The 72,089-nt window shown below is 40.2% G+C and overlaps 5 protein-coding genes across 6 annotated transcripts; 3 read left to right on the forward strand and 2 right to left on the reverse strand.

Annotated features, from left to right (window-relative positions):
- Positions 1-14,809: 14,809 nt before the first annotated feature.
- On the forward strand, positions 14,810-15,172 carry LOC139193162 (uncharacterized). Its single transcript, XM_070816142.1, has one exon. It carries the CDS (start codon positions 14,810-14,812, stop codon positions 15,170-15,172), a length of 363 nt encoding a protein of 120 aa, XP_070672243.1.
- A 13,418-nt stretch (positions 15,173-28,590) lies between these two features.
- LOC139193163 (uncharacterized) lies at positions 28,591-29,852 on the forward strand. The gene is made up of 2 exons (XM_070816143.1): positions 28,591-28,946; positions 29,696-29,852. The coding sequence occupies exons 1-2, from the start codon at positions 28,591-28,593 to the stop codon at positions 29,850-29,852; spliced, it is 513 nt and encodes a 170-aa protein (XP_070672244.1).
- On the forward strand, positions 29,531-35,658 carry LOC103427896 (squamosa promoter-binding-like protein 14). Its single transcript, XM_008366011.4, has 11 exons — positions 29,531-30,013; positions 30,287-30,905; positions 31,022-31,215; positions 31,294-32,132; positions 32,257-32,331; positions 32,472-32,579; positions 32,664-32,781; positions 33,218-33,353; positions 33,431-33,575; positions 33,663-34,259; positions 34,450-35,658. The coding sequence occupies exons 2-11, from the start codon at positions 30,322-30,324 to the stop codon at positions 34,876-34,878; spliced, it is 3,225 nt and encodes a 1,074-aa protein (XP_008364233.1). The 5' UTR covers positions 29,531-30,013; positions 30,287-30,321; the 3' UTR covers positions 34,879-35,658.
- A 2,085-nt stretch (positions 35,659-37,743) lies between these two features.
- On the reverse strand, positions 37,744-39,512 carry LOC103427985 (protein VACUOLELESS GAMETOPHYTES). 2 transcript variants are annotated; one of them, XM_008366103.4, is made up of 2 exons: positions 38,624-39,512; positions 37,744-38,398 (listed from the first exon to the last, which is right to left on the reverse strand). In XM_008366103.4, exons 1-2 carry the CDS (start codon positions 39,033-39,035, stop codon positions 37,905-37,907), a joined length of 906 nt encoding a protein of 301 aa, XP_008364325.1. In that variant the 5' UTR covers positions 39,036-39,512; the 3' UTR covers positions 37,744-37,904. The 2 variants fall into 2 exon arrangements, with proteins under 2 accessions (XP_008364325.1, XP_028954228.1); XM_029098395.2 differs by having other exon boundaries at positions 37,744-38,392; positions 38,624-39,162.
- Positions 39,513-42,462: 2,950 nt separating this feature from the next.
- Positions 42,463-43,359, reverse strand: LOC139193164 (uncharacterized). Its single transcript, XM_070816144.1, has one exon. The coding sequence runs from the start codon at positions 43,357-43,359 to the stop codon at positions 42,463-42,465; it is 897 nt and encodes a 298-aa protein (XP_070672245.1).
- Between the last annotated feature and the right edge of the window lie 28,730 nt (positions 43,360-72,089).

The following is a 72,089-nucleotide window of genomic DNA, read 5'->3' on the forward strand; positions in this document are numbered from 1 at the left end:
CCGATTTCAAAAGGGATAAGGTGTTTACTTCAAGAGCAGACAATCATGGGAAAAAGCCCGCCAAGGAAGCTTTTACCACCAATACCACCCCTATCAAGACCTCGTCCGCGCCCGTCAAAATCTCTTTCAATAAAGCGAGGGAGATAAAAAAAAGTGAGCATTCTCACACCCAAGATAGGTACAAAAACACCTTGAGGTAATTGGAGCAGAAGGTATACCCTTTTCCGGACTCCGACATGGACGCAATGCTGGACGACCTGCTGGAGAAGAAGGTGATTGAGTTACCCGAATGCAAATGCCCTGAAGAAATGAATCACATCAATGATCCCAAGTACTGCAAGTACCATCGTATCGTGGGTCATCATGTGGGCAAGTGTTTCATCCTAAAAGAACTCATCATGAAGTTGGCACAACAAGGACGGATTGAGCTCGACCTAGAAGACACAGCTGCGACGCACGCCACTACGGTCGTGTTCGGATCCTTTGATCCCGTGCTTCTTCAAGAAATGCCTGACCATGCTCGGCAATACTCAAACCACACTGCACATTCTGCACCACCGTCACTGGGGGCAAGCAACCATGACGTACCTACTGACGATGACAAAGGATGGACATTGGTGACCTATAAGAAGACGAGGAAACCGAAACCGCAAGCTATAAAGCCAAAGGGGGAACAGGGGAGAAAGCACCGCCGTCGCGGCAATAGGAAGCCTAAAAGAAACATAAGAGCTGCTAAGCCAATATATGCTGGGGTACCTGCGGAGCAAAAGCCACGCATTCCCATCTCTTTGCATGAGTACTTCCCGGAGGACTTCTTCCAACATTGCACTATCACCGCATGTCACATGGTCGAAGTAGAAATGGAAGAACCCTCAAAGGGCAAAATTGTCGCCGCTGAGGGAGAAAATACTCTGACACCTGAAGAAGGTCTGCCAATACACTTTAGCATCGAGGAAGCGCTACAATTCCCAAAGAAGATACGAAGGGCATTGGTAACGGTTTTAGCGAGTCCAGACGACCACGAAGTGCAAGAAAGCAAGAACGAAGGCTTGAGGCCTCTGCCACACGAGTGTGCCACATGCTGTGCCGCCGAGGACACAATCCACTTCGCCGACGAAGACTTGTTGCTAGGATCCAAACCTCACAACCGACCTCACTTCGTCTCTGGGTACGTAAGGGAGCACAAAGTCAGCCGCATGCTTGTGGACGGCGGGTCAGCCATAAATATCATGCCAAAGTCAACAATGACCGCAATCGGCATCAAGGTGAATGAACTATCCCTAAGCCGCCTACTAATCCAAGGTTTTAACCAAGGAGGACAAAGAGCGATGGGCATGATCCGAGTGGAGATGACCATTGGTGAACTCAAGTCAAGCGTAATATTCCACGTGATTGATGCAAGAACTTCCTACGGTTTACTCTTAGGAATGCCTTGGATCCATGCGAATGGAGTAGTACCGTCCACCCTTCACCAATGTTTAAAATTTTACCGAGAACGAGTGAAGGTGATCTATGGCGACACCAAGCCATTCACGGAAGCCGAATCACATTTCGCAAACACCAAGTTCTACATGGATGAAGACATGGTGCCCGAAACTTTTCCAAAAGAGATTAAATCCATGAGCAAAGCAGCACCTAAAAAGTAGGAGTGGCAAGCTATGCCTAAGAAGCAAGAAGAAGAAGCTATGCCATCTTCAAGCAAAAACGACGATGAGCTTTCTAAACATGCAACAACCAGAGGAAGTAGGACAGCCTTAAATGGACCAAGCATACCCGTCTTTCGATACATCCCGACATCGAGAAGAAAGAATGGTCAATCCTCGTTCGAAACTGCAGCAAGCAAAGCCGATGCACGGCGGCACATAGATAATGTAAAGTTGCTCAAAACGAATGCAGTTTTGCCTCTGACACAGCTAGGCGACACTAAGGTTGCAAAACCATCACAAGGCTTTATAAAAGGCCTGCCAAAGGGGGTAGAACCAAGCTTTCTCCCAACCAAAAGGACCGAAGAAGGTTTTAATCCAAACGCCTACAAACTTATGTCGAAAGCTGGGTACAACTTCACCTCCTCTGCAAATTTGGGAAAGAATGATTTGAACACCGTCAAAGACGACGAACGTGATCTCACTAAAACTCAGAAGAAGTTGGAGAAGCATGGTTACGGGGTCAGCAACAACAAAGCTGGACTTGGCTTCACACCGAATGCACCGGTGAAGATCTCCAGCAAGGTAAAAAATGCTAGCGCTCAACACATCAGCGTAAGCATTATACAAGATAAAGAGGAGCCTCAACCTGCCCCCCGGACATCAGTATTCGATAAAATGAATTGTTCAAAGCCCAGAGTTTCGGCACCTAAACTCATTGGCGGTCAAAGCAAAACTTCCGTCTTCAAAAGGCTTAACACGTCAGTATCTCGAGGCTCTGTTTTCAAAAGGTTATCGAAACCTAAGAAGCAAAGCAATACGACTAGCTTTCCTCCACGACAGTCAGTTATGGAAAGACTTTGAGAAGCCAAAGAGCCTTTCAAAAGGAGAAAAACGACACTGGAAGTAGAAAAGATCGATCATTTGACAGAAAAGGATGACATTCGAAGTTCCATTCCTTCAAGAATGAAGCGCCAAGCAATTTTGGAGGTTAATACAGTTGGATCACTGAAGGTGAAAAGGCGCACCATCATCCACACTGGACAATCTTCATACCAACAAGCTCGAGAGGTCAACACCGAAGAAGAGGCCCAAGACGTCTTCCACATCACAATCCAAGAAGGTGAAGAAGAAATCCTCGAGGAAGATGTCATTACGGCACCGTCACAACTTGAAGATGGGGGGCAAGCCACGGTTGACGATCTCAAAGAACTCAACCTAGGCACAAGTGAGGAACCAAAGCCTATCTTCGTGAGTGCATTACTAAGTACGGATGAGATAGATAAGTATTACCAGCTACTACTAGAGTATAAGGACGTCTTTGCTTGGACCTACAAGGAAATGCCCGACCTCGACCCTATCATTGATGTGCATCATCTTGCAATCAAGCCTAGAATGCGACCAATAAAGCAAACTCAAAGACGCTATCGATCTGAGCTCATCCCACAAATCGAGGCCGAGATTGACAAGTTGATCGAAGCAGGCTTCATTCGAGAGGTGCAATACCCCAAGTGGATCTCCAACATCATCATAGTCCTTAAGAAATCTGGACAAATACATGTTTGCGTGGACTTCCGAGACCTCAATAATGCTTGCCCAAAGGATGACTTCCCTTTGCCAATCATTGAAATCATGGTGGACGTAACCACTGGCCATGAGGCACTATCATTCATGGACGGCTCTTCTGGATACAATCAAATCCGTATGGCTCTTGAAGATGAGGAACTAACAGCCTTCCGCACTCCAAAAGGTATTTACTGCTACAAGGTGATGCCCTTTGGTCTGAAGAATGCTGGAGCTACATATCAACGCGCAATGCAGAAGATCTTCAATGACATGCTACACAAGAACGTAAAATGCTATGTAGACGATGTGGTGGTCAAGACAAAGAAAAGATCAAATCACTTGAAGGATTTGCGAGTAGTGTTCGAAAGATTGCGAAAATACAACCTCAAGATGAACCCGTTAAAGTGTGCATTTGGCGTCACATTTGGAAAGTTCCTTGGCTTCATTGTCAAGCATCGTGGCATTGAAGTGGACCAATCAAAGATCAAGGCCATTCAAAGCATGCCCGAGCCAAGAAACCTGCACGAGTTGAAAAGTCTACAAGGACGACTAGCCTTCATCAGACTCTTCATCTCCAACCTTGCAGGGCGTTGTCAACCGTTCAGTCGACTCATGAAGAAAGATGTTCCGTTCGTATGGGACAAAGCATGCAACAATGCTTTTGAAAGCAAAAAGAAGTATTTATCAAGTCCACCTGTCCTGGGTGCACCTGTACCAGGGAAACCGTTCATATTGTACATTGCTGCTCAGGAAAGTTCAGTTGGAGCGCTCTTGGCACAGGAAAACGAGTCCCAGAAAGAATGAGCGCTCTACTACCTCAGTCGAACGCTTACTGGCGCTGAATTGAACTACTCCCCAATAGAAAAAATGTGCCTGGCCTTGATGTTTGCCATCTAGAAGCTCAGACATTACATGCATGCTTACACCATCCACTTGGTTGCTAAAGCTGACCCAGTCAAATACGTCATGTCTAAGCCAGTTTTGATAGGGCGACTAGCTAAATGGGCATTACTTCTCAATCAATACGAGATCATCTACGTCCCAGCTAAAGCCGTCAAAGGACAAGCGCTAGCAGATGATGCGTAAAATAACTAAACACACAAATTAAACCCTCTTTTTATCAAATGTAGTAAAGTATGTAAGTAGGGATCGTTCTAGGTCGGGGATTAGGAGGGATTGCTAAATCACTTGAAAACTGACTCAAATACGTAAAAACAAGTTTAAAACACTAAACTAGACTCAAAGAATGCAAAACTAAACTTTAAAACACCACAACAAACCAAAAGACTCAAAACAGCAAACAAACACTCAAAACTGTCTTAAAAACACTTTCTACGCAGTTTTGAACACTAAGGAAGAATTTGGACGAAAATTGGTTTTAACTTGACTCAAGACACTTAAAAACACAAACTAAATTGATTTCTAACTAATATGACACTTGAAAATAAAGGGGGGTTTGGTTTTGACGAATTTGAAAACAAAACAAAACTTTGTAAACTAAAACAGATTTTAAAACGAATTGGGTTGAATTGAATGGATGGAAGGCTAGCTAAGGGGTTCATCTCCACACATGTCACACTTGCATATAAAACGATTTCCAATTGCTTTTCAATAAACCATGAATTCTCAACGCCACAAGTTAATTAGGTCCGCTTAAATTAACCTTCAGATTTTCCTAACGTTATTGAATTGGATGATTGCATACGACAACCCAAAGCATTCCCCACAAGTCCCCTACATGATTGCATAATAGAGATACAAGCAAGAATCATTAAGTTCTATGAAAACCATAAGCATTGACGAAGCACTTGTTACTATGATTGCATGAAACTTATGCCAAGAATTTACTTAACGCGATTGAGATCATCAACCTTTACTACTTGTGAATGTAAGTCCATAACGATTAGGTGAAATTTTCTTATATCCTAGCATTCAATTTATGCATGATAATTAAGCGTGCACTCTCAACCAACACACACAAATCAATGTAATTCACATAGATAAGTAAATTGAATTCACAACTTATGAAACGCAATTAGAAGTAATCAAATCATATAGCAAGTATAAACATGGTTTTGAATCCCCCCCTAGCCAAGGGGGGTTTAGTTCCTCATACTTGCAAAACAAAGATACATAAAATTAGACATTGAAATCAAAGATAGAAAACACCTAGAAACGCTCCAACACTCCCAAGGCTTGGGCTTAGGCACGGCACAAGATGTTCCTTCTTCTTCCTTACTTGCAAGCTGCGGCACTAGAGGTTTTGGACGGTTTTGGGTGGTTTTTATGGTGTAGAATGGATGGGGAATGGTATGGAAAGGTTTAAGATTGATGGGTGGTGTGGCTAGGGGTGGTTTTTGGCTGAAATTAGAGAGAATGGTGGTGGGAAATTTCGGCCAAAGCAAGGAGAAAATCTGTTATGACTTTGATGAATATGGAAGGTGGTATTTATAGGCTTGAGATAGGACCACTCCATTTCCTTTGCATGTGAGCTTGTGTGGGTGTGTGTTGGCATGTTTCCCCTTTACATTTACACACACATGCTTCATCATTTCAACCACAAAACACACACAATTCCTTCCACTTTGCCGTGAGTTTTGTATGTGTATGCTTCAATGCTCTTCTCTTTGCCATGTGTTTGCTTTCTTTACCATGTGTTTGCTTTCTTTGCCATGTGTTTGCTGCCATGTTTTCCCCTTTACATTTACACACACATGCTTCATCATTTCAATCACAAAACACACACAATTCCTTCACCTTTGCCATGAGTTTTGTCTTCACTTTGCATGTGGGCTTCTTTGCATGTGTTTTCTCCCTCTCTTGCCTTGAGTTTGCATGTGGGCTTCTTTGCATGTGTTTATCCTTGCAATTACACACACACACTTGCACACACATATGCCCAAAACGTCCATCCTCATGCATGCAATCCATTTGAGCCCAATATTGATCCAACATGCACCAAAATGCATTTTTCTTGCCAAGGTTGTTATTAAGGCCTACAAACAAATGAAAATGGCTTTAAACACTAAAATAACTATGGAAACACAACGTAAACGCACGAGAACAAGCCAATTAAGTTGCATAAAAATGCTCCTATCAAATTCCCCCACACTTAGCTTTTGCTAGTCCTCAAGCAAAACAAAGAAATAAAATGAAACAAAACAAATAAAACACAACCTAAACCTTCCAACATTTGCCTCAGGGATTTCCAATGCACATGACATGCTAAAAATCATTATCCCCACAGATTTGAGTCATCTTCACACTTAAGCACGTACTTAATCATAGTCACCACTTACTAGTTCACAATTAATCGATTAAAACAATGTTTTTGATGTAGTAACATGCCTTAGAGAATTTACTCAAGTCCTTACAAAGTATGCACTCAATTTTCACTTAGATTTTCTAACTACACACCCTATACTAGTTATATGTGAGAAGATTGATGTAGATATGAAAACGAACGCTCACATATATGTATCACAAAGAAAGCAATTTCTGGAGTTAATAAGCATGTTTAGATATGATCTCATGAATGGAATGCTACTACTTAGATGCGAGAACCAGTGACACCATTTGCTCATATCAATTTCAAACTCCACATATTGAAACACATGACACTCAAGATGAAGTTAAGGGTTGTAACGGGGCTTGGGGTGATGGCTAACAAATGAAAGATAAGGATAACAACCGTTCTTAAAGCAATAGCAAGCAAAGTAATGAAATTAAATTTAGAATTCACTTAGAGTGCAGAAATCAGCCTTTAGACACGAAGGGAAAATCCAAGCAATATTTAGGGCCGAATTCTATGTTTTGGACCCTTTCTTCAACAAGCAGCACTTTAAGACTCTTTTTCACATATTTTTTAACTCCCTTTTTTTTTTTTTTTTTTCATCTCTTCTTTTCTTTTCAACAAGCATAATAACTCACACTTCCCCCATACTTGTTTTCTGCCATACATTAATCAAAAGAAATTCAATTTGAATCATGCTTTACTATGCTTCAAGAACAAGGGTATGGATGGTCCTAAACTAGGCTAGGTAAGGATAATGTGGTTTAACAAAGAATGTAGGCTATATCAAGGCTCAATGGGGTTAACTTAAACATATAACGATATGGGATACATGGCAGTTTGGCTTTGGTGGTGGTAACTACACAACTTCATCTTGAATATGTGTTATGCAAATCAATATCATGCTTTGAATGAAATGGGCATGAGTTCTAGCATTTGGAACTAAATGATGAAACGCCTTCTAAGTAGTAACCAAGCAAAGAAAAATGAGATCATGCAACGACTTTAGAAAACAATAATGCACAGATTATCAACTCTCCAAATAACGTTTAAGCTCAAGTCTCACAAGGTTGTAGCGTTAGTTTGAGTTCTTTCCTTCAAGCATGTTACAAAAAATAATTTTTTTCTTTTATGATTACATGTGATTTCATAAGTTATAACCACAGCCACGCATAAATAAAGAGTAAATCAAACTTTCATCCATGTTTATAACTTTCTTTAACAGTCATGCAATTACAAACCGAATCCTCATCATTGTGTTGGAAGGTACCCTAAGACACAAATAAGCACACAAAAACAACTCTTTTTGGGATTTTCAAAAACAATTTTTCAAATTTTTATGAATTTTCGGAGTGGCAGCTTTTCTCTTTTTGATCTTGAACTGGATTGGAATTGTACGGCGAAGCTTTTCTCTTTGGGGATGTTGCAATTCCTTATTTGTTCTCCAAGCAGATGTGGCAGCTTCTCTAGTTCTTCATCTCAGACTCCTTCCGCTAGGATGATTGAGCAAGCTGCATTCTTCTCTGCTTGTTTCTTCTGCACGACAGGCAGGCACGAGGGAGAGGTGTTGGTCTGTTTCTTTCTTCAATCTTTCCAAGTGCCCACCTCTTGCTCTCTTTCTCCTTGTCCTTAGTTGAGGATGAATCAGCACGTTGTCTCCACATGCTTCGAGGTATCATCTTCACTTCCCTTATTAGTGAGAAACAAAGCGAAAGCATAAGATGATGAGTACTCGAGAGCAAGGGCTGGCTGGAGAAAGGACAGGGAGAAAGCATGATATGAGATACTCTTGCTTTCAACCTTCATGATATGAAATACTTTTGCTTTGGATGGGTTGTTTGCAGAGGTACCCCAAGGGATGAAAAATACAGAGTGACTTGAAAGGTTTCTTTGGGAATACATTCTCGGAGATGAAGAAGTGCTGAGAGAGTGTGCCTTTGCAGTGGAAGGCGAAGGTAGATACTTATGGGACTTTTCTTCACAACCGGAACTATTCTCTCACTCATTGTCGGCAGCCGGTGGATGGATGAATAGTACAAATTACGCGCTTTCTGACAAAGCTGCCCGTAATTTCTGCAAAACTGCCAGTTGCATGTGACGAGTGACGACACGTCTGGACAAATTGATCTTTTGAAATCCGGGGTTCGGCTCGTGGTTTCTGAGCAAGCCCAAATTTTAAGAAATGAAACGCCTCTTTTGAGAAAAGAATCCGACTTTTGAGAAAGGAGCCCCGACTCTTCGATTTGCGAGAGGACGCTTCTCTGAGGAGCGCCTCTTTGATTTCTTCTTTTTATAGAGGCGTTAATTTTGTTCCACAACACACTTGAGCTCCCTCCTGTAAACACTCCCTTCTTGCACTTCCAAAATCTTAATCAGTCCGACTCTCTTCTTTCTTCACCACCTCTGAAAAATGTATGGCCCTTCCGATCGCCGTTTTGACTTGAACATTGGTGAAGAGGCAGCTCCGCCTTCACCAGACAACATATGGCGTCCGTCCTTCATATCCCCTACTGGTCCTCTTACCGTTGGGGATTCGGTGATGAAAAATGACATGACCGCTGCGGTGGTGGCCCGGAACCTTGTCACCCCCAGAGATAACAGACTGCTCGCTAGACGGTCTGATGAATTGGCGGTTAAGGAGTCTCTGGCTCTTAGCGTGCAGTGTGCGGGTTCTGTGTCCAACATGGCCCAACGACTATTTGCTCGAACCCGTCACGTTGAATCGTTGGTGGCTGAAATACAGAGTCTCAAAGAGGAGATTAGAGGACTCAAGCATGAAAATAAACAATTGCACAAGCTTGCACACAATTATGCTACAAACATGAAGAGGAAAATTGACCAGCTGCAGGAAACTGATGGTCAGATTTTACTTGATCACCGGAGGTTTGTGGGTTTGTTCCAACCGCATCTGCCTTCGTCTTCTGGGGCAGCACCGCGTAGTGAAGCTCCAACTGATCAACCTCCGATACCTCCTCCTTCCGTGGCCCCACCGACTGCTGAGACTCCGCCGACTACTGCAACCTCTCCCAAGCAGCCTTTGTGAAGGCTTTCTCTTGTATTATGCTATGTTTCTTTATTTCCCAGTTTGCTGTTCATTTCCACGAAGTTTAATGTTAAAATCCTTTGCATATTTGTTAATGTTTCAAAATAGAAAGTCACAACCAAAAATAATTAAACAAGTAGTAAAATTGACAATCAAGCAGAATAAATGGGTTGCCTCCCTTAAAGCGCTTGCTTTAACGTCTTCCAGCCGGACGATGAACACAGTTACTCCCCACTGGAGCCCACGACATGCAAGGGAATGTCCTCCACAACATGCTCAACAAAGTTCTCATAGATTACATCCTTGAACGGAAATGGATAGTGATGTTTGTGGATGGGTGCGTTGTGTTGCCTAAGGTTCATGTTCATACACCCACCATCGGGGATTTGCTTGGGTACCTGCACCAAAGAAGGGAACCACCTATCAACTTTAATGGAAATTGGATTTGGATTAGGTGGCTTACCTATGTGTTGTGATGAAGTGGCAGCAATATGAACATTCTTCCCCATGGTGCGTTCGGCCAATTTGAGCATTTTGAGAGCAGTGGCCGTATGGTCCTTGTGCGCCACTCCAATTCCCTCGTCTTGCATGGTTCTTGATGCATCCTTTGTGCCTAGTGCTGAATGGTCCGGTCCTATATTTTCTATTTTATCAATGGCACAACAAGAATGAACAACATTAGGAGTCTCAATGGATTCAGAAATTTTAAAACTAATCATGTCACCACCAAATGCCATAGTTACTAATCCTTTGGCCACATCAATCTTCGTTTGAGCCGTTTTCATGAATGGCCTTCCAAAGAGGATGGGCAATGAAGGGGCATGGTCTGATTCATCCATTTCGAGAACATAGAAATCCGCTGGGAAGATTAAATGATCAACCTGCACTAAAACGTCTTCCAAAACTCCCTTTGGATAAGCGTTAGATCTATCGGCCAATTGTATGATTACACCATCATTTTTTAATGCTCCTAAGTTCATAGATGCATAAATGGAATATGGCATAACATTTATAGAAGCACCTAAATCAAGCATGGCAGATTTGAAACGGGTATTACCAATGACACACGGAATTGTAAAACTACCCGGATCTTTGCATTTGAGGGGTAGTTTGCGTTGCAAGATGGCGGAGACATTCTCGCTTACATGTACCACTTCTTTCTCCCGGGCACGTTTCTTTGCTGTACAAAGCTTCTTTAAACACTTGGCATACTTCGGGATTTGCTTTATGGCATCAAGGAGGGGAATGTTGACATGCACCTTTCTAAATGTTTCTAGAACATCTTTTTCCTCCTCTTCATTCTTAGATTGCAAAAATCTGCTAGGAAAGGGAGCATTCGAAGGAAAAACATTAGTAGGAACTGAATTTAACACATTCTTACCCTTATTGGACAAATTTGAAGGTTTAGGAGCCATGGACACTTGCGGCATAGGTGTGTCCACCTTTGCCGTATGTGAGCTTGATTCCTCCTCTTCCATTTGCAACATTTCATCCTCTTTGTGACCTGTTTTTGATGAAGAACCTGCTCCAACCTCCTTACCACTTCTTAGGGTGATTGCTTTGGCTGATTCAAACCCTCCCTTTGGATTTGGAATGGTAGAACTAGGAAGCTTTCCTTGGTCTCTAATCTGCCCAACAACTTCGGCAATCTGCCCTATTTGTATCTCTAGTTGGTCCACCCTTTTGTTTTGATTTTCTTGCCCCTGAGTCAAAGTGGTTAGTAACTTAACAAGTGTCTCATTATCCAAAGCATTACCTGAAGTAGTTTGGGCAGGTTGTGGTTGGATTTGAGGGGGTGCGTATGGTTTGGTGTAGAAGCCCGGGGGTTGTTGCCTAAAGCCTCCTTGTGGTTGGGCTTGTTGTGGCTCTCTCCATTTGAAGTTTGGATGGTCTCTCCACCCCGGATTATACGTGTTGGAATATGGATCATGTCTTGGCTGATTTTGGCTTTGAAACCCAATGGCATTAGCACTCTCCCATCCACCATTCTCGATGAGTTGAGGACACTTTTCGGAAACATGTCCTTGGATAGAACATACGCCACACACCATGGGTCCTTGAATCTTCATTCCCTCGGCCATCTGTGAAACAAGAGAAGTAAGATTAGCTAACTGAGATTGAATATTGGAAGTGGAACTTACCTCATGCACTTGTTGCCGTGGGGGTCCTCTTTGGCCTACACCCTCGTATTGTTGAGCGTTCAATGCTCGATTAGCAATCAAGATTTTTGCAGCCATGGGCGTTTTGTCTACCAATGCTCCACCCGCCGAGGCATCGAGCATTTGACGTTCTAGTGGTAGGAGCCCTTCGTAGAAGTATTGCAAAAGCAATTCCTCCTTCATCTGATGCTGTGGACAAGAAGCAACAAGTGATTTAAATCGTTCATAATATGTAGGGAAAGACTCACCTTCATCTTGTTGAATTCCACTTATTTTTTTATGAAGAAGAATGATGCGAGAAGTTGGGAAAAATTTCTCCAGAAACGCCCTATTCATACTCTCCCAAGATGTAACTGTACCAGGAGCCAACTCGTATAACCAATCCTTGGCTTTGTCCATTAAAGAGAATGGAAAAGCCTTCATCTTTAAAATACTTCCGTCAACGATAACCGGAGTCATACTTGAGCACACCACTTCAAATTCTTTCAAATGTTTGTTTGGATCCTCCATGGACAGCCCATGGACCTTTGGAATGTGGTGGAGCAAACTTGACTTTAACTCGAACTCTTCGGTCTTACCTTGCGCAGCAGTGGGATATTGGATACACAAAGGTGCGGCATTATCTAATCCTGAAGCGGCGAGCTCCTTGAGTGTTCGGTTGTCCATGGCCATGTCTTGCACTACTTCTCCCACTTGTGCCGTGGGTATCTCCTCCTCTTTTGGAACTTGTTCTTCAAGGTTAGGTTCCAGGCTAAGTGGGTTGGACTCTTGTTGGTTCCTTCTTCGTCTCAAAGTTCTCTCAAAATCGTCGTCAAAGTCACGGATGTGCTTATGAATAGGTTGAGAACTTCGAGTCATAAACCACCTAAAACAAGAAAACAAGTCAAGTTACCAACTAGGAACAAAAATACATGAAAATAAACAAAAAGAAATAACAAGGGATTAGCAAAATTGCTAATCCCCGACAACGGCGCCAAAATTTGATGCGTAAAATAACTAAACACACAAATTAAACCCTCTTTTTATCAAATGTAGTAAAGTATGTAAGTAGGGATCGTTCTAGGCCGGGGATTAGGAGGGATTGCTAAATCACTTGAAAACTGACTCAAATACGTAAAAACAAGTTTAAAACACTAAACTAGACTCAAAGAATGCAAAACTAAACTTTAAAACACCACAACAAACCAAAAGACTCAAAACAGCAAACAAACACTCAAAACTGTCTTAAAAACACTTTCTACGCAGTTTTGAACACTAAGGAAGAATTTGGACGAAAATTGGTTTTAACTTGACTCAAGACACTTAAAAACACAAACTAAATTGATTTCTAACTAATATGACACTTGAAAATAAAGGGGGGTTTGGTTTTGACGAATTTGAAAACAAAACAAAACTTTGTAAACTAAAACAGATTTTAAAACGAATTGGGTTGAATTGAATGGATGGAAGGCTAGCTAAGGGGTTCATCTCCACACATGTCACACTTGCATATAAAACGATTTCCAATTGCTTTTCAATAAACCATGAATTCTCAACGCCACAAGTTAATTAGGTCCGCTTAAATTAACCTTCAGATTTTCCTAACGTTATTGAATTGGATGATTGCATACGACAACCCAAAGCATTCCCCACAAGTCCCCTACATGATTGCATAATAGAGATACAAGCAAGAATCATTAAGTTCTATGAAAACCATAAGCATTGACGAAGCACTTGTTACTATGATTGCATGAAACTTATTCCAAGAATTTACTTAACGCGATTGAGATCATCAACCTTTACTACTTGTGAATGTAAGTCCATAACGATTAGGTGAAATTTTCTTATATCCTAGCATTCAATTTATGCATGATAATTAAGCGTGCACTCTCAACCAACACACACAAATCAATGTAATTCACATAGATAAGTAAATTGAATTCACAACTTATGAAACGCAATTAGAAGTAATCAAATCATATAGCAAGTATAAACATGGTTTTGAATCCCCCCCTAGCCAAGGGGGGTTTAGTTCCTCATACTTGCAAAACAAAGATACATAAAATTAGACATTGAAATCAAAGATAGAAAACACCTAGAAACGCTCCAACACTCCCAAGGCTTGGGCTTAGGCACGGCACAAGATGTTCCTTCTCCTTCCTTACTTGCAAGCTGCGACACTAGAGGTTTTGGACGGTTTTGGGTGGTTTTTATGGTGTAGAATGGATGGGGAATGGTATGGAAAGGTTTAGGATTGATGGGTGGTGTGGCTAGGGGTGGTTTTTGGCTGAAATTAGAGAGAATGGTGGTGGGAAATTTCGGCCAAAGCAAGGAGAAAATCTGTTATGACTTTGATGAATATGGAAGGTGGTATTTATAGGCTTGAGATAGGACCACTCCATTTCCTTTGCATGTGAGCTTGTGTGGGTGTGTGTTGGCATGTTTCCCCTTTACATTTACACTCACATGCTTCATCATTTCAACCACAAAACACACACAATTCCTTCCACTTTGCCGTGAGTTTTGTATGTGTATGCTTCAATGCTCTTCTCTTTGCCATGTGTTTGCTTTCTTTACCATGTGTTTGCTTTCTTTGCCATGTGTTTGCTGCCATGTTTTCCCCTTTACATTTACACACACATGCTTCATCATTTCAATCACAAAACACACACAATTCCTTCACCTTTGCCATGAGTTTTGTCTTCACTTTGCATGTGGGCTTCTTTGCATGTGTTTTCTCCCTCTCTTGCCTTGAGTTTGCATGTGGGCTTCTTTGCATGTGTTTATCCTTGCAATTACACACACACACTTGCACACACATATGCCCAAAACGTCCATCCTCATGCATGCAATCCATTTGAGCCCAATATTGATCCAACATGCACCAAAATGCATTTTTCTTGCCAAGGTTGTTATTAAGGCCTACAAACAAATGAAAATGGCTTTAAACACTAAAATAACTATGGAAACACAACGTAAACGCACGAGAACAAGCCAATTAAGTTGCATAAAAATGCTCCTATCAGCAGACTTCCTTGCCGACCATCCAATCCCAGCCGATTGGAAAATCTCAGACGACTTGCCTGACGAAGAGGTGTTCTGCATCGACATATTCTCGACATGGACGATGTTCTTCGACGGATCTGCACGAGCAGACGGAGCGGGGCCAGGAGTAGTATTCATGTTGCCACAAAGGCAAGTACTACCTTATTCATTCCAGCTAAGCGAATTATGCTCCAACAACGTCGCTGAGTACCAAGCTCTGATCCTCGAGCTCCAAATGGCAATCAACATGGAAATCGCAGCCCTTGAGATATACGGCGACTCCAAGCTCATAATCAATCAACTCCTGACTGAATATGAGGTGAGGAAAGATGACCTCGTCCCGTACTTCTGGCTGGCAACGCAGTTGCTACAAAGGTTTGAGGCCGTGACACTAGAACAAGTCCCAAGAAAGAGAATCAAATGGCAGACGCTCTCGCCAACCTAGCCTCGAGCATGACATTAGGAGAAGACGAAGCTACAAACGTGCCAGTCTGCCAAAGATGGGTAATCCCGCTTGTCACTGAAATAGTACTAAGTGATACAAACGTTATTTCAATACTTCCGGTCAACGTTGAAGAATGGAGACAGCCTCTGATCAACTACTTGGAGCATGGAATACTCCCAGATGATCCAAAACACCGCTCCGAAGTACGTCGACGAGCATATTGCTTCCTCTATTACAAAGGGACACTCTACTGGCGATCTTTTGAATGAGTACTTCTGAGATGCCTAGGCGAGGAAGAAGCCAATCAAGCCATGGAAGAAGCACACTCAGGAATATGTGGAGCGCACCAGTCCGGACCAAAGCTTCATTTCCAGCTCAAAAGAATGGGTTATTACTGGCCAAGCATGGTAAATGACTGCTTAGAATACGCCAAAAGGTGCCAAGCCTGCCAATTTCACGCCAACTTCATACATCAACCGCCTGAACCATTACACCCCACAGCTACTTCATAGCCGTTTGATGCATGGGGATTGGATGTCGTAGGACCAATTGCGCTAAAGTCATCTACATGAGAGGCTTACATCCTGGCTGCAACAGATTACTTCTCTAAGTGGGCTGAGGCCATACCCCTGAAGGAAGTCAAGAAGGAAACTGTCGTCCGTTTCATCAAGGGACATATCATCCACCGATATGGGGTGCCTCGCTACATTGTCACCGACAACGGAAAGCAGTTCTCAAACCGACTCATGGACGAGCTCTGCGAGAAATACAAGTTCAAGCAGCATAAATCCTCCATGTATCATGCTCCGGCCAACGGTCTTGCAGAAGCATTCAACAAGACATTGTGCAACCTCCTGAAGAAGGTAATCGGTAGAACAAAGAAAGACTGGCATGAAAGAATAGGCGAAGCATTGTGGGCATACAGGACAACATATAGAACGCCTACCCAAGCCACACCTTATTCTCTTGTATATGGCGTGGAAGCTGTTCTACCGCTCGAAAGTCAAATCCCCTCGCTAAGGATGGCTATACAAGAAGGCTTGACTGACGAAGAGAATGCAAAGTTGCGTCTTCAAGAGCTGGAAGCGCTGGATGAGAAAAGACTCGAAGCCCAACAACACTTGGAGTGTTATCAAGCGCGACTTTCTAAAGCCTTCAACAAGAAAGTTCTCCCTCGGTCTTTTCAAATGGGAGATCTCGTCCTTTCATTGCGTAGGCCTATCATCACAACTCACAAGACAAAGAGCAAGTTCACGTCAAAATGGGATGGACCATACGTAGTACAAGAAGTCTACACCAATGGCGCCTACTTAATCATGGCGGAAGACGGCTTGAAGATCAGCCCTATCAACGGTAGATTCTTGAAGCGCTACTACCCCTGAAAGGCAACAAATTCCCGCTCTTTATTCGCACGAGCCTAAACTGCATGAACTAAAGCTCCTGGCCCGCAAGAGCATAAACTGCGTATGGCACCAAAAAAAAAATGTATTTTGAACTACGTTATGACTTGATCCCTCCTCGACGAAGGGTACGTAGGCAACTCGAAGTGTCAAAACTTCAAGTACAGTCACACCATCTAAAAAGAAATAATAATAATAATAAATAACACTCTGAAGATCGAAGAACAAATTCAAGAACATAAATGCTTTATTTCTTTGAAAGAAGGAGTTGGCTCCAAGGCCTTATTACAAGAAGATACTACTTGAAAACTATGTCCCTAAAACTACGAATGCGATCTTCAAGCGAGCCTTCCAAAGTCTTCAGAGTCTCTACCTCGGCGGGGGACAAGATGGGTAACTCCATAGTCATGCCTTCCTCTCGTTCTAGGCGCGAAATCTCCTCTTGGTACTGAGAAAGTGCAGTTCCCTGCTCCGCAAGAACACTTCCAAGTTGCGATGCTTCGATTACCAACTGCTCCCGCTCCCGCGTCAATGCATCTAGACGGCCCTGGACAGAAGTTAAAGCAACCTCCGTGACTTGATAATCTCCTGAAATAGCTTGCTGAAAAGACCGGACTTGAGCCAGTGACGAGTTTATCGCTGCTAGCTGATGAGCGCTAACATCTGGACTCAACTTCTCCAAGGAAATAGCACGCAAGGAAGAATACTCAGTCGAGGCGGCCATAAGTTCGGCAATCTTGATCTTCAAGGATGAGGAATCAACGTTAAGGTTGTCGATCGCGGAAACAAACCTCGACAAATCCTCATTGAGCAACATAAGGTCTTCCAGCGGACACTTAGAAATCCTCTCCTCGATATGACCCTTGATCTCCATTGCCGCACCAAGACTGGTGCGATGGATAAGTCGCTCAGTACCGCTAAGGTTCGGCCCTCTCAAAGAGATCTCAGAGCTGGCTGGCAAAGGTGTTGGGCGCATGACAGGTTCTGGCATACCTCCACCTACACATGGCAAACTAGGGAAGTTTGGCAGATTCGGAACAAGCTCTGTACCAGGCGGATCCCCGATCTCCCTGTCTGTAGGTAGGTCACCTACAAATAGCATCTCCGTGTAGGAATAGATATCTGCAGTTGCCAAATCAAGATGACAAGAAGGCCCAACCTAAAGGAGACAAAGGAAGGCGTTAGAAACGAAAGCCAAAACAATGAAAGCAGAAGGAATAAAAAAAAAAAAAAAAAAAAGGAAGTACATACATCTCTCTCAAATGGCGCGCGGTCATCAAATTGAGGAGATCTAAACACTTCCTTCTTCCTATGGCGAAAATTGACATCGCTGTCGACCTGAGCATCCTCAAGTGGTCGCTTGTTTGAAACTTGTTGACGCTGCTGTAGAATAAATCCGTCTTCGTGCGAGTCAACTTCATCTCCCGCCTCTTCAGAAGCATCCGGATGTCGAGGAGACGAGTGTGGGCGTTGATAAGCTAAAGTTACAGGTCTATCTTGTAAGGGAGCCGCACTTGCACAATCAAGGGGTGCCAGTCGCATAGAAACCACAGGGCAACCCTCTCTCGACATACCATCGCCTAAGAGAGAAGAATTGGTACCACTTGTCATCCCCAAGTTCGTATAATGTGTCTTTGACCACCAACGTGCGTAAACACGGGTCACTGGATTACTCTTGAACTCATCCTTGGCCGGCAGCGTGATAACGGCATTTGTGGATGAACGGGTACAAGACTCCCAATGCATGTACACGGCTTGCAGGGATGCCGATGGGTTCTTTTCCTTCAACTTGCCTGGCACGTTTTGGACAAAACCAAATTGCCTGCTGAAACGGTGGGGACTATATGGCTAAACGATGCATTGGTCTTCTTGTCGCAAAGAAACAAACCCCGAGCGAAGGCTTATAAGATAAGACAAGTCTAAGAAGTGGAGATGCGAGTTGTCTACGATGCCTCGCCGCACCGAGCCAACTCTCGCTAAGGGGTCCATCCTCAAATCTTCACAACTTTTAAATAGCGCCCGCGCTCGCAAATCATCAAGGCCCTTCGCTGAGAGCACACCAGAATACTTCGTCATCGATGGCCCTAGCTTGGCTCCGGTCGATGAAGAAGGCCTTGACTTATCTAGAGTTGACAAAGAAAAATGAGTGCCAAAATATTCACCCAACCAACCATACACATAGTGGTAAGGAAGCACTGCAGCACGATCTTCAGTGCTTGCCGAGTCTGAAACAATGCTCAAGCCATTGTAAATGTTGGCTAGGACTAGGATAGCAAGGCTAAAAGACTCACCCGCAGCCATCTTGCTAGCAACTTTGAAAACTCCAGGACGAACTAAGTTAACATCGCCTGTTGGGAAAACAAACTTACAAAGCCAACAAGCTAAGAAAGCAGCCAGGTAAGACTCCTCCACATGCTCTGATGCTATGCCAAGATCCTCAAATGCTCTCAACTCGTCAGAAGAGCGACGCCTGGTTGAGCCAATAACACCAGACGGGTCTGAGTCTCCCTTTGGCCTAGTGGTCTTGTTACGACCAACTTTCTTCAAAGGCTTCTTATACCTCATGGCCTCCCAATACCAGAATTGGATCCATGAGGAAATCCTCACTCCTGATTTACCTTGAGCATCCTGGAAAAGCCTGTGATACGCCCAAAACAAATAGCGGCAACTTGCGGGCAATCCTCGGCTATTGCAAAGAGAAAGCTCATCCGCACTGGGAACGACCTCGTCGTAAAACTTACCTTGGATCGGCAAGCCTCCTATCCTGTGAATATCCCAAAGTGAAATTGACATCTCCCCTTGTGCTGTGTGAAGTGTGTTGGTCACTGAACACCAACGCTCTAAGAACGCACGAATAACGGGAGGATGGCAATCATAACTAAATAAAGATGCGTACACAGCGTGGTAAAGGCCCACCTTAGTAAGCACATCCTTAGATCGGCTTAAGATATCTTCGAGCCACTCCCAATAAAACTCATCAAAAACGGCCTCTCCAGCAGTAGACAGGGTACCATTCCAAGCCATAGCTCCGATGCGGATGTGATCACCAAGAAGCTTAAATGAGGCCGAATGATTGTCACCAGCATGGTGTGACGGATTCAAGATAAGAATCTTCGAGATGCGCGCCTTCTTCTTCGTGTCTGTCTGGACAGAATCTACCACATCACAAGATACTTCGGAAGACCACGACTTAATATGCATGGAGTTATCTTTCGCGGGAAGAGCAAGCGCTTTAAAACCAGTCAGCGGCTCGTAAAGCTTCAACGTCGTTCCCCTGTCTTGCGAGTCACCTGCCTGCGCAAGAATGGTAAGGGTGCTGCCCTTAAAGCACTTAAAAAATACCATGACCTCAAAAAAAACAAAATAAATCAGCAGCAGCACGGCAAATGGGGTAGCTACAGGACGGTCCTTCCAAGCAGCAGCAAGAGGCACATCGACGTCACCACCAAGGAAAGTATGATCAAAAGGCACCACACAGCGAAACCCCGTTGCAGTCTCTTGCACAAACCCTAGGTAGCAGAAATCACAAATATGCTCACGCCCTGCTCACTCCAAATACCACGTCTCTGAAAGCTTCGTAATTAAATATCCCTAACATTATGACAAAAAAATCCATCAGTGAAGATGGCGGGAAAGAGAAACAAATGTATGTATATATGCGTGCAGAGTGATGGGACAAACACACAAATATATATATATATATATATATATATGTATATATATGCATGCAGAGGATGCCACCAAAGGAACAAATGCATATATACATATATATATATATGCATGCGGATGACAAGTGATGGGACAAGCAAACAAATATATATATATATATATATATATATATGCATGCAGAAGATGCCACCAAAGGAATAAATGTGTATATATATATATATGCATGCGGATGACAAGACAAACAAGCAAATAAAATATATATATGCATGCGGATGACAAGACAAACAAGCAAATAAAATATATATATATATGCATGCAGACGACGGGACAAGCCAATCACCTACCATATATATATATGCATGCAGAGATCCAGGCATTAGGGGAAAGACGAGGACAGCAAAGTGGTAGGACTCTAAGCAACCACATACCAGCACCATTTCAGCCAGTCATCCATTTCTTTGATTTTGTTTACCAGCTCAGCAGCTAGCCAACCCGCTCCAGCTACAAAGCAGAGAGGATGAGTAGCTGCAGACTCACGCCTGCAAATTTGAGAATAGCTGCTTCCTGCAGTAACCCACTTCGCTGAAGCTTCACCCGATCCTCAAGTTTTGCTCTAATTGATTCACAGATCCGAGCTTCAGCTGCCACTACACCTCTCCATTTTTTTTCAACTCTAATTGACCACGTGGGGGAAGGAAATCTCAGAATTTGCACCGCTGCAGCCTGCAACCCCAATTGAACCTACGATCACATGCTCTCTAGCATTTTGTTGGAATGCAAACGGATCGTCTCCCTGCTGCAGAGGGCCAGCATTTCCAACTTGATTGGGGTTCAGGGTGCAGTTAATAGCCAATGAGAGGACCAGAAGAAACTTGATGTTGTCTCCAATGGATGTTTTCTCTCTCTGGTCTCTGTGGCTCAAAGTAGCAGTGGCTGCAAAAAGTTCAAATGGAAATGAGGAAGAGGAAAGGGGCACGGTTCATGGTCCTTCAACAAGTGGAAATAAAAACCAGTGATGATCTGCTCAGTCAGATGCGAGTGCTTGGAGAATGGCGGTGAAACGGCCGACGATCATTTCATCGTCACTCCTCCAGCTGCCTGACGATCTACTGTACTCGGCGGCTGTGCTCAATGATAAGGGCAAGGATGACAGGCAGTGCAATAGTGTGCGGCAGTTGGTGCAACAAGGACGTGAGGCAGTGCGGCAACCAGCAAGGATGACAAAGGCAGTGCGGCAAGGATGGTGGCTGTGCAATGGCTTGGCAGTGACGGCGAGAATGCAGTGGCTGCGCAGTTGGCCGTGAAATGGTTGCGTAGTGGTGGTGTTCAGAGAAGCAAGCAAACCTACACAAATGTGAAGCAGCAATCGAATACCTGCCTAAAAACCTTACAGGAAGGCTTACTTATACACACCAAAACAGACCAACATTACAGGGCACATGCCGCGAAATGATGATACTCACATGCAGCAATCTTTTGTTAAAGCTGGAAAAGCTTTAAACGCCCATACTTACCTGCCAGCAAGCAGCATATTTGGGGAAAAAACAAAGACATACAGCTTTAGCTGTATGTTTGAGATTGAATGATCACCACGTAGGTTATCTTCCCACCACCTCCACTGCATACATTTTCAGGTCATGCATCCATTTTTCTCCTATCTATTCATATTTTCCGAGTAATCAGACAAAGGGAGATCGGACATCACTCAAAACGCTTAAAATCTGGAGAAAAGCAAAGACAGAGGTGCAAAGCAAAAGTGAAAAGGAAAAGGAAAAGAGAAGAAGAAAAGCCAAAAAAAAAAAAAAAAAAAAATTTCATTACGATTCATTTTGTCTGCCAAGAGACAGAGAAAAAAATAAAATAAAATAAAATAAAACACAATAAAAATAATAATAATAATAATAATAATAATAAATAAATAAATAAAAATAAATAAATAAATAAAATAAACTAAAATAAAAATATATATATATATATATAATTAAAAATAAATAAATAAATAAATAAATGTACATATAGACACTAAGTGAAATAAAGCCCATTTTTATTAATGTTTTCAATAAATTACAAATATGTACATACACATAATTCAAAATAAACAAACGAGGGAGAGCCTTCATAAAGGTTGCTCAGGCAGAGCCTCAGCAGTCGGCGGGGCCACAGAAGGAGGAGGTATCGGAGGTTGATCATTCGGAGCTTCACTACGCGGTACAACCCCATAAGACGAAGGCAAATGTTGTTGGAACAAACCCACAAACCTCCGATGATCAAGTAAAATCTGACCATCAGATTCCTGCATCTGGTCAATTTTCCTCTTCATGTTTGTGGCATAGTTGTGTGCGAGCTTGTGCAACTGTTTATTCTCATGCTTGAGCCCTCTAATCTCCTGTTTGAGACTCATCACTTCAGCCGCCAACGATTCAACTTGACGGGTTCGAGCAAATAGGCGTTCGGCCATGTTGGACACAGAACCCGCACACTGCACACTAAGAGCTAGAGACTCCTTAGCAGCCAACTCATCAGACCGCCTGGAAAGTAGTCTGTTATCCTTGGGAGTGACAAGGTTCCGGGCCACCACCGCAGCGGTCATATCATTCTTCATCACCAAATCCCCAACGGTAAGAGGACCAGTAGGAGATATGAAGGATGGGCGCCATATGTTATCTGGAGAAGACGGGACTACCTCTTCACCAAGGTTTAAATCAAAACGACGGTCGGAGGGTCCAGACATTTTCAAAGGTGTTGAAGAAAGAAGAGGTCAGACAAATCAAGATCTTAGAAGTGCAAGAAGGGAGTTTCTACAAGCGAAAATTCAAGTGTGCTTTGAAACGAACTGCGTGCCTATATAGAAAAAATCAGCACTCAGCGGGATTTCAAAGATCGAAGAGGTGAGCTCAGAGTTCGAAAATGCCAATTCAAAAATCGAAGAGGCAAACTCAAAAATCGGAGAAGCATCTTGCTTTTCCAGACGCGTTAGCACCCGTCACACGCAAACTCAGCTTTGCGGAAATCACGGGCAATTTGTTAAAGCGCCAATCCCAGATATCGAAGAGGCGCCAGTCTTTTTCAGCCTCATCAGCACCCGTCACACGCAAACTCAGCTTTGCGGAAATCACGGGCAATTTGTTAAAGCACCAATCCCAGATATCGAAGAGGCGCCAGTCTTTTTCAGCCTCGTCAGTACCTGTCACATGCAAACTCAGCTTTGCGGAAATCACGGGCAATTTGTCGAAGCGCCGATCCCAGATATCGAAGAGGCGCCGGTCTTTTTCAGCCTCGTCAGCACCCGTCACGCGCAAACTCAGCTCTGCGGAAATCACGGGCAATTTGTCGAAGCGCCGATCCCAGATATCGAAGAGGCGCCAGTCTATTTTCAGCCTCGTCAGCACCTATCATGTGCACACTCAACTTGACGAAAATTAAGGACAATTTGTCGAAGATTTCTGATAATGAAGAAAGCACGTGAAGCCATACTGATCAATCACGCATTGGTTGCCGACACGAGTAAAAGAATAGTACCTCTACAGGAACTAAAGAAATTCCTATAACTGTCCACCTTCACCCTTCATAGCAAGGCAGACATACAGAACCTTTCTTCATCTCCGAGAATGCCTTCCCAACGAAGCCTCTCGAGTCACTCAGTGTTTCTTATTCCTTGGGGTACCTCTGCAAACAAATGACACCAAAGCAAAAGTATCTCATATCATCAGGGTAGAAAGCAAGAGTATCTCATATCATGCGTTCTCCCTGTCCTTTCCTTTGTCCTTGTTCTTACCTACAAAGACAAGGATAAAGAAAACAATATGCCGGAACCTCCACTCAAACTCGGATGCCACATTTGCCTGGAGAACAGATAAGGCAAGTGAAAATGATACCTTGCAGCATGTGGAGACAACGTGCAGAAGAAACAAGCAGAGAAGAATGCAGTCTTCACAGTCAGCTCAGCAGAAGAAGTCCGAGCTGAGGAACTCAAGAAGCTGCCACATCTGCTTGGAGAAACAAGCAGAGAAGAATGCAGCCTGCATAGTCAGCTCAGCAGAAGGAGTCTGAGCTGAAGAACTCGAGAATATGCTACATTCTGCCAGAAGAATAGATAAGACAAGGGAAAATGATACATCGAAGCATGTGGAGACAAGCACAACAAAGCACGTGCCGATTCATCCGCTACTTCTTTAAAATCAAAAGTATCTCATATCATCAGGTTTGCGATCACTCTGGACGGTGAACTTGTTTTGACCCTCAAATTCTTGGGTCGACTTACTAGGCGTCGTGGGCTACACATGCCGATTCACCACCCTTGAATCAAATCCTTAAAGATCAAGTCACCAACTGGAAGAAGAGCCCATCAATCTTGAAGATCATACCGTTGACCGAACTGCTCAGGTGTGAATTAGAAAGATTGAACAAAGCAACAAGTCGTCACCTCCACCTCGTGCCTGTTTGCCATGTGTTCAAGTCAACCTTCAAGAATCAAGCCTTAACGGTCCTTGAAGAAGCTTCCAGCCAAATTCAAGATCAAGCCTCGACGGCCCTTGAGGAAATCACAAGTCCGAGTCAAGATCAAGTGTCTACCACCCTTGAATCAAATCCAGTTCAAGAATAAGCTGTGGAAAGTCAACAATTGGAGGAAACCAGAAAATCTTCCAACCCAATTCAAGAATAAGTTGTGGAAAGTCAACAATTGGAGGAATCCAGAAAGTCTTCCAATCCAGTTCAAGATCAAAGCTGTGGAAAGTCAACAAGTGCAACAAAAGACGTGCCGATTCATCCACTACCAAAGCCAAGGATCCTCTACTACATGAAACTCCTTGGGGTCCAATTTCAACCTGCTAGATCAAGCCTCGATGGCCGTTGAAGAAATCTCCAGCCCAATTCAAGATCAAGCCTCGATGGCCCTTGGATCGACATCTACAGTAAGGGACTTCAAAACGCATCTCCTACACGTGACAAACACATGTATACGACGCGCCTTGAAGTGGGGGCATTTGTAGACATCGAAATTTCGGTAAATAAATGTTGACCGACAAATCAAAGTTTCAACGCTCATGTATTACATAAATTTTACACGTAGCGTGTATCTAAACAAAAAATCGAAATAAGTTGGAAAAGTCATCAAACAGGACACGTGTCAACACCTGGCAGAAACGATTTATTTCATCTGGAATATTATATTCAAAATTAGGCCTTGGAAATTTCTATAAATAGAAGGCTAATTCATTCATTTGAGGGGAATTCAGATTAGACCTTGAAGCTCTGAAGCTCTGAAACTCCGAAGCTTTCAAGCAAATCCCGAAGGATCAAGAAAGCCCTTTTCATTCTTCATCAAATCCTCCTTCAAGATCAAGCCCCGACGGCCCCTTGGATCAACAATCATCCACCTTCAAGATCAAGCTCCGACGGCCCCTTGAAGAACTTCCACCAAATTCAAGATCAAGCCCCGACGGCCCTTGAAGAAAGCGTTCTTCGTTCTTCGTTCATCGTTCTTCTAAGATCAAGCCCCGACGGCCCCTTGGATCAACAACATCAACAAATCCACACGTCCAACCGTTCTTCAAGATCAAGCCCAAAAGCCCTTGGAGATCCGTTCATCACTGTTCTTCAAAGATCAAGCCCAAAAGCCCCTTTGAAGATCCGCTCAAATCCACATTCAAGATCAAGTCCACGGCCCTTGAAGAACGTTCATCCTTAGATCAAGCCCAACGGCCTTTTGGATCAATCGCACATCCACAAATACACACCTTACGGAGATTGAATCAGAGGATCAAATTTAAGAGAGATTGTAACCCAAAATCATCAAATACAAATATTTGTTTGTGCATGGTTGTTCTTGTCTCTTTCGTTTCAGGAATTTTCCGTGTTCACAGTTACGTGACGAAAATTGAAATGACTCAACTACCCCACTTTAATGTTAAGGGTCAGACTAGTGCACAAAAAACTGAAGACTAAATGGTACATATTTCAGCTTACTTCGAAAGGAATGGTCTTTGGACAACAATCCATCCTCAAGGGGAACATTTTGTCTCTCAAATGGATAGTTAGGCCATCTCTATAGGGCTATAGGCCAAAATCCAGCCCGAAATGCTGTAAAACACAACTCCAATGGAGAGCTGGGCTAAATGAAAAGGGGACCCACCAGGCCAAGCTTTAACCCTTTGGCCATCGGGCTTGGCATTCTTACCCAGCTAGGTAGCCCATTTGAGGGGCCTATTTTTTATTTTTTTATTTATTTTTCCAGACCGATATCTATAAAAAAAAATCTAATTTTTTTTCCTATAAATACCTAAGCTATTTCTAACATCATTTTCATAAACACCCCTCCCTTACCTGTTCCAATAATCTAAATTTAAGTTTTTCAATATTTTTTCAAATGGCCACATCTTCAACCAAAGGATAAGAAATCCGGAGGCTTATTCATTTAGCAACAAGTGACACTCAAAATATGTCTAGAAACCTTATTTTAATATGGTAGTTTAATCCAATTAACCAATAAAATTAAAGAACAAACTTAAAATAATAAATTATTGAGGGGCTAAAAAATAGCCCCCTTCGGTTGGAGATGGTATATAAATGTGGCTTGGCACTGTTTATTAAAAAATAATTTATTGCAGAGCTATAATCTGGACGTGGGCTAAACATAGCCCATTCAATTGAAGATAGTTGTAGGGGCAATTGTCAGACCATGATTTTCCAGAGCCAGAGTAAAGCTGATCCGAATACAGTTATCTTAGAAGTCCGGTCATGGACTCACCAACTCCAGGTGGATTTGGATTGGACAAAGTAGCGATGCCACCATCACACTATTCTCAGGCAATAGGCAGAGTCCAAGCAATTACGTCGGATGACCATACTTGTTCCGCAAGGCACATGATCTAGACCTAATCCTTTTTTCTTTTTTCTTTTTTTGTTCTGAAGATCTAGACCTAATCAAATCCTTATAAGTATTGGCGTTCTTGCAATCTAGGAATTGGTGTGCGCAGGAAGTAATCATAACTTCTAACATAATGCAATATATACTTCTAGATATCCTGTAAGATTCTCCCGGCTTAACTATCATGGGGTACATTACAAAAAAAAATATGGATACAAATTAAATAAACAAATATGGATACATATTAAAATTGTAAATCATGGGTACAAATTAAAACTAAAAAGAATGGGAAGTGTTATTGGCACTTCAAAAATCTCATTCTACACTCCTCACAAGTGTATTTTTCTTTCCTAATATAGAAAGTTTGGAGTGTAAAATAAGATTTTTGGAGTGCTAATAACAATTACATAATGAGATACTAGTAGAATTTAAAAAAAAGGTACAAATTATAAATAGAAATATATGGAAAAAATACTAAAAAGATATTGTTGAAAATGATTAATAAGTTTCTCGCGAACCCTAGAAGGGTGACTGGCGACTATCGGAAATTTTAGGGTTTCATGGTTTCAAGCCGCTCTTTCATAGTGAAAAGGCAAGCATAGGGGGTGTGCGACTCCTGGATAATTCATGGTGTGGGGGAAACTTTTACACTTCTCTATTCGGTGTTTAAGGCTTTGCACACGAAGTTGGCCCTGGGTCACAAATGGTTTGATGTCAATGGAGGACATTGTGTCAAAGTTTGCAGGCCTGTTTGCTATTACGGAAGAAGAACATAAGGTGATTGTGATGGATAAAAATGAGATCAGTGGAATACGAATTTAATCCATAGTTGGTTTTTGGAGGATGAAGCAGGCCTGATTTTGAGTATTCCATTAAGTTTGTTCAATCTGGCTGATGCTATGATTAGGACTAAAGAACCCAAAGGTCTGTTTACAACTAAGAGTTCTTACTTTTGTGGCAAGAACGTGTCATGGTATTGGCGGGGATGAGCCCATGAGATCAGTGATAAATGAGGAGGCCAAGTTTTTTATGGAAAGCTTTATGGTGAGCTACAGTCCCGAGAAAAGTTAAGATTTGTGTATGGCGTGGTTGTATGGATGCTTTGCCATCTAAGGTGAATTTGACAAAAAGACGGAGTTCTTATGAAGGATGTTTGTGGGTTCTGTGATAAAGAAGCGGAGACAATTGAACATGCCTTATTACGTTGCTCTATATCAGCTGCTATTTGGTTTGTGAGCCCACTGGGATTTCGTTCATTCTATCGGAGTGAGGATGGCCTATGTGGTTGGTTGGCACATATGGTGCAATCGTTATCTAAAGACAATTTTGAGTTGTTGCTTGTTTTATTATGGAGTATATGAAAGGTGCGCAATGAATTTTTATGGAATGGTGTAGAGGTTTCCCCTTTGGACACCTAACTTAAAGCTCAAACTTGGCTGTCATAATACAAAAAATGGAATGAGGTCCCATCGCATGACATCATGGAACGAGTTCAGAAATGGCAGAAGCCATATTCTGGTTGGATAAAATGCAACTTTGATGCTGCTTGGGATGATATTAAATCACGTGGAGGTATTGGGATTATGGTAAGAAACTCAGATGGTGAGTTCATTGCATCAATGGTGGTCTGGGAGAATGGGATTCGTTCTGCATTACATGTCGAGGCTGCTGCTATGCATGCATCATCTGTGTTTAAACGACAATGGTCAATTGAACAGGTGCAAGTGGAGGGTGATGCTCTTTTGGTGATATCCGCAATCCAAAATGAAGGAACAGCGCATCACGGCCCTTATGGACATTTGTTTGCTGATACACAACAGATCCTTCAAAGTTTCAAGTAATGGAAGGTTTCGTTTGGTCGAAGATATACGAATAAGGTGGTTCATCGCCTAGCAAGATTTAGTTTAGCTCTCGACCATCCAGTTTCTTGGTTTGAGGAAGTAATTTCTGATTTATTATTGGAGGATAGTACTAGCAGTTAAGTTTGGTGCGGGACACTCTTTTTCCCTTCGTTCAGGTTGAAAGCTCTGTCAAGGCTTTTATTGAGGTCCACTGTTAGCACCCTGTCATCGATTTTGTACGTACTTCTCAATTCAATGAATATTGTACTTGTATTAAAAATAAATTGACATTTGATAACATGTAAATAATTTTAATATTTAAATAATAATATGAAGATTAGTAAAGGGATTGATTAAAATGAAAAAGAAATAAAGTTTCAGTAAAAAAAAAGGAAAATTAATGGAAAGAACTTGAAAACTTTGAGTTTTAATGATAATGACAAAATAAAGGGTAAAGTGAATAGTACTAGGATTGACTTTTTAGTGTAAAAATGTGGTTTTTCGTTAAAGTGAACCGTACCAGATACTTTTCGTTAATTGTGAGCCTAATTTATCCAAAAAAATGAAAAGAAAAGGAAATACGTTGTCGTTGCAAGCTTTAGCTGTTGAGGACACAAGAGGAAGAAGGGAAAAAAAAAGTTTGGGACTTGGAGTCTAGAGAGAGAAAAGGAAAAAGAAAAGTTAAGAGAGATAAAGAGAAGAGAGGGTTTGTTTTCATCAGTTAGATCTACAAACGTTGTTTCAGAATTGTTGATAACGGTTTGGTTTCAGATTCGGTTTTGTTATTGGAAGCAGACGCCGACGAAGACGCAGAATCAGTCTGTCTGTCTTATGATTTCTTGTGGGATTTACGAGAGAAGACCTTCTTCGCTGTTGATATCAGTCAAGTCGATGACATGTGAGATTTGTCTCTGACCATCGACGACGGGAGTCTGAAGTATTCAGATCGGACGTCGGAGTTTACTCCGGTTTGGGTTGGGTTGGATTAATCCCCGGAAAAAAAAAGGGAAGAGTTTTGGGTAAAGGGGATGTGGATGTGGATGGATTCTAGATTTCTGTGAAGGTACGCAATTCATTTTACTAAATTTATTCCGGTTTTGTATCGAGCAATCTTTTTGCTTTTTATTAGGCGACCCCCACAACTATTTTTTTCAGCAAAATACGCAAAACAAAATTAAAATAAACTATAAAACTATTGCATGACTAGAAATGATTTGTTCCTTTTGAATCAAGGTTCATGCTTTTCGCATTTTTTTTCTTTTTTTTTTTGGAGTTTTGATTGATTTGTTGTAAAACAGTAAATAATTGACTTTGTCCAATTTTTGTGCTTGCGTAGATTTTTTGTGTGTTTGGGTTTATCTTGAATCTGGTATGGAAGACGCCGGCGGCCAAGTTGCTGCTCCAATTTACTTTCACCAGACGCTTTCGGGCCGGTTTTGCGATTCGCCGGCCATGGGGAGGAAGCGCGATCACCCTTACCAGGGCCCCAATTATCAACACCCTCACTTGCAGCAGCTGCGCATGACAAACCCCGGCAACAACTGGAATCCAAACGTTTGGGACTGGGACGCTGTGACATTTGTTGCCAAGCCTCTGGACTCCGAGCTGCAGCATCTTGGTACCACTTTCACAACAGAGCAGAGGAACAAAGAGGAAGCTACTGGGCCTGTGAAGAACACGGCGGAAGATGAAGATGATGAGAGCCTTCAGCTGAATCTCGCTGGTGGCTTCACCTCTGTGGAGGAGCCCGTGCCCAGGCCCAATAAAAGGGTCCGGTCTGGATCTCCGGGCAATGGGAATGGGAGCTACCCTATGTGCCAAGTTGATAACTGCAAGGAAGATCTGTCCAATGCGAAGGACTACCACCGCCGACATAAAGTCTGTGAGATTCACAGCAAATCCACCAAATCCCTTGTTGCCAAGCAGATGCAGAGATTCTGCCAGCAGTGCAGCAGGTCATTTGGATTAATGGAATATTAGTTTTTTGGTTTCTCATCTTCATTTCTCTCCCTTTGTTTTAGTGATTTTTCTTGCTCTAAAATAGTATCAAAATCATTTTTTGTTGTTGCAGGTTTCACCTCCTTTCAGAGTTCGATGAGGGGAAGAGGAGTTGTAGACGGAGACTAGCGGGGCATAACCGGAGAAGAAGGAAAACCCAAGCAGAGGATGTTACTTCACGGCTCACTCTCCCAGGAGGTGGCGATAACAAAGGCATTGGAAATATAGATATCGTCAACTTGCTAGCTGATATAGCTTGTCCACAAGGTAAGAACACTAGTCTTGAGTTCATTGATCTTAGATTTCCTGTGATCAGGTACTAAATGTATGCATTAAAACTTGTAGGGAAAAATGATGTCAGAAATATCAATGGCTCATCGGTATTGGACAGAGAGCAGCTCCTTCAGATTCTTAGTAAGATAAATTCGTTACCTTTGCCAGCAGACCTTGCTGCCAAGTTGCCGAATCTTGGAAGTTTGACTAGGAAAGCTTCTGAACTGCTTTCTTTAGATCTGCAAAACAAATTGAATGGAAGAGCATCTGCAGCAACCATGGACTTACTTACTGTACTATCAGCTACTCTAGCAACATCTGCTCCAGAAGCTCTGGCAATGTTATCTCAGAAGTGCAGCCAGAGCAGTGACAGTGAGAAAACTAAGTTGACCTGCTCTGACCAGGCAGCTGGTCCCAATTTGCACAAGATACCTCCACAAGAGATTCCTTCAGCTGGGGGAGAGAGAAGTAGTACAAGTTACCAGTCTCCCATGGAAGATTCTGACTGCCAGGTTCAAGAAACTCGAGTTAATTTACCCTTACAGCTATTTAGCTCCTCACCTGAGAATGACAGCCTGCCAAAACTGGCTTCTTCTAGAAAGTATTTCTCTTCTGACAGTAGTAATCCCACTGAGGATAGGTCACCTTCATCTTCCCCTCCTGTTGTGCATACACTGTTTCCAATGAAGAGTTTGGCAGAAACTGTTAAGTCTGAGAAGTTGTTGGTAAGCAAAGAGATCAGCGCAAACCCCGACTCTAGCAGGACTTGTGGCAGTAACATGCCTTTTGATCTTTTTAGAGGGTCAAATAGGGCAGCTGAAGCTAGCTCCATTCAAAGTTTCCCTAACCAACCTGGCTATACTTCTTCTGGGTCGGACCATTCACCTTCTAGTTTGAATTCTGATGCGCAGGTACTGTTGACTTGCTACGTTGTGCTTTATTTCTGTACTTGATTTATTTCATGTCTGTACACTTTTGTTGGATATTGGTCTACATTTATTGAGGGATTGAATTGATTGTTTTGTTCTCTGACAGGATCGCACAGGAAGGATATTATTTAAGCTATTTGATAAAGATCCAAGTCATTTACCAGGGACATTGCGCACACAGGTTAGGAGTTTATGGTTCTTTTTAATCACTCCTGTTGTATGAATTGTCAAGACAACATTGTAGTTTGTACAGCTTTTTTTTTTTTTTTTTTTTTTGGAGGGAGGGGGCTTCTTACAAAGTTTGTTGCTCTGTTTTTCTAGATATACAATTGGCTTTCCAACAGTCCATCTGAAATGGAGAGTTACATAAGGCCTGGTTGTGTCGTTCTATCAGTTTATGTATCAATGCCACCTGCTTCCTGGGAGCAAGTGAGTGATATTTTTTAGTTCTAATCAGCAATCTTTTTATTGTACTTTTGCTGACCACTTGTACGGCGTGTGTATATTTTTCAGCTTGATGAAAACCTGGTTCAGCATGCCAGTTCTTTGGTTCAAAGTTCAGATTCTGATTTTTGGAGAAGTGGGAGGTTTTTAGTTAATACAGGCATGCAATTAGCATCACACAAAGATGGTAAGTACTGATTAGTAGTGGTGGCTTTTGGTTACTGATATGTCAACCCCCTTTGTGCTTGATTTTCAATAAGGTGCTTGTGCTTTTGTTTTAAAAAGCAACTTACTGTCTGTTGCTAATTTTTACCAGTGTGCTTCCACTTTTGTTTCTTTTACTTTTGTATTTCATTCTCATTTTATTTAGGCCAAAAGAATTCTTTTGTTCATAATTAACTTTTTCTGTATTTTGATAATTCTTTAATTCCATAGCACTTGAACTGTTATGTTTATGGAACTCTTGAATTGTGATTTCTACTTTTTTTCTAGTAGCTCTTATGCGATAGTAACACTTCTTCAACAAGTTTTTCTGCAGCAGCTTCTAAGTATGACTTGTGTGTCATTGGCATACTGCCTTGTAATTTTCTCTTGAATTTTGTTTGCGTGGCATAATTTTTCAGAAAAAATTCGTACATGCAAAGCTTGGAGATCATGTAGTTCTCCAGAGTTGATCTCTGTGGCCCCTTTGGCTGTTGTGGGTGGGCAAGAAACTTCTCTTCTGTTAAGGGGTAGAAATTTGAATACTCTTGGCACCAGGTTAGTACAATTTTCTTTTGTGTGAAGATTATTTTGTGAATTCCTTGTCTCTATTTCTAAAGTTTCCGGTCATGCAGGATTCATTGCACGTATATGGGGGGTTACACGTCAAAGGAAGCTACTGGTTCAGCATATCATGGAACGATGTTTGATGAGATAAACTTGGGTAGTTTCCAAATTCATGATGCATCTCCTGGTGTTCTTGGTCGCTGTTTCATAGAGGTAAAACTCTTTAAGGAATAATTGGTTTGTTTCAGAAATTGATGTAGAAAAGTTTGTGTTGTACTGACCTTTGCTTAATATGAACAGGTGGAAAATGGTTTTAGGGGCAACAGTTTTCCAGTGATAATAGCTGACGCGACAATCTGCAGAGAATTGAAAGTCCTTGAGTCAGTGTTTGATGCTGAGTCAAAAGTATGTGATTTAATATCAGAAGATGAAAGCCATGATTATGGGCGGCCAACATCAAGGGAGGAAGCCCTTCACTTTTTGAATGAGCTAGGATGGCTCTTCCAAAGAAAAAGGATATGTTCCATGCTTCAAGAGCCTCGTTATGCACTCAGCCGTTTTAAATTTTTACTCACATTCAGTGTCGAGAAAGACTGTTGTGCTTTGGTTAAAACACTTCTAGACATTCTATTTGATAGAAACTTTGACAGTGATGAGCTGTCGGGAGGGTCAGTTATGCTGTCAGACATGCAGCTTCTGAACCGGGCAGTAAAAAGGAGATGCAGGAAGATGGTTGACTTGCTCATTAATTATTCTATAGTTAATAGTGACATTGACAAGAGATACATCTTTCCACCTAATCTTGCTGGACCTGGCAGCATGACACCTCTTCATTTGGCTGCTTGTATGTCAAGTACGGATGACATGATTGATGCTTTGACAAATGACCCGCAGGAGGTAAAAATAACTGTTGGCTTGATTGTCTATAAAATTGTTTGGAGTTTGCACATCGTGCTTGAATCCAACTCATAGATTTTGATTGTGTGCTTTTCTAATGGATGGTATAAAACTTACTGCCAGTCTTACAAATAAGCTGACATAGATTTTGATTTTTCTTTTGATCTTTTGTTCGACTCTTTCCCTTTAGATTGGCCTGAACTGCTGGAACTCCCTTTTGGATGCTAGTGGGCAATCTCCGTATGCTTATGCTTTGATGAGGAATAACTACTCTTACAACAACTTGGTGGCTCGTAAGCTTGCAGACAGAAGAAATAGTCAGGTTACTGTCACAATTGGAAATGAGAGAGATCAACCTCAGATGAGTATGGAGCTGGAGCGTAGGACAAATACGCGATCCAGACAAGGTAGTAGATCATGTACCAAGTGTGCAATTGCGGCAACCAAATACAGTAGGAGAGTTCCCGGTGCACAAGGCTTGCTTCAGCGTCCCTTCATTCATTCTATGCTTGCTATAGCTGCTGTTTGTGTGTGTGTGTGCTTGTTCTTGAGAGGCTCCCCAGACATTGGCTTAGTTGCTCCTTTCAAGTGGGAGAATTTGGAGTTTGGCACAATTTAATCTTTTATAGGATAAGTACTGATTAAGAAAAGAGAAACAAACTTTGGGGTGACGTTGACATTCCAGATTAGCTTTATTGTCATGATGGAAAAGAGAAGTTTTCTGCTTAGCGGCATTCAAGAGGAAGCCCAGGGGTGTGATGGCGGACGTCATGAGCAAGAGAGTTCTGAATCAGGCTCGGGTATTTCCCCAACTAATCTGAGGCATGTGCACAGTCTTGGGTGGTTATGCTCATTTGTGTCCCGAAATAGGTGATTTTTTTTGTCTCTCTCCCCCTTTAAACGTAGAAACTCTTCTGCCCTTGAGACAGAACCTTATATAATGTGCGTGTGTTTTTTTTCTTCTTTTCTTTTTGGCGGGGGAACCTTATATAATGTTGGATAAGATGAAACGTTGGAGACGGGCAGATTGTAAGATCGTAAAAGTATCCATGGAAAGTAGGATGAAGGAAAAATATCGGAAACCCGAATACAAGGAAGAAGTGGTAGATAAAAAATAAGCAGTTATACCAAAATTAGAGGTTAATAATATATGCGGGTCTTCATTTCTAGTAGGGAGATATAAGCCTGCTCTGCCCAAGTTTCTCACTGTAGAGTTGAACGGCGGAGGATCAATCAGGGGAAGGACAATTTCATCGTATTTGATTATAGTTTATTTAAGCGTATTTCTTGCTTTCTAGATTTTTTTTTTTTTTTTTTTTTTTTTTAATGTTTCTTTCGGGTGTAAATTTCAGAGATTGATATTATTTGACAAACGGGGTAAAGATGTCTATTTCGCCTTCGACCTCGTCTCTTTCGGTCTTGGACCGTTGGAGTGTCACCCGTAGCCTTTGTTTGCTTGATATGTTGTATTTTCGTTATGTTAGCATGATGATAAGGCATCTGAGTGATACCACCAATTCAATCATGTGGATAACCGTAAAAAAATATTTTTTAAAGAATTAAAATCTAAAACGGGAAAATAAAAACAAAGCAAAGGAAGACGACATCGTCTTCATCTGGGTCCATGCGCCCTCCTCTCGTCCAGCCGACGCAACCATCTCCCAAGTAACCTGGATGTCACCGACCCCTTACCCTTTTTAAGTTGCTTTTCCTTATTAATTTCTCTTCACTAATAAAAAATTTAGTTATTTTGAACACCTAAACTATTATCAAATAATAATTTTGTTTTATAAATCTACACGACACATTATTAGATTGGAGGGATCACTCATATGTCACATCATCAAACTAAATAGAAAATGAAAACCTAACCGAATGATAAAAAAGATTTATGATTAACAAACTCGGGACAACTTTTATCGATTTTTATTGTTAGAAACTAAGTTGAGGAGTTATGTCAATATGAGAGATCACGTTGTCATAAAAAGGCTTATTATAAATTATCATGTATTAATCTTGCACTATTTCTATTTGATCGATGGAATATTTCATACTGTATTTTAGACCTGACATTTGTGTCGTGTTTTTTGTGTTTGTGTCGTTTTCGTGTCATACCCGATAGCTAACGGGTCGTGTCGTGTAATACCCGTTAAAGTAAACGGGTAATATGACCCGACCTGAAATCTACCCATTAATATTATCAGGTAATATGACCTAACCCGTTAAGAAAAATATATTTTAAATCAATAAAAATGAAAATGAAAAACATAATTTGACCTAAAAAATGTAAAACATAATACTAAATTAGTATATACATACTAAATTTCGGAGTTGACCCCTTCATGAAAGTTGTAAAGCTTTTCATTATGAATGATTACATTGTTCACACTTCTACAATAATTATTATTAATTTTGCACTCAAATAAAAAAACACTGTTAATGAGATTTGGAGGGTTTTAAAAATCTAAACGACCATGTAACCATCGTCTAAGCGTTGGGGATGCAATTATGAACATTTGTTATGCTTTCACATCTTTCAGACTTATACATTAATGATTATGAATTTTGTTTATTTTGAACTCCCTTAAAAATACTATTCATGAGAGTTTGCATATTTTTTCATATTTTTTGCACATGTAAATTAATTATTATAATTTTTTAATGCGTTTGATATTTTTAAATTACTTGATATTTTTATTTTTAATGTGTTTTATGATTTTTAATCTCAATCTTTGCCTATAATATACTATAAAAATAAATAAATAAATAAAACTTAAATTTTAAAACTTATGTAGAATAATAATTAATAAACAATATATACATATTCATTATATCTAATGTATTTTATAGTAAGTTATTTTTAGTAGTTTAAAAAATTAAAATTATCAAAATAACTTTTTCTTATCGTGTCGAAACAGATTACCAGTGTGTCACTCTCGTGTAAACCCTAAACCCTTCTTATCGTGTCGAAACAGATTACTCGCGTGTCACTCTCGTGTAAACATGTTAAGGACCCATTATTAATGGGTTATTATTGTGTGACCCGATTAGTTATCGTGTTGACCCGAAATCTGTTATTTTCGTATCGTTTACGTGTCGTGTAAGAAATTGCCAGGTCTACTATATTTGTCTAAATTATGAGGAGAAATAAGTCAAACATGGGACGAGAAATAAGTCAAACTTGGGAACAAGGAGTAGAAAATTGCTGGACAAGGATTGTCTGCCCTCCCACTTCCGGTGCCCTTTCGTGCCCTCCTGTTTGTGTGGTCATGGTTAAGCCACGTCAACATTTTATATTAATATTTATTTTTGTCTTATTATCTCTATAAAAAAAAATATAAAATGTTGACGTGGCTTAACCGCGACCACACAAAACAGGAGAGCATGAGAGGGCACGGAAGTGGGACAGCAGACAATCCTTGTCCAAAATTGCTCCAACTTGACTTGGTCTTTTTCTTCCACACCACGTGTCAACCACCCATCATCATAAAAAACCGTTATATTATGTAGCCGAAAAGGATCGGGAAAGACAGGGAAATGAATAGTTCTGTATGGTAAATAATACATGACCGACACCGTACGATGAAAGTGTCATACTATTTGGTAATTCATAAATATACAGTCCAAAGTGAAGAGCTTCATCAATCAATTAGGGGCATTGGGTCTTCCTGATCGGGCAATATTCTGAACGAAAACTTCGGCAACACCTTCCCCAAGCCCCTCAATGAGGCCGCCGATGAATTCAATGACGACTTGAGATGCGAGGCGAGCAGCAGTCCCCAACACACTCGGCTTTTCTCGCCCCTTGAGGCCGTTTTCTTGCAGCCCATTTATCATGTTCTTGGCGCAAACTGCATGAATATGGTAATCACACACCTTGCAGTGGTAAACCCTGCCCGACTTCTTCCTCCTGCACTCCGCACAAACAAAACTGCTACCAGAAGAATCTCCGCCAATGCTACCACTTGCTGCTGCTGGTAAAAGCCTTAGGGTATGTGGGTGAGTCTGCAGGTTTATTTCTGAAGACAACATCGCACAGCAAGGATGCATCTGGAAGCTGCATGCGCTGCATCTGAAAGCATAACCTTTGCTTGGCCTGTGACAAACATCGCACTTGGATTGTGCAATTCCTCCTTTAACTAAATGAAAAAAAAATTCAGCGTGGTATCCCATAAAAGGAAATACATATGTGTATGTATTAGAATGTAAGCATCTAATCAGTAACCAACAGTTTGGTACGAGTAGCCACTAGCTAGCTAGTTTGGAATTGTTTCAAGATAAGTTGTATTCAAATTACTCTACGTACATGAAATAACGACTTAGGCAATTAATTGTGAGAGTGACGTAGGTTATGAATGAATTACCTGCTTTAGAATAGAAAACAAGTTGGTGTTGGAAGTGGAAGGGATGGTTCTTTAGAGCTGGAGGAGCCAAGGCACAAAAATCATGGAGCTGAAAGTCACATTGTTGGCAAATGAACCTCTTGCCAGCGCCGTACTCCTTGCAGCCGGCGCAGGTGAAGAGGTCGGGCAGGATCACTTGGGACAGAGGGTGTTGTGGATGACCGAAATGAAGTATCTCTTCCCCAAATACCAGTTGAGGAGATGTGGGGAATTCGAGCAAAGAAGACTTATTATTTCTAGGGACAATATTATCCAACTTTGTGGGTTGGGATTGGGATTGGGATTGGGGTTGAGATTGGGATTGGGGGGTAGTTGATTCTGACCTCTTTAGGAGAAAAGTTCTTGTCTTCTTCAAGGGTTTATTGCTAATCATGATGGTTGGTTCTGCAGCTCGTCCAGTAATGGATCTCTGGCTAGCTTGCTTGTTATTTTGGTGGTGCAAATTGCAAAGCACTGGAGAATATTTATGCTAAAAAAGTTGACACTGTTTGGAGAAAAGTGATCTAAGATCGAGGACCTAAATTGAGGATTAAGGCTACATTGTTTGGGGTTCACCTTTCAACGTGAACTATTGTCCGAAAATGTCCATCCTTTTACCTCTCATTCAAGAATCAAGAATAATTTAAGCATAAAATAAATAAAATCGAAAATTGTTTAATTATTTGATTTTCTCACATTTTTCTAGTGGTTAGTTAGTTAGTTTTATTTATTTTTTTAGAGAAATTGACATTTCATTCGTGAATTAATCAAAGCATGGACATGTGGCAATGAAAATGTTCTCGGATAAAATCTTATCCAAGTAAAATTATATGGGAAACCCTAGAAAAAAAGAAAAGAAAAAAAAAGAGATCCCCATACTTATAATAAAATATAAGAAAACTATCCTCGGACAAGAAGGCAAAACTTGACATCAAGGCACAACAGCTGCAACAACGATTTCAAAGGCCATGTTGGATGATCTGATCTTGTGAGCCACTCCATTTGCCCTACGTGAAACATGTTGTAAACTTGTACATGAAACTAACGCAACCTTAATCAAATTAAAACTAAAAAATTGTGGAGTTAAAGCTTGCACTAATTAAGTCTCATCTCAAGGTCATGAAGAAAAGAAAAATGAGTAAAGTGATCAAGGGCACAAACACTTTTGCACTTTGCTATCGAAAAAGAATATACCGTCGCACCAAAGTCAAGGCGTTTGTCTTTTAAACACTTTAGTCGTGGGCAATTGCATTGGTCTTCGACTTTCTTGTCCCGACCAACTATAAATATGATCCCATCGACGAAAATCCGATACAAAGAGAAATCAAGGAAAAGTTTGCTTTCTTATCTGCTTTTAATTATGAGTAATGCTAGCGAGACTATTTTCTTGTACTACATTTGTATATCATATGATTTGACAATTGATGTATACAATAAACATTTAATAAGATAAATTGATTAATTGACTTACCACACGTCGTGCGGTACACCAATATAACATAAAATGTGATCTCTCTAATATATATATTTTTTAATTAGCTCCTTATCTTTTGTATTTGGCTTGTTGGTTTGTAGAGCATCTTACGACAAATGTTAAAAAGCATACTTCGTTTTTCAATTTCTTGTTGGAGTGAGTGATTCCCCAATTATTAGTTGTGTGTGTGTGTTTTTTTTTCCTTTCAAGTGATTCTCTTTGATAGTACTCCCTTTCTATCCTTTACACCAAGAAATACACAAACGAAACTACAAATTAAAAAAATAAACACGATATTCCTTGATACGTGTATCTTTACGACTTAAGACATATATCACAACTTTATTAGCACTAGCTAGTAGTGTTTGGACTCAATATTACACCATTGGCATGAGCAATTAATGACGTTGGATGTGTGAGATGTTAAGATAATTTTTTAGTTATTGTTGAGGGATAATATTTAGATTTTTAATCATAATAATTATCTGTTAATAATTTATTAAAAGAAAAACTAATGAAATTGACTTCAAAACTTTAAAATTCAACCAAAGCAATCTAATAACTTTATGGGTAAAGTACAAAAAACTACCTCAACTATTGCCCTCAAGACACTTTCATACCTCATCTTTTAAAATTGACAATGTCATACCTCATCTTTAGAAAAATTTGGTCCAATGTTATACCTTCGTTAGCTTGTTCGTGAATTGGTCAGTTAAATGCTGACATGGCTTGATCCAGGGCCCAGATCCTCACCTAGATGGATTCCACGTGGCACCACACCCAATATTTTCCCGCCAAATGGCATCCACGTCATAAAATATAATTGGGTTTTTTTTTTGGTAATTTGAAATTCAATATTTGAATTTGAATTTTCCCGCCAAAAAAAACCTATGATATACCATTTTAAGCAGAAATTATCATCCTTAAGCACATATTATATCATCCTTGACCTCAAATTTGAAAAATCTCACCCAAAAATATGATATAACCACAACAACAACAAAACAAGTGTATTCAAGCACAAACTACTCATCATTTGCAAGAAAAATATGAAATAGACCAAATTAAGCATAAAACCTGCTTAATTATCCAGAAATTGTTAAACATGTTAAAAAAACTAACAGAATTCATCAAGCATCTCCAACCAACATTACAAAACCTACTGAATTCATAATAACCTGCTACATCATCCATTCAATTCACAAAAGACCTCTTGGATGCATAAAACCTGTTCTAACTTTACAATTCCTTTACAAAAAACAACCGTCTGTGCAAAAAAACGTGGTTGTGGCTGGGTTGGTTGGTATTTCTGTGCTTGGTGCCTTTGGATGATTCAGTTAGTGGATTGCTTGGTCTTTCTCTGCTTGGTGCTTCTAGGTGATTCAGCTACTAATTGTGATGCCTAAATCCAAAGTTCATTTAGAGACCAAGCAAGCTTTTTAACTAAATCCAAATGTTTTACAACTAAGGAAATGGTTAAGTTTTTACCTTTGTTTTCCTTGTCCTCTTTTTAGGTGCAGTTTTTCCTTGAGCAGATGTGGATGCCTACAAAGTAGAAAATGATGTTAAAGGATTAAGAGTGTAATATGATGTTAAAGGATTTAAAAAACCATATAAAGTAGAAAATGTTACCTGTTTGTCCCTTGGAGGAAGATTTCTATGATGGGTTCTTGCATTATGACCTTCCTTTTTGCAGATGGTACATTTAAAAGTGCCTTACCTTTTCCTTCCTAGCTTAAGTGGCTGAGGAGGATCTTGAGGATTATTGGTTGGGTTTGTGGGAGTTTGTTCACCCTCATTGTCCCTCTCAGCAGCTTCCTTGTTTCTCTTCTTCCTCGGCCTTCCAGGTTGCTTTGTATATGTAGGAGGCAATATTGGTGGTTTATCAGTTTCCTCCCACAAAGACATCCCATTCATCGGCATTACTAAATGAGAATACACCTACAAGTACCGCACCTTAGAATAATAAGCATCGACATAGTCCTCCGGTTTTTCTCTCTTGAAATTTATGGTTGATATTGCATGGTTGCATGGGATTCCTGTCAAGGCATACTTTCTGCAAGAACAGGTCTTCTCAACCAAGTCAACCACATATTGCTCCCCCCTCCAGCATCAACTTGAAATTTAGAGCCCCCTGACCATTGTGCAATGCATCTGCCACTTTGAATTTTGGCTTCCTCCAACTTTTTCTTGATTTTAGGACAGAGATCTCCAACTTTGTTCACCATTATATCCCTTCTCATCTGAATTCTCTTCATCAAGAGTGTGTGAATAAGGAGCAACATGGTGACAATAGGTTTTTGTCTAGGTATAAGTATGACAGCATTGAAACTTTCATAGAGATTGTTCAGCACATGTCACACTTGGGATGTGTTTCAAAATGGGACTTGCTCCAATGATGTGTAGGCAACTTCACCAACCAATCGTAGGCCTTTTCATCAAGCTTCTTCATATCCTCCATTGCTTTTTTGAAGTAGGGAACTGTTGTTGTTCTAGCTACTGACCATAAAGCATCCTTCAATGTTTTCCCTTTGAACAAATTTCTGAAGTTGGTATACAAATGTCTCATACAAAATCTGTGGTGGGAATTAAGGAGGACTTTTTTAAAAGACGGAATTAACCCCTTTTGCTGATCACTGATAAATGTCCATCCCCCTTGATTGACAATCCCAACATCAATGACCAATAACTCTAAGAACCAAATCCAACTGGACTTATTCTCCATTTCTACAACTGCATACGCTATAACCCATGTTTCATCATTTGGGTCAATGCCAACAACACAAAGTAGCTGACCTCCATATACACTCTTTAAATGACACCCATCTAATCCTATCAATGGCCTGCACCCTGATTTAAACTCCTCTTTACAAACCCCCAAGCACACATATATCCTTTGGAACCTCCCCCTATCCAACTTCACCTTCACTGTGCTTCCAGGGTTAGTCTTCTTCACTTCCTCAGCAAAGTCCCACAACTTTGTGTACTGCTCTGCATGTTTTCCTTCAATGATCTTTAAAGCCCTATCTAAAGCCCTGAAAGCCTTCCTTTTTGTACAACCGTGATTCCACTCTGATTCGACAGTTGCCAAAAAGGAATCCACAGGCCATGTGGGATTCAGTTTTATCATGTCCATGTACAAATCAATCAGCAAAGGGGACTTCATGTTCTTGTTTGCCCAAGTTCTCCCACAGGTGTGTTCATCAAGTATGGTCTTGATCTGTATGTTGTTCGAACCATACATTTTTCTAGCACAACACTTCCAAGGGCACCCTTTTGAACACTTTGCTATGACTTTCAATTTCTCATTCCTAGGAAAATGGATTTCTCCATATCCATTCACTAGGGAGTACATGATGACAGCTTGCTTGAATTGGACATGATCCCTGAAAACTAGCTCGAGTGTAAGTGGAATTCTTCATGTTTGTTTTCTCATTGACCTTTGCAAATCGCTCATGTTTTTTGCCTCCTTCATTATCCGAAGAGTGTACACTCTCAAGAGCATCAGAGTTATAGTCTGGATCATCAACCACATTTTGTTCCACATTTGCAATATCAAATTCTTCTTCCCTTTGCTCTTCTTCTCTTTCCGGGCTTTGCTCAGATTGCCTTGCACTTCTTTGCTCATAATGCCTTGGACTTGCACTTCTTTGCTCAGATTGCCTTGCACTTCTTTGATCAGAATCCCTTTCATCAAACTTGGAAAACACTGGGTTATCGGCATCACTCCCATATTGACTCCCTTCAAAGTCACTATCATCTTCTTCAGTAGTTTCTTCATTCTCTTCTTCAACATTCCCATCTCCTACATCCCCCTCGCCTACATTCCCCTCCAAACTAATAGGTACATCAAAGAATACTTTAGTATCCCCCTCTCCTACATCCCCCTTTCCTACATCCCCTTCGCCTACATCCCCCTCTCCTACATCCCCCTCAGTATCCTCTTCTCCTACCTCAGCCACAGATTTCCCCTTACTCTTATCTGGCCCTTCACAATTTTTCTCTTTCTGACCATTCCCTTCTTCAACATTTATCTCTCCTACCTCAATCATACATGTTTGCACTACTTGAGATGTGCAACGATCATCCACTTTTGGCCCTTCAATAGCTAACAAGCATTTATATCTTCTTGGTTTAAGTGTTGTTGGCCCAACATCTTCCTCTGAACTACTTATCTCCTCAATAACCACTTTACTTGGACCTGTGACTTCCATGGAATTCAGAAACTGTTGCTCTTGGGTTACGGCTTCTTCTGTCGTTAATTATTTGATGTACATCTTAATCACTTTGTCTTTTGGAACAAAATTGCACATGGACAGAACATCGGAATCACTTTGAATCTGCTTCAAACCATTGGAAAGGTCCATGTTGGGAATCTTGAAATAATAGTTCATGAACCGCTCAATGAATCCAACTGCCTCCACCATATCATCTATCACCGGTAGTGACATGAGGTCTTTATCACAGTTATCTATATATGTCACTTTTCCCCCAACGTACATGTCATAACTTATCTCCCCACCATGATGTAATTCAATAGAGAATAGTTCTGGAACAACTGAAATTCACAAAAAACAAACCCTAATGAAAAGCCAACAACAAACATAAGCAATTGCATTTTAACCTAAAAAACCATTCTATATGCAACTAATTGCATTTTAAAAGCCAACAACAAAAACCAATGCACAACATTCTATATGCAACTATGCAACTATATGCAATTGCAACAAACCACAACTATATGCAAACAGCCAAAGCACATTAACCATTTCTCAACAACAACAAACCAAGCAACAAACCACAACAAACCACCTTATCTTCACAAGAATAAACAAAGCAACAAAGCAACAAACCCACTATCCAACCACCTTATCTTCACAACAATAAACAAAGCAACAAAGCAACAAAGCAACCAACCCATTATCCAACAACTCGGTAACCATTTCGAATTAAGAAAGCATAAACCGCCTTTTCAAACAAGAATAAACAATGCTAGAAGAATAAAAAAACCCACATTCAACCCATTCCAACACCGTAAGAACCGTTTCGAATTAACAAAGCATAAACCACCTTTTCAAACAAGAATAAACAATGCTAGAAGAATAAAAAAAACCCACATTCAACCCATTCCAACACCGTAAGAACCGTTTCGAATTAACAAAGCATAAATCCACCTTTTCAAACAAGAATAAACAAAAAATAAGCACACTATACATTTGGAATCATCAAAAGCACAAAAAACTTACAATAGGTAGGCATCGTTTCGTCGGGATTATCGCGCACGTACCACCCCATGGCGAATCCTTCGAAGCCAATGGAACCCAGATGAAAGCCCTTTCCAACACCAACGAAGTCGGGGAAGCGAGTCGACAAGATGATTTGGGTTTTTCGCTGAATTTCTGATCTGATTGATCGAGATTTGGAGCCGTGAGAACTAGAGTTAGGGTTCTTGATTTTCTGGATTTGGGAATGGGGAATTAGATCGACAGGATTTGGGTATTGGGGGGAGGGAAAACAATTCGATTGGCACACTTTACAACATTCCCTTACATTTTTTAAATTTTTTAAATTTTAATTTAAATTTTAATGGAATATCCACGTGTCGTCATTTGAGAAAGCCACGTGTATTAGAAATCTAGCTGGATGCCATTTGGCGAGAAAACATTGCGTGTGGTGCCACGTGGAATCCATCTAGGTGAGGATCTGGGCCCCGGATCAAGCCATGTCAGCATTTAACTGACCAATTCATGGACAAGCTAACGAAGGTATAACATTGGACCAAATTCTAAAAATGAGGTATGACATTGTCAATTTTAAAAGATGAGGTATGAAAGTGTCTTGAGGGCAATAGTTGAGGTAGTTTTTTGTACTTTACCCTAACTTTATTTAATGATAAGGACAAAAATGGCAAAAAAAAAAAATCTTCTTTTGTTACAAGATATTGGTGGTTTATACCATACTTCACTAATCTCGAAACTACCAAGTACCGGTCAACTTTGTAAGACCTCAGATTATCGCCTATTTGGAGTGAATATCACATACTCTCGCATTGTTGGGAGCGACTCAGAATGAGTAGAAAGCTAGGCCTACCCCTTAAGAAGACTGATCCAATCAGGCGGTTCCCGGTGTGGATGAACATAACCGACTTACTCTAGGAGTCAACTGGAACAGTCTGGAGTATGGACTTCACCAGCTATCTAGGTGCTAAGTGGCGCAGGCAAGACTGTGTAGTACCCTCTGTGCCACGTGAGGTGTCAGACGACCTAGTCTATCATATTTGCTCTGCCCACCCACGATGAGAAGAGACAAACGATCATTCTCCGATGTGGTGTCCATACGTCAGAGCGGTCTCTTCGTCGAACCCCTTATTCCCGAAGACAAAAAGGAAATGTCGGGTGGCGTGGACTAACTCCATGGAAGGCATATAAATACGCCCCATGGTTGCTCAATGCTGGTAAGTCTTGAACACCCTAGAAATACACTTTACATCCTCCTCACTACCACAATTGACTTAGGCATTGGAGCCTCCATGCAGAGAACCACTCTCCTCGGCGCTTGGACTCATGGTGTTTCATTGTCTTTGACATGTGAAGGTTTCACTTCATAACAGGCCAAAAATCATTCCAACAGTTTGGTGCTTTCATTGAGAGGCTACATTCATGTTCCCTTGTATACTGTGCTACCCCATCATGGCCGATTTCTCTAGTCCAAGTCTCCCTGAGCCAGACACTGCTACCTCCACGATGGAGCCTTTTTCCACTGACCACACACCTCTTAATGCGGTGGAGGAATGTCTAATGCCCATACCAGCATTGCAGACTCTAGTTGTCCCCATTCGAGATATGCTTAAGAAGATCATCTCAGAGTTGGAGAACCTCCAACGTAACCATGCATCCTCTGCGCGCGATGTCAAAAAAAGCCTGCAACGATTGGTGTCTACCCGGGAGCATGACAATACCGGGATCCCCGTCGTTAGGATGAGATATTTGGGTTCTTTGGAAGATGATGTCCCCCCGAATGTCCTAACTCCAATCTAGGCCCCAGCAGTTGCTGAAACTCCCCTGAGGGAGAGGGAGGCACCATTAAACCCCCCCTCCAATCATGCAATCCCGGGGTGCGCTGAGTCAGACCAGAATTCTTTTAGTCAATCCTTGGCACCTGAATTTCGATCCTAATATCCTAAGCTAAGTGCCATCAGAAGGAGGCACACAATCATGCTATGGTGGAGATCCTCTCTCTAATGCCCTGGCTTGGGAGGCGCCGCCAGATAAGTTCACATGGCCAAGGGTGAAATATTTCAAAAGGGACTTCGACCCTTCAAGCCAAATAATGTCGTATCGAAACGCTATGGTCTTGTACAACCACATTGATTCCTTAAGGTGTTCCCTGGAGGGGAACGCCATGAAATGGTACCCTGGACTCCCTTTTAGGTCTGTCACTGACTTGAAAACCCTCAGTGACGAGTTCATTAAGGCGTTCTCTGCATACAATGAGGTGAAGCGTGGAATGGATACCTTGTTCCTGATCTGTTAAAGAGACAAAGGAAAGCCTCAGAGATTACAAAAAAAGATTCCTTACCGAGTACGCAGAGGTGGATATACATGATGATCGCAACGTTCAAGAAAGGACTTGCCATCGAATTTGAGCTCAGCGCTAGCTCCATAAGCCTAAATACGAGTACATTACACTCACGAAGTGGTTCGACAAAGCTAAGGAGATAGTCATGTAAGATGAACAGTATAAGAGGTATGAGAAACCATCAAAGTTTGGACCTTTATCAACTCTAAGCTCATCAGACAAAAAAGTAAACGAACCTTGCTATAAGCGAGGCAGGGGCAAGGAGAAACGACCCAGGTAGCCAAACCGAGTAGGGCCGCGTGGAGAGCATCACAGAGATTCATCCTCATTCACTTTGTTGAGCATGTCCCTCAATAACATGCTGAATGAAATCGGAGACAACCATACTTCAAGAAGCCCTGTACCACGGTAAATTCAAATCCCAACTCCAAAGAATGTTGCAATTACCACAAGGCTTGTAGTTACGCAACAAGGAATTGTTGGAACCTTAAGGTATTTTCATCGAGGATCTGCTGGATTGCGACCATTATTGGGAGTTCGTAGTTGAGAAGGCGAAAAAGGGTAAATGTGATGGCCCAAGAAGATCGACTCCGACAGATAAAGCCGACAGAGACGAGAGGCATGTGAAAAGGTCGACTCTCCACACCAACTGCATTTATAGGGCCCAAGAGTATGTGGAAACCTCATGAAAAAAAAATTGAAGATTGCCTGAAAGAAGCCAAGGATGGTGGCCTCCGTTAACAAGGCTCTCCCCATAGATGGCAACATAATCATGTTTTCGGATCAAGATATGGAGCGAGTTTACACTCTGCATGACGACCCTCTCGTAGTAACCCTGCAGATACCCCATGTAAAGGTGAATCATATCTTAGTAAAAGGTGGAGCCAAGGTCAATATACTCGTCAAGGACACCACAGAACGTATGGGGCTTCTCAGCAACATAACGAAAACTTGGTTGATTTTGATGGCGTTTGAGGGGACATTTGTCCAAACTTTGGGAACTTTTAAGTTACTGATCGTTGCTGATCCCTACAGCCCTATGATCAACTTTCACGTGTTAAACACTTATTCGCCCCATAATGCTATCTTAGGGTGAAACTGGATGCACATTATGAGGGCAGTTCCTTCCACCTACCATCAAGTGATCCGATTCCCCACTCTGATCGAAGTGAAAGGGATTGACGGAGACCAAGCAAGCGCCCGCTCTTGCGCCGTTTCCAGTTTCAACCTTGTCTGTAAGCTTAACTTGACGAAGTCGCCCATTTCGACCATTAACATTGTGTAGCAATCAAAGCTTGGGGGTCAACTGAGAAACATTAAAGAATTTGATATCGACCTTGATCTTCAGGATGATTGCATGCCTGAGTCCAAGGCGGATGAAGACATTGAATACATAATCCTCAATCCAATGAGACAAGAGCGAAGGGCTAAAATTGGAGCCAAGCTCTCGATACACGAGAAAAAGCATTTTACAGAGTTCTTACGGAGTAACCATGATGTCTTTGCTTATTCGGTAGAAGATATGGCTAGGATCAACCCATAGGTGATTTGTCACAAATTGCATGGAGACCGGGCCTGAGCAAGAAGAGAAATCACAGTCCTGAGCAAGGTAAGATTATTGAAACTGAAATTGACAAGCTTATAGATGTAGTGTTCGTAGTGGAGGTGAATCACTCGGAGTGGCTAGCCAACGTGGTGTTGGTAAAAAAAGAAAAAAAAGAATGGCAAGTGGAGAGTATGTGTAGACATTACCCATCTGAATAGAGCTTATCCCAAAGATAGCTTCCAACTCTGGCGGATCGACCAACTGATCAATGTTACTTTAGATCATGAGAGACTTAGCTTTATTGACGCGTACAACGGTTATAACTAGATTCGTATGAATGAGTTCGACATGGAAAAAATGTCCTTCGTAGTGGACAAGGGTACCTATTGCTACAAAGTGATGCTGTTCAGATTGAAGAATGCAGGAGCTATATATCAACGACTTATGAGTTGGGTTTTCAAAGAAAATATTGGTAAGATTATGAAGGTCTACATTGATGACATGGTGGTGAAAAGCAAGAAAACAGCCGATCACCTAAAATACTTGGCATTCCTAATCAAATTAAAGCAATTGTAGATATGTAGTTTCCCAGGTCGATGAAGGAAATTCAAAACCTGACGGGGAGAGCGACAACACTTAACAGGTTCACGTCCAGATCAACTGATAAGTGTAGAACTTTCTTAACACTATTAAGCAAAACAGAGGGCTATTGTGTGATGAAGAGTGCAAGCGGGGCTTCGTCAAACTAATGGATTATCTGTTTTCACCTCTCATTCTCTTGAAACTCGTTCTTAGAGAATACTTGTACCTATATTTGGTAATATTCGAGGTCGTTGTTAGCACTGCCCTAGTCTAAGAAGACCTAGAGGGCCATAAGCTAGTATTCTACGTCTCAAAGGCTCTCCTCAGACCAAGAACAAGGTACCCAAAGATGGAGAAGCTAATCTTGGCATTGGTCGCTTCGGCAAGGAAACTAAGGCCTTACTTTATCTCATTTTGAGTTGTGGTGGTGATAGAGTTTCCACTCCGGTCGATCCCCCACGGTCTTGATAGCTCCATAAAAGTAAATAATGAGCCATAGAGCTAGGACATCACAGATTGGTTTACAAACCTAAGACAACCAAGGCACTGGTGGTTTTCTTAGCGGAATTTGCCCCGCTGCCGGCAAAAGGGGATACCCTCACTCCATAACTCCCCAAAACTGAGGAGAAGTGGCGCTTATATGTTGATGCGTCAGCCATCCTAAATTAAGTAGGGGTGAGCCTAGTACTGTTCAACCTAGACGACTCAGTAATGAATCAGGCACTGAAACTGGGATTTAAGGCTAGCAACAATGAGGTAGAGTATGAGGCCCTATTGGGATGGCTAAAAGTTGCCATCAAACTCCAGGTAAAAGAGTTACTTATGTTGGAAATGTGCCCTAAAACCAATCATATGATGATACTTTACGGACATTTCACATGTTAAACTAATCTAGTTTAATATCAAGGGCAAAGATTATTGTTTGAGCCATCTCATATAAATGTTATACGCTTAAACGATAAGTCCAAGGAATATGTGATTGGGAGAATGCGATCTAAAGAAGTTAGATTCATGAGACCATTCTTTCGTAGACACATCCTAAACGTTCTTGATCATAGGATTGCCAATTGGGCATTGACAGTCCGTTAAGATCAGTACAAGCTGTGTCTTCTCTCAAGGAGAGTGACTAGTCTCGAGTCAATGGTGTGTGTGACATCAAGACAAGCATGTAGGTGCTCAATAATGAATGAGTCCACTGAACATGATCAACGAGGAGTTCTCATACTCATGTCACATGAGAACTCATGGTTGGGATAATGCAAAGTAGTCATTTGACCTGAGGCATCATAGTTGTCTTGTGGTTAAGTCCTTGATCTTTGATTATGTCAAAGTCACTCCATTAGGAGGGTGTCCACATCATCGTCGGGGTTAAGCCACTTAGCCATGGAGGCAAGTGAATGCGCAACAAGGGATCTGTAACCTTCAAACCGTTTGGGGGATAATACTCTATGATATGATTAAGAATCTCTGGCCAGAGTATGAATGAGATTTAGGAAGTCGTTCCAAATCACATTCAAGGTAATCATATAAGCACACGAATCACATTGGATAGTAGACATGAATAAACTATCAAACCAAACAATGTGGTCAAGAGTATTGTATTAGAGAAAGACCGTATTGCATTTGTAATCCTAAACTGAATAGGTTCTCCACCTTTTCTGATTAGCTTGGGTAACCATGATATACTGCTAGGTGTCACTCATGGTTTGTGGAAGCCCTAAACGTGTATAATCACTAAAGGGAGAATTGAAAGTAAGTTTCAATTCACAATCGATTTGAAATGGTTTTAATCGCCCACTGCCTCGCTAAAAGGAACCTAATGGATCGTACACCGTGTAAGGTGGAGATTGAAGAAACAATGGAGATGAGTAAGAATAATTAAATGGTTTAATTATTTATGGCAAGGATTAATTAATATGTTAATTAATCAAACGAATAAGTTCGTTAAAGACCTCAGGATAGTTTTGGGCCTCAAGGCCCAATGGGCTTCGAACGTCAAGCCCATTGACTTAAGTTGTATGACAACTTAATGACAAATAATTCACAAAGGCCTTAAAAGCCCAATGAAACCCTATGGCCGGCCATTTTGTTAAAGGAGTGGGTTTTGGACTTAATTACAAGTTTGCCACTCCAATGAATAAAGGTATAAATATGACTTTATAGCCAAAATTCATTTAGGGTTTCTTTTGGAGAAAATTGGAGAGAACATGTCTCTCCCTTTCTCTCTAAAGAGGCCGGCCTCCTTGGAGGGTGTAGCTAGCAATCCTACTACTCCAAGGTCACTAATTTCTTCTCCAATCTAACCTTGGTGAAGAGACTTAGAGGTTCTCAATTTTGGGAACTTGGAGAACCATTTCATCCATCCAAATCCATAGATCTAAGATGCAAGGAATGAAGGCCCTCTCTTTGGGTGATTAGCCTTTGCTTATGCAAAGAGGAATCTACAAAGGTATAATTTCTCAACTAACAAATGTTGTTTTAAGTTGAGTCAAGGTTCACCAATCTACTAGGCTTTGAGTTTCATGGGTAATGTTTTGTTTTTGAGTGCATGCAAGCATGATTCCGCCTTTTAAATGTTAATTGCATACTATAGATGTTATTCAAATGAACATGTTTTCACAAAATTATCCTTCAAGTGGTATCAGAGCCTAGGTCTAGTAGTTGGTGAATCCTTTTGGGTTTTGTAGTTCATAGTCTTTAATTTAAAAGTTGTAATATGTTACAAGCTTTATTCTTGTTTCTTTGAATGTAAATTTTGTTAGAAAATTTGCCATCTCAAATGTTGTAGATGTAGTTCATATGAGCATGAATATTGGAGCTAAAATTTGGTGCCATGTTTTTGGGAAAATTCGGCCAAATCCAAAGGGTGGATTTTTGGGTTCTTGTTTGACTTGTTAAAAGTGTTTTAAAGTGACTTTTGGAACCCCTAAGTACTCTAGGATGTTAGCCCCATTTTGACTGATGAAAATTTGAGTTTTATTGAGTGAAAATGTTCATGGAGCTCTTATGGGTTTTCATGGATGTTCTTCATTGTTCTTGATGTTCTTGCCAAGAACATAAAGTTTGGTGTTTTGATTCAAAGTTTTGGTTAATTTCATAAAGTCTTTGTTTTGTGCTTTATCAAATGTTTAATGTGATTGAAATTGTGTAAGGTGATAGAAATGTTGATGGATGCGTAAGAAGTACTTCTCTTACACACACACCAACTTATTTCCACTTGCCTGGTTCCACTTGCAAGGTTTTATGAATTTGTTGAAAAAATTTCCAAATTTTTGTGGACTTATCTTTTCTCTCTTTTCTCCCTAAAACCGGCCACCCTATTAAAATAGGGTATTTTTGGGGCTTTTATCCAATTACATAAAGTTTTGATACTTTTGTGTATTTGTATTTTGACCCGAAAGTTTACGTTTTGACGTTAAGGCCTAAAAACGCTAAAGGACAAATTGTTTTGCTCCTTTAATGAAGTTTTTATATTTATTGAAATTTTTGGGTTCTAGTTGTAATTACATGAAGTTGTGGACTTTTGTGTTTTTACAAAGTGACCCCAATAGTTTGTGTTTTGCAATATAGCCCAAAAAGTTGTGGTAATTGCATTTTGGCCCAAATTAGGTTGAGAACAAAATTGTTTTGTCTCTTTAAATGAGAATTGGATTTTCATTTCATTTAGCTCCATTTAAATCAATTTTATGGATACAAAAACCAAATGAAAATGTTGCATTCAAGTTTAATTGGTTAAAGCGTTAATTAATTAAAGAAAGGGTGATTATGAACCTAAGCCTAATATAATTGAGCTATGTGAAAGGCCGTTTCAAATTTGTTTGAACCATGGGAATGTGTAGATTAGATTTTGGTTGTAATTTGATTTGATCAAATGTTGTAAAAGAGCATAAGCTCTTCTTTACTTTAAAGTAATTTGTTTTATTCAAATGTTGTAAAGAGCATAAGCTCATCTTTACTTTGAAGTACTCCTTTCTTGTATTATTTGATATGCATGAAAATGGAGTAGAGGGTCCAACGCCCCTAAGACAACATGCCTTAATGTGATTAAACGCGTAACTAAAATCAATCACCATCCCTAGACCGAGATTCAACACTAGGCTCGTGTTGAATCTAAACAAAGGTTCATAGTCATCCTAAGGCCCTAAGGCAACTATATAGTCCATCAAATGAATGCAAAGTTTATGTTAGTAGTATCATATACTCTTACTTTAAAAACCGTTTTATAAGCATAGTGGGAGTATTATATACAACTAAATTCAATCAAATGGACCAATAGTTGTAATAGGACCAAAATTGTTTTAAGAAAGATTAAAATGAATATTTATATGTGATGAGACCTAAAACCCTCAACCAAACCATTATTAAGTTGATAAGCGAGAGATGCTTTGAACATCTCTTTGTAGGCCTTCCACCATGGTGGGCTTCAATCATTTGTGACTCATACACCGTATTCGTCCAGTTCTGGGGTATGCAAAGTATGTGCTTACATTCAGGAGAAGCCTATAAACATATGATGAAGTGAAGGTAGGCAACGAGTATGGTCAATGTGATATTCTTCTGAGGCCATTCTTGAACCCCTACTTGAACTAGCATGGTGGGAATGACTTAACTAAGTGCAATGGTGCCAATATGATATTTTTCTGAGGCATCATTTTCTAGAGGCCAAATTAGATGGGTAATTACAAAAGTTGTAAATGGCTAAAGCGTTATCCTCTCATCATTATTGTTGCTAGCCAATATGATATTCTTCTGAGGTGGGCTTGGTAATGGTGAGTGATAGGTGCATTATTTATCATATTTTCATATTAATTATCCCTAAGTTTTGTTAAGGAATTGATTACAAAAGAGCCTTATTATTTTCCTTTTTTCTGTTTCAGCCATTCTGCGCACTTAGGATGTTTTTGGTGATAATTCAACTTTCCGGAGGAGTTTTGATGCAAGGCAAATTGGAGAAGGAAGCTAAGAGGCTGAAGATTGTCCTGTCTGAATTTCATAATTTTCCATGAAGCCATTCATTCCAGTTTCACAAATCAATCCCGCAGAAGCTGTTTTCCCGTCAGAATTGCGTAGCTGTGGGAGAATGAAGATTTGAAGGCTTTCCCGATTTTTCCTAGTAGCGTGCGATATATGCCTGGAAAGATAAGAGATAAAGCTACATTTCCCATATTTTTACAGAATTTTCCAGAAGATAAATATACCCCAAAACTGGCGTGCAAAACAGATGCCGTGTTTCCCAAGCCAAGAAGGATTCTTTCCTAGTTTGTGTCATTAATTGTTTAGGAGTTTGTTTTATTTTAGGAGAGTTTCTCCCAGACCTTTTAGGGTTTTTCTAGTATAAATAAAGTCCCTAAGCTCTCTCGAAGGGGAGCTCTCGACACCATCCATCCCCCCACACCCATACCACCCACAACACACTACCATTCATCATCTCCGCAATAAGTGAAGAAGAGCTTAGGGACGTGCTTTGCCATGGATTCCGGGTTCTATCTTTCTTTTATTCTTATTTTTATGTGTAACTAAGTTATTTTCTAAGGTTTATGATGAAGCCATGACATGAATATTTGCGAAGTACTTTGTTAATTATTATCCGATTATATGTCATGTTGTATTCTTAATCTTTGTGGGTATTTTATTCTAGGTTCGAGTTTCTAATGACTGATCACCTTTAGGAATTTTGTATTTAGATATTTAGATAAATCTATGAGGATGACCAATATCAATTAGGTTTATTGGAACTAAGATTAAGAAGAGTAGACAAACTAGTGAGGATGACCAATATCAAGCTAGTCCTACTTGGTTGACATGATTCTTCTACGCTTAATGGGTTTTTATGTGTTTAATTGTATGCCTAACCAATAGGATATAATTATCATGTAGAGATACAAGAGTTGATGCCTGACCAAGGATTAATTCATACCTTAGAAAGAACAACCTTTAACATTGGCATGGTAATTGGATAGTAGTTGGCTTTAGGAAAAGTAAATAGGATTGTTGTTGGTGGATTCATAACCTTAGGTTTTCTTGTGTCGTGTGTGTGTTTTAATTAATTGTCTTTTATTTTTCTTGTTAATTTAGTCTTAATTAATTATTCAATTCAATCTATCATTTGTTTGTTTAATTAAGTTTAGCGTGATTAATCGGTTAAATTGGTGTTAAAGCAATCCTTGTGGGATCGACCTCGTATTTGCATATCTTACTACAATTGATTCGTGCGTTTGCGAGTTTAATTTGGTTTAAATTAATCTATTATTTAGGTTAGTTTAAATTTACATCAAGTTTTTGGCGCCGTTGCCGGGGATTGCCCCTTAATCCCAATTTGGCTTGATGATTGCGTTTTACTAAATTTTATTTTTCGTGTTCTATTTTTATTTGTGTAGTGAGTTTATTTTTCTTTCTTTCTATTTTCTGTTTTATAAATAAAATAAATAAAAACAAAAAAAAAAATTTGCGGCAGTTTGTTAGTTTTCAAACCCACTGTAGGATTCTCTTTGCTCGTGACTTCTTTGTCCATTAGTATTAGGATTACTTGCTCGTTTTTTTTTAAGTTCTTTCCCTTATTTTTGTTTTACGAAAATTTTTAATTTTCCTTTTCCATTGTTAATTTCGTTCATTGTTTCCCGTAGGAGGAAAAAGATGGCTTATCAACAATTTCCAATGGAATATTGGCCTAGTTATCAATTCTCAGAATTTATACAAGAAGCCACACCCGTTGAAGCCGAGACACCTTCATGGGAAGAAGCTTTGGCACTGATGGTTCAAGCTACTACGCAATATCAACAAATCACCTCTCAAATTTTGCAAGATCTCCAACAAGGGCAGCAAGCGTTCCAGCAAGCATTCCAACAAGAGGCGCAAGCAACCGATCATGCAATCGCAAAATTGGAGAAGCAAGTTGGACAACGTGCTGCGATATTGAGTGAAAGGGACCAAGATATATTTCCAAGTGAACCTGAAGCTACTCCGATTGAGCAAGATGCATTCCATGAACAAGATAGTGCCCACATGACATTGAGAATTGAGGAGGACATCAACCAAGAGTCGAGTGAATTAGCAGAAGGTGAAGAGAAGATAGAAAATTCAAAGTTGGAGGACCCATTGAATGAGCCGATTAGCCAAATAGCCATTACTAATTGGGCACTTCCTGCCGACATTCAAGTTGTTGATGCAGTGCCGACTATTAAAGTGCTAGAAGCAAATCCATCTCCATTGGATATTCCCGAGTGCTACATCCTTAACACTAATGATTCTAAAGTTCCAATTTCATTCATTCTACAGGAATTCAAAGATCCTTTTGAAGTCCATTGCTCAAATTATGGAAGAGAGTTTGGAATTGAACCAAAATTTGAAGTCATGTACGCTCAACTCAATTCCATTCCGATGGCGAAGATATGGTGGAAGAGACAACGGAAAAAAATGAAGAAGAGAAAAAAGTCTCAAACTTTGAAATTGAAGAAACAAAAATATGCAGTGCCTCATTGCCTTATATCAACACCAAATTTCAAAGCTACAAGGTGGAAGAAAGGGAATAAGAAGAAGATTCACGGAGTGGTTCCTCATTTCAATGATCCACCACCCTCCAATTAATTTCGACATAGTCTAGCTCATGACTATAAAGAAGCGCTTCTTGGGAGGCAACCCAAGTTTTCTAAATCTTTCCTTTGTTTTCGTAATTTTTAATTTTATTGTTTTGGAATAAATTTTTAATTTCTTTCTTGTGTTGCAGGAACATGGGCATCCAAACTTCCAGTTTGGGGGAGATCATTATATGGTGATTCGTATCATGCTTCACCATCGCTCATCCATACTCCTATGAAAAATCCGGGGAAGTTTTTCACACCCTCTCTTTCAATGTGTTATTTGTTATCTTATCTCTGTTCTAAACATTGAGGACAATGTTTACTTTAAGTTTGGGGGGAGGATTTGAGGATTTTGAATTTCGTTTCTGTGTTTTGTTTTCGTTGAGTTTTCATGCTGTCTTTGTTTGCTTAAAACTGTTTTAATTGGAAAGGAATTTGAAGATTTTGTCCGCGTTGTCTTCTTCAATTTTTTGTCTTCTTTCCAGTCATATAAAGACCATGAAAATCGGATTTTTCGTTCAAAAGTTATGATCAAATCTTTGTCTAAAGGTCGAAACTGCCTGTGGTTTATCATATTTTCACCGTGCTGTTTGCAATTTCTGTTGGCATATGTTTGTTTTCTGTGGTTATTTGTCCTACTTTCCGTTCTTTTATTCAAGTCTTAATGTTATAAAAATTCAAAAAGATTTTATTTTTCTTGAGTCGTTTAGTTAGACCTTCCATAAGTCAATGATAATAATTCGCTTTCTTTTAGGTCAACAAACTTATTTGAATTGGTTCTTCTTATGTGAAAATTCAATTTTTTTATATGGATAATCTAAATTCTTACATGATCATTCTCAAGTTTATTTTATACCAATAACCAATGTCGGTATGATTATCTCTTACTTAGAGAATTATATACGGATTTTAAGTGAAACTTATTGAACCCTTGTGAGATTTTGAGCCTCTTGCATATTCTTTTTGTGAGTTTCATGATAGCATTATCATTCACTAGAACTTGCTTCAATATCTCTTGAGGCGAAATCCTAAGTCATGCAACATTAGAGAGATGATTAAGGCCATGTTTGGATCGTTTGAGCCTTTCTAACCAACCTTTTATGTTATATTATCCCTAGTTATCCTCTTGAAGCCAAACACTTAGCCTTTTCTTTCATCACCCACATTCACCCTTTACCTATTTAACCTATATTATCCATACCCTATAGCTTAGGAGATACCAAGTGGACATCAAAGAAGACAAGGTTGGGTTCTACATCAAAGATGTGGCGTGTACCGAGGTACCATGTGTAGTATTATTCTTATTTTGTGATTACTTTTCTGAAAAAAGAAGAAAAAGAAAGAAAAAAAAAATAAAAAAAAATATATAAAAAAAAGAAATAGAACAGAAGAGTTTGAAATTGTTCCATCTTTATGACATGAGTCCTGGACGCCATTAATAGAAGATTCAAGTTTCAAGAGAGGGCCGACCGAATTACATTATGAAGATATCTTGGTATTTCTTAAGTTTTAGTTTCTTCTCATATCCTTTCTTTGTTAGCCCATACCCTAGCCTAATATTACAACCCCTGTAAAGACCTTTGATCTTTGGTGTTGCATTGTTTTACATTAGTGGAGAGTTGATATGAAGAGCAAGCTTATGGGGTTTTATATTGCTTATCATGATTTGAGTGAAACACTTTGCCCTTTAATATGTGATTTCTTTATGAGTGATATTCATGGTGGAGGATTTGAAGTGGAAGCTTTGGTCTGCATATACCTATCCGGGTTGAGTAAGTTGTATTGATATTGGTTGTGTTACTCATTACACTTGAGAATGTTGTGTAAGGTTTGGTTAATTTTATTTTGAAAAATGTTTAGTTCTCTTAAGTTTGGTGACCGTCTCTTGATTGCTTTTGAGGCTAATTTATGGAAGGTCTATTGTTTTCCTTGTCTTTTATTTTTGTTTTGCTCGAGGACTAGCAAAAGCTTAGTTTGGGGGTATTTGATAGGTGCATTATTTATCATATTTTCATATTAATTATCCCTAAGTTTTGTTAAGGAATTGATTACAAAAGAGCCTTATTATTTTCCTTTTTTCTGTTTCAGCCATTCTGCGCACTTAGGACGTTTTTGGTGATAATTCAACTTTCCGGAGGAGTTTTGATGCAAGGCAAATTGGAGAAGGAAACTAAGAGGCTGAAGATTGTCCTGTCTGAATTTCATAATTTTCCATGAAGCCATTCATTCCAGTTTCACAAATCAATCCCGCAGAAGCTGTTTTCCCGTCAGAATTGCGTAGCTGTGGGAGAATGAAGATTTGAAGGCTTTCCCGATTTTTCCTAGTAGCGTGCGATATATGCCTGGAAAGATAAGAGATAAAGCTACATTTCCCATATTTTTACAGAATTTTCCAGAAGATAAATATACCCCAAAACTGGCGTGCAAAACAGATGCCGTGTTTCCCAAGCCAAGAAGGATTCTTTCCTAGTTTGTGTCATTAATTGTTTAGGAGTTTGTTTTATTTTAGGAGAGTTTCTCCCAGACCTTTTAGGGTTTTTCTAGTATAAATAAAGTCCCTAAGCTCTCTCGAAGGGGAGCTCTCGACACCATCCATCCCCCCACACCCATACCACCCACAACACACTACCATTCATCATCTCCGCAATAAGTGAAGAAGAGCTTAGGGACGTGCTTTGCCATGGATTCCGGGTTCTATCTTTCTTTTATTCTTATTTTTATGTGTAACTAAGTTATTTTCTAAGGTTTATGATGAAGCCATGACATGAATATTTGCGAAGTACTTTGTTAATTATTATCCGATTATATGTCATGTTGTATTCTTAATCTTTGTGGGTATTTTATTCTAGGTTCGAGTTTCTAATGACTGATCACCTTTAGGAATTTTGTATTTAGATATTTAGATAAATCTATGAGGATGACCAATATCAATTAGGTTTATTGGAACTAAGATTAAGAAGAGTAGACAAACTAGTGAGGATGACCAATATCAAGCTAGTCCTACTTGGTTGACATGATTCTTCTACGCTTAATGGGTTTTTATGTGTTTAATTGTATGCCTAACCAATAGGATATAATTATCATGTAGAGATACAAGAGTTGATGCCTGACCAAGGATTAATTCATACCTTAGAAAGAACAACCTTTAACATTGGCATGGTAATTGGATAGTAGTTGGCTTTAGGAAAAGTAAATAGGATTGTTGTTGGTGGATTCATAACCTTAGGTTTTCTTGTGTCGTGTGTGTGTTTTAATTAATTGTCTTTTATTTTTCTTGTTAATTTAGTCTTAATCAATTATTCAATTCAATCTATCATTTGTTTGTTTAATTAAGTTTAGCGTGATTAATCGGTTAAATTGGTGTTAAAGCAATCCTTGTGGGATCGACCTCGTATTTGCATATCTTACTACAATTGATTCGTGCGCTTGCGAGTTTAATTTGGTTTAAATTAATCTATTATTTAGGTTAGTTTAAATTTACATCAGTGAGTCTCCCATACCCTACTAAGAGTTTCATCCAAAACTCTCGAATTCCAATGAGGGATATGGAATTTGCCAAAAATAGTGGGTGGTGCTATTTGTTTAAAGACCCGGATCAAATGGCTTAAAATCAATCAATTTATATTCGTTATGTATTTGTTTACCAATATATTTGCAAATGCTATCCAAATCTTGACTAAGAAAAGCCGAATGCTTTAGTTTCCGGACTTGGTACAACAATCCCAAAGATTGTCTTAAATGGATTGTATATGTACCTAAGTAGTCTAATCCTCACAATCTTCCTATTGATAATGTATCATTGGAAGAACATGTTAGATAAGTCTATCATAAGGAGGACAACACTTTTAATGTCATAGTTCTTCACTTACAAATCGTTGTATGAAGAAATAAGAGTTGCTTTGAACAACCCTTAGCTAATGCAAAAACTAGTGCTTGTTTCTTTGTTAAATGAACAAAGAACTTGAGAAGAAAGCACAAGGGCATGGACACTTTATGTGCCATGATTCTTCACTTACAAATTGTTGTATGAAGAAATGAGAGTTGCCTTGAACAACTCTTGAAAGTTTGTAATTATGTTTAGAACATAATGGTTGGTTGACAAAAATAGTCCATCAACATGGACTTATGATGATTTTGAATCATTGAGTGTTGAAGTGTTAAACCACTTCTAGAAACGGAAACTAGGCAAGGACTTCACTTTTGTGTCCCTATCCAAATGGTTCACTAAGTTTATTGTAAACTATATAGTGAACAATAACCACACACTCTCCAAATCGTTTGATGTGTATAACACAATTGAAATAAGTTTCAAGAGAGATAGTGGGAGTTTAGGGACCATGACTATTGTAGTCAAAGGAGAAGTCAAATGAAGAAGATAAAATTAACTCCAAGGGAACAAACTTTCTTCATGAAAGGATGGACATTGGAAGGGGTATTTGCAAGAAATGTCTTGCAAGTGTCAATAACACACCTTTTGAAGGTGTTGTAAATTGTTCTTGAATAGTTCAAAATAGTTGGTTCTTCTACTTGAATGCTTGATTCCGTATTAGTAACTATGTTTTACAATCGTTGTAAAAGTGTGACTAATAAGAAGTAGAAGATATATGAGAGAAGAAAAAGGTGCTTCACATTCGGAACGTGAATAAAATAAAGATCTCTGCAAAAGCAGATAGTACTTACTTCCTCATATGAACTACCAAAGAAATTGGAAAAACCAAAGATTGTCTTTACATTCCAATTTTAAGGAACTTAATTCCGTCACTATAGTAGAGATGGATGAATATTTTGTTTGACAAAACATTGTTCTTTATTAGTCAATGATTGGATTATAGTAATCTAATTGATTGTCTCTATAGTAGAGATGATATGGTAGTGTTAACTATTTAGAATATAATGATGCTCAAAACCCAAAAGGTTGCAAGGTAGTGACTAATCCCAACTGAGTTGTGATACCTCTAAAACATAAATTACGAGTTGGTCATAGATGGATGCTTTGGATCGTTAGATCCGGATCCAATACCTTCTTATTAAAATTGTATAGAGGCGAAATGTTCGAATCTTTATTCTTTTGGAAAGAAGAAAGAATCACAAAGTTGTTGAGGTTAATTCACTTAGATGTTAGTGGCACTTGTCCACAACATAATACTACTCATGTTGTATGACATTCACCGAAGATCACTCTCGGTTGGACTATAGTTTATTTTGAATAAACACAAGTCCGAATACTTTGCAAAAGGTTTCAAAGAATTCAAGAAATGTAAGTTGATGAGTAAGACGTCTAAAGTATTTGCCTCCTTAGATTTGATCCAAGGAAAGATAACACTTTAGAACAGTTTCCTTGAAAAATATCAAGGAAAGAAGCATCAAAAGATAATGGATTTCTCCATTAGGAGAAGAACGAACTTGAATAAGATTTAGTTCGTTGGATGTTATCAATTACCCATATATAGGATATATGCTTCTAAGACAATATGATTGTCAATTAGAAGATCTTCCAAATTTTTCATGACTCCATAAGATGTAGTTGGAAAGAAAGACAAATCTTAATCATGTTAAGATTTGGGGTTGTGTGCTAATAAGCAATATTTGTTTGAGAATTATCTTGTGGATATCCTTAAATTAACATTTGGATATCACTTCTATAAACCAACTAACAAATGTTGTTTGTTGGGTAGTTCATTGTAATCCTACACTAGGATTTGCCCAAGATAGAGCAAATGAACGAGGGATAGAACTCAAAGAATGGTTCTTTAAGAAACAAGATAGTGATCAACAAATATAACAACCTAGTTCCTATACCACAAGCTCCAAGGTAGTCGAGAAGGATTTATAAACCATCTCAGTTGAATGGTTTGAACTTTATCACTATGTCATAGAGTTACACCTCTTAATTCGAAAGAAATAAGAATGAAAATCCTTATGACTACATTGAGTGTATATACAATATATGCTCAAGGAAATGGTAAAGTACCATTTGACCCGAAATAATGAAACCTTAAATAGCTAATTGGTAGCTTAAGGTGACTACAATCAAAGAGAATGGTTGACTTTTTTTTTTTTTTTTTCTCGTTAAAAAACCATCTTTGACGTAGTCTTGTTTTCAATTAATTCGAAGATTGCTAGCTACAACTAAATGGTGATTCAATGTTTGGACATAATATAGGTTTCCGAAACCATTATTAAGATAGTCTTGATAATATATATCTAAAACTATGAATCACAAGACATGTAAGTTGTAGAGATCCAACCATCATGGATCTTAGCAAGCTAGTGGGAGCTGTAAACGTCTTATGAGAGAAAGATCAAAACGTTTGATTTCTCATAAAGATGTAAATGAATCTTTTGTTTACTAGGTTTACAAAAGATTAGTGGGAGTTAATCATGTTCCTAAATTTGAATATATATATATACAAATATATGATAAATTGATTTTGGAAATGAAAAGAATACTTCTTCGTTAAAGTTATGACTTTAAAACATTATATGAAGATAGAATGTATATGGGAGACATAATCTATATACATGGGATGGAAATCTATATTGATAGATTTTAGGATATAATTGGATTATATCAAGCCCTAATAATAGACAAGAGATGCTAGGAAGTTTCTCATATGATGATAAACTTCAATTAGAGCGACGACTCTAGTGAGACTAGCAAGTTGCCCTTCTCAAAGGGAACGTACCCTTTGACTCCCAAAGAAATAATGCGTAAATAGAATCCTTTATGCATACGCAGAGAGGTGATTTATGTATTTCATATTGTATGAAAAACATTGATATGAGTTATACCTAGAAAGGTACAAGACGATATCAGTGCAAGCCCAGGATCAGAACCACGACAACTGTCAAGTGAGTCCTTAAGTATTTAAGAAATACTAAAGGATAGATTCCTCAAAGAATGAGGAAGAATTAGAGTAACTTAATGGAAGCGTAAATGTATTAGATTATGAATCTAATCCATCATTGGATATTTCTTCATTATGAATGAAGAGATAATCAAATATCTCCTTATTATGACTAAAGAGATATTTGGATGGAAACATTAAAAGTAATGACTTTAGTGTGTTCCATTATGAATGCAAAATATATTGCCATATAGAAGCTTACAACAATGTTGTTTGGATGGGAAAGTTCATTTATGAACTCTCCATTCGGTTCCAACCAGAAAGTGTCTCTAGTGTACCGACACTACGACACTAATGGGGCGATAGCACAAGCCAAGGAATCAAGGTCTCATCAAGATCCGAACTCATATGAGAGACTGAACCACATGATTAAGAATCATGTATAATGGTGACGTATTTATTCTCAAGGTTGCTTCTATGGATAACATATAGATATCCATTGTCTAGGCCTACTACTCAGCCATTTATGAAATGACTACAGAAGAAGTATCATCACTGATGACCAAGCTGATTGGCTCTAGTGCAAGTGGGAGATTGTTGGAAATGTGCCCTAAAACCAATCATATGATGATACTTTACGGACATTTCACATGTTAAACTAATCTAGTTTAATATCAAGGGCAAAGATTATTATTTGAGCCGTCTCATATAAATGTTATACGCTTAAACGATATGTCCAAGGAATATGTGATTGGGAGAATGCGATCTAAAGAAGTTAGATTCATGAGACCATTCTTTCGTAGACACATCCTAAACGTTCCTGATCATAGGATTGCCAATTGGGCATTGACAGTCCGTTAAGATCAGTACGTGCTGTGTCTTCTCTCAGGGAGAGTGACTAGTCTCGAGTCAATGGTGTGTGTGACATCAAGACAAGCATGTAGGTGCTCAATAATGAATGAGTCCACTGAACACGATCAACGAGGAGTTCTCATACTCATGTCACATGAGAACTCATGGTTGGGATAATGCAAAGTAGTCCTTTGACCTGAGGCATCATAGTTGTCTTGTGGTTAATTCCTTGATCTTTGATTATGTCAAAGTCACTCCATCAGGAGGGTGTCCACGGCATCGTCGGGGTTAAGCCACTTAGCCATGGAGGCAAGTGAATGCACAACAAGGGATCTCTAACCTTCAAACCGTTTGGCCAGAGTATGAATGAGATTTAGGAAGTCGTTCCAAATCACATTTAAGGTAATCATATAAGCACACGAATCACATTGGATAGTAGACATGAATAAACTATCAAACCAAACAATGTGGTCAAGAGTATTGTATTAGAGAAAGACCGTATTGCATTTGTAATTCTAAACTGAATTGGTTCTCCACCTCTTCTGATTAGCTTGGGTAACGATGATATACTGCTAGGTGTCACTCATGGTTTGTGGAAGCCCTAAACGTGTATAATCAATAAAGGGAGAATTGAAAGTAAGTTTCAATTCACAATCGATTTGAAATGGTTTTAATCGCCCACTGCCTCGCTAAAAGGATCCTAATGGATTGTACACCGTGTAAGGTGGAGATTGAAGAAACAATGGAGATGAGTAAGAATAATTAAATGGTTTAATTATTTATGGCAAGGATTAATTAATATGTTAATTAATCAAACGAATAAGTTCGTTAAAGATCTCGGGGATAGTTTTGGGCCTCAAGGCCCAATGGGCTTCGAACGTCAAGCCCATTGACTTAAGTTGTATGACAACTTAATGACAAATAATTCACAAAGGCCTTAAAAGCCCAATGAAACCCTATGGCCGGCCATTTTGTTAAAGGAGTGGGTTTTGGACTTAATTACAAGTTTGCCACTCTAATGAATAAAGGTATAAATATGACTTTATAGCCAAAATTCATTTAGGGTTTCTTTTGGAGAAAATTGGAGAGAACATGTCTCTCCCTTTCTCTCTAAAGAGGCCGGCCTCCTTGGAGGGTGTAGCTAGCAATCCTACTACTCGAAGGTCACTCATTTCTTCTCCAATCTAACCTTGGTGAAGAGACTTAGAGGTTCTCAATTTTGGGAACTTGGAGAACCTTTTCATCCATCCAAATCCATAGATCTAAGATGCAAGGAATGAAGGCCCTCTCTTTGGGTGATTAGCCTTTGCTTATGCAAAGAGGAATCTACAAAGGTATAATTTCTCAACTAACAAATGTTGTTTTAAGTTAATTCAAGGTTCACCAATCTACTAGGCTTTGAATTTCATGGGTAATGTTTTGTTTTTGAGTGCATGCAAGCATGATTCCGCCTTTTAAATGTTAATTGCATGCTATAGATGTTATTCAAATGAACATGTTTTCACAAAATTATCCTTCAACTTATCTATTGGGACTCCCTTTTAGTGGCAAATCAGGTCATGGGCGAATACACCACTCATAACCCGGTCATGGCGCTATACCTGGCAAAAACTAAAGAACTACTAGGCATATTCACTAAGTTTGACATCCACCAATTGCCAAGAAGTGAGAACAACCTTGCTGACACATTAGCCAATCTGGGGTCATCAATCGACCATCGACTCCAATGTAGCATCGCCTTCGAGTATCTGGAAATACCCAGCGTTACGAAGCAAATTCTGGAACAAATAGGTTCGATTGATAAGCGGGAAAGCTGGACTTACATCATACACAACACCCTCCCTGAGTCCCGCAGGCTAGCCAGAATATAATCCAGAAAGCATCCCATATGTTATCTTCCAGGACAAGTTATATCGTCCCTCATACTTAGGTCTGCACCTACTTTACGTCACTCTGGAGTAAGGGTTAAGCATCCTAACATATATTCATTTCGAATATGGTAATCACGTTGTAGGGCAAACGCTGGCATAAAAGGCTCTCACCATAAGATACTACTGGCTTTCGATAACAAGAGACTCCAAAGATTGCACCTTGACATGCGGAAAATGCCAGAGGTTTACCCTCATGACCTACCAGCTGGTGGAAGAGATGGACTTAATGCATAATACGTGACCTTTCATGTAGTGGGGGTTGGATCTGATTGAACCTTTTAAAAAGGCCAAAGACAATAAAGAATACCAGGTGGTCGCAACGGACTACTTTACCAAATAAATTGAGGCAGAGCCACTTTTCTGGATCACCGGAATGGCCATACGAACCTTCGTATGGAAGAACATAATATGCAGGTTTGGCATCCTCACACCATCATTTCGGACAACGGCCTCTAATTCACCAACTCAGTGGAGACTGATATGTACAAAGAACTGGGCATTTTCCATCTCACCTCCTCTCCCCAATACCCACAAGGCAATGGCCAGGCTGAGGCTTCTAACAAGACCGTTCTTAATTGCTTAAAGAAAAGGCTCAAGCAAGGAATAATGCATGAGCAGATGAAATATCTAGGATCCTTTGGGCATACAGGACTACGATCCGAAAAGCCACGGGCGAAATGCCATTCTCACTCGTTTTCGGAGTCGTGGCTATAATTCCCATCTAAAAAGAACTACCAACTTTCCACACAGCAAAGCAAACGGAGATGGAAAACTCCGATATCATCAAACGAGAATTGGACTTTCTTGAGGAGTCGAGAGAGATGGCGTAGATCTGCATACCAACAACAAGTGTTATCATACTACAACAAGGAGGTTAAACCCCGAAGATTCCAAATTAGAGACTTGGTACTAAAAGAAGTGTTCCAGAATACGCAAGTCCCGTGTGAAAGGAAACTAGGCGCGAATTGGGAAGACCCTACCAGATTGTCGGAGATGGGGGCAAAATGACTTACAACCTTGCCACTTTAGATGGATCACACATATAGAAATACTGGAATATATCCAAGTTGAAGTGCTACTATTAAGAAGACCTTTTTTTGTATTTAACTCGCACTGCCACAGTGTGCACTCTGGGCCATCTTGTAATAATAGAGTGCACTTGGTGCTAGCCTGAGAGCTTTTGTAATCGTGACTTAGCTACAGCGAGTCTGCAACACGGAGCACATCGTGATCTTGATTTAAGATTTGTCTAATATATGCGTCAAGTTTTATCAAACAAATGTGTTCAATTCACACACTCTCCTAGGGCAAGCGGACCAGATCCCTGCCAGGGTTTAAAACTCCCAAGGTGGGCAAACACTAACGAGGAAGATTTGTTCACAACCTTAGTGGATGCACTCCTTAAGGCACTCGATGGATGAGCCTATTTGTTAAGGGAACTTCTCTGACGCTAGCCAGAGGTGGTCGGGCCCAACCTAGTCACGCAAATAAAATTTTATCGCGAACCACCATATGAAAATTTCTCATGGCACTTGCCTGCTTAAGTAGGCAAGGTTCAATGAGGGTGCCAGCAATGCAAAATCCCTACAACCTTAAAAGTTAGAAAACTTAGAGGTAGAATGATGTCACTCAGAGTCATACGCTTGATGGCCCCTTTTGACTCCGAAGCCCATCTTAGGAACATGTTCATTATCAACCATCGAGTGAGCAAGACAAGTATAGAAAAAGAGGGTGAAAGTTCATAAACTTAAATCGCTCAACTAAAACCAAAAATTACTTCGTAGAATGAAGTTGAAGCATTAGACCAGTTTAATCTGACAAGCATACGTCCAAATGTGAAACAGCGAGCAAACAATGCGCCCCGACTTACAAAAAATCACATGTCCAAATGTGATAACAAAAAATATAGGAATAATAAAAGATTGGATGGCATAACAGGGTGCTTTGACATTCACAAAGCAGGAGCAACATAGTGAACAGAGGCTGTGGAGTCACGGGAAGGAGAGCCCTGGCACCCGCTAAAGTGAAGCTGGAGAAGTCCTATTGGGTATAGGTAGCTCTAATGAAAGCTAATGCCACTAGAGTTGTCCAATCCCGCATCCAGAGCTAGGTAACCCTTGTTCATCACCAGAGTGACAACAAGGTGAAAATCTTGTCCAGAGTTGCATTACACCGGTGATGACCATCATCTGAAGCAGGTGCTGGGCGAGGAACAACCTTACCCGAAGAAGATAACCTTGCCTACAACAACTGCCATATCATGGGCTCTCTGGTGTCTACTTTGTCCAGACCGCTACCATTTACGGTTTAAGGGTCCACTTTGGCGGTTTGAGAGATTGGATCCTAAAGGTCCACTCCGATGGATTAACCCTCCACGTCCTTGACTCCACTCCATTCAACTCGACATCCTCGGCTCCACTTTGCCAACAAACTCTGGCATCGACACCACATCATTCACCCCATCACTAACAGACGCAGCAACATTACCAGTGTTGTTGGCCTTCTCAGCATCCTCAACATTAACGGCACCTGCCACCTCTACCTTTCTCTTATTGGACTTGGCGGCAACCACTTTGTTGGCCTTGCAAAATCGCCTCATTTTCAGAGGTATCTGATCCTCGGGATCCACTTCCCCAGCTACAACTGCCACTGTGGGTCCAGACTCAAACACCAGTAGCTTCATCTCTAGTTCCACTCCATTTTCCACGGCATCGACAGACTTACATAAATTGAAATCTTCCTCCTAAGCTTTTCCCTAAACTAACTTACCTTCTGTCTGAGATGTGGTGGTAACCTTTCTCTTCGTCGCCTTCAATTTTGATTGGTCATCCTTAGGAACTCCAACAGCTCCGTCCGGCCTTTTCACATCCAAGTAGTCGTAACCTTCTTAGGCACCACCGCTTCAGAACACCACCTCGTAACATCTTTCAGTCCATCGGGAGAATCTTGGTCCTGGTAAACAAGCCACAACCAGTCTCTGTGAATCTCAAGTATAACTGTGAAGGTGCAATCAATCGGATGCGCCCTCACGACTTTGACGGAGTGACCTAGGTCAAAGATAGTGGAGGAAGCAGCAGGTATTGTGGGATGTAAGGGCCACTGATGTTAACCTCCGAATTCCTTGTGACGAGAAGTACATCACGATCATAATCTTTATCTTTTTTAGGTAGACCCTTAATCCAGGTCCGGTTCCATCATCCTGCATTACGGCTCTTAAAAAAGTATCTCGGGCTTGCCGATATGCTCTTTAGCAGATACAAAGCTCAAAACTTTAGGAGACCCAACCCAGCGTTGTAAATCCTGTTCAAGCACTCGAAAGCATACATAACCTTATAGGCATGGGGGTAAAGTTAATTAGGGCAATCTTGTAATGGGCCAATACCTCCTTGATAAAACTAGACATGGGAATCGAAGAACCAACCTTAAATGCCATGGGTGGATACAAACATCTGGCCGGGGTACTTTCTTACCTTCATGTGTGTCAGTGAACACATTCATCCCATATGCCTCAAGCCTGAGGCGGCAACCCCCCAACACATCACGATGTAATTCCGCGAACGCCTCGAGGTCATCTTCATTGTTAATAGGCAAAGGCATGGGAGGATTATGCAGTGACTTGTAGGAAATAGGCACATCAAACTTGAGACCTCCCCTAATAAGCATCAAAGACATAGAATTAACAACTCCATCGTAATTAGTCTAGTAAGAAGTATTAAAGGAAGAGATCTAGGAAAGACAGAAGGAAACTTAGAAGGGATAATGCAAGGGAAATAAGGAGAATGGAGCAAGGGTTTTTGTCGCGTAAAAGCGAAGTCTTAAATCTCTAAGGAGAATGATAGAAAAAGAAAATGAACGAATCAAGGTTATAAATATCCCGAGACACAACCCATTCGAACTAACTTTGGGCAGAGAGTCGCATCTAGACATATGGTAGTTCCACAAAAAGGCAATGAACATTTGTTGGGAACCCATGTGATCTTCATACCTCGCCACCCACGTGCAACGAAAAGCTGATAATGGCCATCGAGGAACGAGGCATAACTTGGCGTCTCACACACGCCAAAACTACCCAAAGTGAACCTTGACAATCAAGCCCAAAAAGACATGACCTTTCGCATTAATTGTTGAGGTCATGCCTTTCCATCGCTCTTCAACAGTTACTTCTTCTATTGTTCATGAAAAATGATAGTGAAAATGACGAAGGGTCAAGAGCAAAGCTCTGCCTGAAGAATCTACTCCAAAAAAACACCCAAGCACCCTTCACTTGGGGCAACGCCTTGGTAGTTAGCTCGATGACAACAAGGTTATGATATCACTTTGAAAGTAGGCGCCACGAGTGAAGGTAACTATCCCTCAAAGGAAACCTAGGAAGGATAGTTAGGGCCAATTGTAAGATCCCATATTATTGCCTATCCGAATTGAATATCACATGCGCAAGCATTGTCGAGAGTGATTCATAATGAGTAGAAAGCTAGGCCTACCCTCTAAGAGGATTGGTCTAATCAGGTGGTTTTCAGTGTGGACGAACATAACCGACTTACTTTTAGAGTCAATATGACCAGTCTAGAGTATGGACTCTACCAACTCTCGAGGTGTTAGGTGGCGTAGGCTAGATTGTGTAGTACGCTTTGGGCCACGTGAAGTGTCAGATAGCCCAGTCTGTGGTAACTACTCCGCCCACCCACGATGGAGAAGAGACAAACGGTCATTTTTCAACGTGGCGTCCATACGTCAGAATGGTCTTCTCATCAAACCCCTTATTCCCAATGATGAAAGGGAATAGTAGGTGATATGGACCGACTCTACAGAAGGCTTATAAATACGCCCCATGGCCCTTCATTGTAGGTAAGCCTTGAACACCCTTGAAATACACTTTACACACTCATCACAACCACAACTGACTTAGGCAGCAGAGCCTCTATGCCGGGAACCGCCCTCCTCAACGCTTGGACCCACGGTGTTTTCTTGTCTTTGACCTGTGCAGGTTTCACTCCGTGGCGGGTCAAAAACTGCTCCAACAAACTTCATACCTTTAGAACCCAATGAAGGATTCGTTTAAG

The sequence above is a fragment of the Malus domestica genome, chromosome 16 (assembly GCF_042453785.1).
Source record: "Malus domestica chromosome 16, GDT2T_hap1".
NCBI classification, from domain to species: Eukaryota; Viridiplantae; Streptophyta; class Magnoliopsida; order Rosales; family Rosaceae; genus Malus; species Malus domestica.

Bases quoted from the DNA above. Each gene is read 5' to 3' on its own strand.
- LOC103427896 (XM_008366011.4), top strand. From the start codon at position 30,322: ATGGAAGACGCCGGCGGCCAAGTTGCTGCTCCAATTTACTTTCACCAG. The intron at 32,332-32,471 runs GTTAGGAGTTTA...CTGTTTTTCTAG, and splicing joins CAGGGACATTGCGCACACAG to ATATACAATTGGCTTTCCAA. The intron at 32,580-32,663 runs GTGAGTGATATT...TATATTTTTCAG, and splicing joins CACCTGCTTCCTGGGAGCAA to CTTGATGAAAACCTGGTTCA.
- LOC139193162 (XM_070816142.1), top strand. From the start codon at position 14,810: ATGTTCTTCGACGGATCTGCACGAGCAGACGGAGCGGGGCCAGGAGTA.
- LOC103427985 (XM_008366103.4), bottom strand. From the start codon at position 39,035: ATGATTAGCAATAAACCCTTGAAGAAGACAAGAACTTTTCTCCTAAAG. The intron at 38,399-38,623 runs GTAATTCATTCA...TTTTTCATTTAG, and splicing joins TGTTTTCTATTCTAAAGCAG to TTAAAGGAGGAATTGCACAA.
- LOC139193164 (XM_070816144.1), bottom strand. From the start codon at position 43,359: ATGTATGGTTCGAACAACATACAGATCAAGACCATACTTGATGAACAC.
- LOC139193163 (XM_070816143.1), top strand. From the start codon at position 28,591: ATGGAACGAGTTCAGAAATGGCAGAAGCCATATTCTGGTTGGATAAAA. The intron at 28,947-29,695 runs GTAATGGAAGGT...ACGTTGTTTCAG, and splicing joins CAGATCCTTCAAAGTTTCAA to AATTGTTGATAACGGTTTGG.